The 72,089-nt window shown below is 41.7% G+C and overlaps 2 protein-coding genes across 5 annotated transcripts; both read right to left on the bottom strand.

Moving 5' to 3' along the window:
• Nucleotides 1-25,800: 25,800 nt before the first annotated feature.
• Nucleotides 25,801-68,268, bottom strand: DTD1 (D-aminoacyl-tRNA deacylase 1). Of its 4 annotated transcripts, none has more exons than XR_014492315.1 (7): nt 68,186-68,268; nt 56,590-56,680; nt 56,109-56,344; nt 55,739-55,836; nt 51,516-51,690; nt 35,258-35,300; nt 25,801-25,878 (listed from the first exon to the last, which is right to left on the bottom strand). XR_014492315.1 is itself a non-coding variant. In XM_083361170.1 (6 exons), the coding sequence occupies exons 1-5, from the start codon at nt 68,226-68,228 to the stop codon at nt 51,535-51,537; spliced, it is 624 nt and encodes a 207-aa protein (XP_083217296.1). In that variant the 5' UTR covers nt 68,229-68,268; the 3' UTR covers nt 32,653-35,300; nt 51,516-51,534. The 4 variants fall into 4 exon arrangements, 1 of the variants encoding a protein (XP_083217296.1); XR_014492316.1 differs by lacking the exon at nt 25,801-25,878 and adding an exon at nt 32,653-34,499; XR_014492317.1 differs by lacking the exon at nt 25,801-25,878 and adding an exon at nt 32,653-34,208.
• On the bottom strand, nt 30,343-30,726 carry SCP2D1 (SCP2 sterol binding domain containing 1; the record flags this gene model as incomplete). The annotated part of the gene is made up of 1 exon (XM_083360292.1): nt 30,343-30,726. One exon carries the CDS (start codon nt 30,724-30,726, stop codon nt 30,343-30,345), a length of 384 nt encoding a protein of 127 aa, XP_083216418.1.
• Nucleotides 68,269-72,089: the final 3,821 nt, after the last annotated feature.

Genomic DNA, 72,089 nt, shown 5'->3' with positions numbered 1-72,089 from the left:
TCACCCCTGCCCTACTCCATGGCTTCAACTTGTCAGCAGGTTTATTTCTGGACATGGGTCTGAATACTAGACTTCTTTCATGAACCTTTGAGAGTCATTTTTTATTGCAGCAGCATACAAAATATGTGTCACAGTCCCATCGAGCCCAGTTCAGAGGAGGAGGAGGAGAAGGAATTGAAACTGGGACTGTCTGACTGGGATGGCACGTCTTCCTTGGCATGTTTGGAGAGGCCAGGGACTGAGGATGATGGTGTCCCAGGCCCCTCAGGCATTGGAGGAGGGGGTCGACCGGACAGAGAGCTGCCTGCCCTCACAGACATAGGGGAGGATCAGCTGCCGACAGGCAGTGGTGCTGATAGGTAGTACATCCCCTCTGATAGGAACAGCTGCCTCCCCCACTCCATCCAAAGCACGGAGAGTAGAGCGGAGGCAAAGGAGCACTGCAAAGCTACCTGGGAGAAGGTTGCCCTCCCCTCCTCACAAGGAATACCTGGTGGGGTTGACTTAAGGAGAAGCAGGAGAGGGAGGAGTTTGTCTTTGTCAGGAACAATTGTTTGTTTTGGCTTACACTTTAACTTGTGCTCTTGCCCGTGCCTTGCATTTGCCTTCCAGACTGCCTTTTGGCCTCATGGCCTGGCTTTGCGGTGTGCTTGCCTTTGGCCTTGTGGACTTGCCTTTTGCTTATGGACTTGCCTTGTCCTTTGTACCTGGACTCTGGACCTTGCCCCATGAGCTTGCACTTTCTCCTTGGGTTTTTTGTTGTTGTTTACTGGCTTTGGTTTGGGGGACTGAGGGTGGCTGCCTTCTGGTTAATGTAGGGTGGAGCCTTACTGGGCATTGTAGGGCTGGTTGTTATGGCATTTAATCACAGCAATAAAGGACTCCATCGATGCCTGCCTCTGCCTAGGTGACCTGGGTCATAACGATATATTTAATAAATCAATACTAGATTTATTGTGTAGTGGGTTCTGGACCGCATGGAAGACAGCAGGCAGATGAGTACAGCATCAGCTCTTTATTGTGGGTAGGACTGTACTGAACAAAGGGGGTTACCTGTACCCCTTATATACCTAGCCAGGTACGTTCTCGGCCAATCCGTTCATCTGAATCTCCTGCCGAAAGCTGACCAGCCAATATGGTAACGGTACAGTTCCACCTGGTGGTATTTGCCGAGCTGTTGCTTAAACCCCCATACAGTACATAACAACCCTTCCCCCTTAAAAGAACAAACAATATATCAATACAAAACATTATACATAATATTGTCCTGCGGTTATACTGTAATGGTTAATGGCAAACCAAGACTTGACTCTGGCCTGTCCCTCCCTCAAGATTGACCGTAGTCTGCGAGATAAGCAGGTGGCCTGTGAGCTCTGGAAGACCGCCTCAGAGTTTGCCCTCCATCCGGGACAGCAGAGTCAGAGGTTGAGTCCTGGCTCAGATTTCCAGGTTGACCCATTCAGCCCTTGCAGCCATGCTGTCATGAGAGTCAGCCCTTGCAGCCATGCTGTCATGATTGTCCAGGGCCTGTTGTTGTAAGGACTGGCTCTCCTCCCGTCCTGTTGATGTCAGTTGTTGGGGTTGATCGATCAGTGACCTTTCAGGAACCCGCTTCCTGATTTGATCTATGTGTCGTCTGATCTGACGGTCCCCCTCCACCCCTACAATGTAGGACAAGGGCCCAGTCCTGTCAACCACCACCCCCGGAATCCATGCATGTCCCGGCCCATAGTTCCGTGCCCAAACCAGGTCATTGGTGAGAAGTTCTCTAGCAGGCTTGGGTTGCTCAGTCTCCGCTACCACTCTGTCGAGGTGTAGCCTGTCCAATGTGGTGATGAGGCACCGGCCCCAACAAAGTTCTGCTGGGCTCTTCCCCATAGCCGTGCAAGGTGTGGTGTGTTGTGCTAACAGGAATTGTGCCAACCTATGATGCCAGTCACCCTTGATGATGCGCTTCAATGCATCCTTGGTCGTGCGTACCATGCATTCTGCTAATCTGTTGGTCGACGGGTGGAAGGGCGCAGCTGTGACATACCTAATCAAGTTGGCTCTGGTGAATGCCTGGAATTCAGCAGAGGTGAATTGAGGCCCATTGTCTGAGACCAATATGTCAGGGAGGCCATGTGTGGCAAAGAGACCCCTGAGCACTTGGATAGTTTTGGCCATAGTCATGCTATTGACTGGTATCACCTCTAGCCATTTGGAATGGCTGTCTACCACCACTAGGAACAGCTGGCCTTGGAAAGGACCAGCGTAATCAATGTGGACTCTGGACCAGGGGGTTTGTGTAGCCTCCCATTTGTGTACAGGTGCATGAGGCATCTCTGGTCTGGACCTTTGGCAGTCATAGCAACCATTAACCTGTTCCTCTATGGCCTTATCTAAACCTGGCCACCACAGGTAGCTCCTAGCTAACGCTTTCATCCTGACTATACCCCGGTGTCCTTCGTGTAGTGACCTTATGACTTTGTTTCTCATTGTCTTGGGAATAATGACCCTACTTCCCCATAAAAGGCAACCCTTGTGAGCAGACAGTTCATGTCTTCTATTGAAGTAAGGCTGGAATTCCGGGCCTGGACTCTTTTCTTGCCACCCCGTGACTACCCAAGACTGAACTCTGGTCAGAATTCTGTCTGCTGTTGTTTCAGCGGCTATGTCTTTTGCCTGTAAGGGGCCACTCTGGTAGGTCCTGGATGGTCAGTATTTGGGCTGCAGGCGCCGGATCAGGTTCTGAATTTGCTAAGCGTAACCTGCTTAACCCGTCTGTGTGGCCCATCTCTTTTCCTGGTTTGTGAACCAGTTTGTAAGTGTATGCAGATAGGAATATGGACTATCTGAGCATCCTAGGTGACAGAATTTGAGGGGTTTGTTTGTCTGTTGTGAACAACCCCAATAAAGGCTTATGATCTGTGAATATGGTGAAATCCCTGCCATAGAGGTAGTCATGGAATTTTTTGACCCCAGCCACTATAGCCAGGGTTTCCTTGTCAATCTGGGCATAATTCCTTTCTGTCCCTGACAATGTGCGGGAGTAGTATGCAATGGGCACCTGTTCCCCATTCTCCTCTAAATGGCTGAGTACTGCGCCCACTCCATAGGGAGATGCATTACAAGTGATGCATATGGGCTTTGACTCTATGAAGTGGGTGACAGAGGAATTACTAGATAGTAGTTCCTTTAGATTTTTAAAACTCTTGTTGTGGACCTTGGTCCCATTCCATGCAGCCTGCTTGTCTAAGAGCCTTTGCAGAGGCTCTGCTATGGCTGCTTTGTGTGGGAGGAATGAATGGTAAAAATTAAGGAGCCCCAGGAATGCTTGCAGTTCCCCCTTGTTTTGGGGGGTAGGGGCCATTTTTATTACCCTTACCTTGGATTCCACAGGGTGGATTCCCTTGGCATCAATCCTGAACCCTAGGAACTCAGTGGATGCCACCCCAATGCTGCACTTGTCTTTTTTGAGTTTGAACCCTGCAGAGCGGAATCTGCTTAAAACAGCCTGCAGTCTTTCATCCAATACCTTCTCAGAGCTTCCAGCGATGAGGACATCATCAAAATAAGGGCACACACCTGGAATGCCCTTCAGAGTCTTCTCCATCACCTCCTGAAAGATTCCTGGAGCTACAGAGACACCGAACTGCAAAAGGTTAACTCTGAAAGCTCCTCTGTGCGTTACTATGGTTTGGGCATCTGCCGTCTCCCTGGTAACCGGAAGCTGCTGGTATACCTGCGTGAGATCCAGCTTCGCAAAGATGGCGCCGCCCTGGAGAGAAGCGAGGACATGGCTGACCGTCGGAACCGGTAAGCGTGCGGGTTGAGGGCCCGGTTCACCAAGCACTTGTAGTCAGCGCAGATCCTCACCTCCCCGTTAGCCTTCAGTGGGGTAACTATAGGGGTCTCCCACTCTCCCCCTTCTACTGGCTCTAACACCCCTTACTCCACTAGCCTATCTAATTCGTTCTCAATTTTATGTTTGAGAGCGAAGGGAACTCTCCAGGGTTTGATTCTAACAGGCATGATGTTGAGGTTCAGTTTGAAATTAATGGGTGGCCCTGTGTACCTTCCTAACTTGTCATAGAATACGTCTGCAAACATTTTGCAGATGGATTCAAGGCTCTTGGCCTGGGTGCTATGGATCCCAGAGATCCCTATGCCCAGAGCCCCAAACCAGTCCAGCCCCACTAGGCTAGTCCTCCGGCCCTTGACTACTAGGACATCCAAGTGCCCATGGAACTCCCTGAACCCCACCAACAAGGTGGCCTCCCCCTTAATTTTAATGGGTGCATTTTTAAAATCAGTTAGTTTAAGATCGGTCAGTCTTAATTGTACCCACTGCTTGCTCCGGCCACACACTAGTTTAAACGTCTCGTAAGAGATTATAGAGACGGCAGACCCAGAGTCAAGCTCCATCTTGCAAGGCACGCATTGCAGATGGACCTCCAATTTAATTTTGGGGGTCAGCAACCGATGGACCCCAGTATGGGATACGGCTCTCAGACGCATGAAGGAATTTGAGGCAGTGACTAGGGGTTTCCCGGTACCTTTCAGTGATGCATCCTCGTCCCGGGAACAACTCCGACAGACCACTGTGATGTGGCCAGTTTTTCTGCAAACCCGGCACTTAGCCGAGCGAAATCTGCAGGCCGCCCTCGCATGGTTCCCTCTGCAGCCGGCACACTTGGGACTGGTCGCTCCTCCTCCGGAGGCAGTTTCAGCGCTGAGCCCTCCGGTGTATTTTTGTGATGCCGTTGGCCACCGATGGGCCCCTTGGTCTCCGCACTGTTGGTTTTATCGATTGTCCGGCCTCTGGTGTACCACGTCTATTTCAGCCGCATCATCTTCGTCAGCTCCGCTGTACACAGCACACTCATGGTGGACTGATCCCCCAGAGCTGCTGCTGGGTCAGTGAGTGGTCTGGCCTGAATCACTGGCCGCCTCGTGTGCCAGGACCTCATCCAGCATCTCTTGCAGGCTCATTGTCGGCTTCGCGAGCAATTTCTGTCGCAGCTGCTGCTCGCTTAGACCAAAAACGATGCGGTCGCGAAGCCGCTCTTCTAAATCGGGAAACTTACAGAGACGGGCTGCCTGTTGCACGGCCGCTATAAAATCGGCCGTCGGTTCGTCCGGTAACTGGATCCGCTGAACGAACCTGAAACGCCAGAACATTTCGGACCTCAGTGGCATAAAATGCTTGTTTAGTTTGGCCGTGAGATCGCTGTAGGAAACAGTTCCGATAGCTGCCGGTGAGCACAACCCGACGGCTATATCGTAAGTGGCTGGCCCGCTAACGCACAGCAGGGCCACCACTTTGAAACGGTCTTCCGTGAATTGGTTGACCAGCAGGTATCCCTCAACCTGGCCCAGATGCGATTCCCAGCGTTCGGGATGGCTGACGTCGAATTCGCGGATCTGACCAAGTTTTGCCATGCTGTGTCCAGTCCTGTAGATGCTGCTTCGATAGGGAAAGAATCTGAGAAAAGATCCCCTTTTCCTCTTTTCCCTAGTGACTTCAGCTAGTGATTTCAGCTCTGAGTGAAGCAGCATCCGATCCTCGTCGCCACTATTGTATAGTGGGTTCTGAACCGCATGGAAGACAGCAGGCAGATGAGTACAGCACCAGCTCTTTATTGTGGGTAGGACTGTACTGAACAAAGGGGGTTACCTGTACCCCTTATATACCTAGCCAGGTACGCTCTCAGCCAATCCGTTCGTCTGAATCTCCTGCCAAAAGCTGACCAGTCAATATGGTAACGGTACAGCGCCACCTGGTGGTATTTGCTGAGCTGTTGCTTAAACCCCCATACATAACAAGATTCATGTTCCAAAATAGGCTGATTGAACAGGTAACAATCACAGCTCATCTCTTCACCTGCACCCTATTAGTTGGTCAGCTTAATTGGTAGCAAAACCAGTCAAACCATTTTGAACATCTTTCTGCAAACTCATCCCTGATGTCCTTTCTGTAATAACAATAAACTATCTGTTATGCTTCTTCCTGTCTCTCCAGGGAGAGACTGGAGGATGTCCTTCTTACCAGCAGATGATTCACTATGGGAAGGGAAAAGGAAGTTGGAAATCCATAATTCACTTCCCTTGACTTCTCCTGCATTATTTATTTATTTATTTATTTATTTATTTATTTATTTATTTTTATTTAGGATAGGTAAGGATAAGCATTAGGATAGGTAAGGCACTGCATGCTGCTGTTATTGCTAAGGCAGATCAGGGATGGGCAATAAAGGTGGCAGAATTGATGTCAGAAAACCTTTTTTTCTAGGTCCTGGAATGGAGGAAACCATTTTGCTCTGAAATTTCTTCACTACAGATCCTAAAGAGCTACAAGTGGCAATCTGCAGTGAAAGCTAGTTCTGTGGAAGTATTGAACACTGAGTCCTGCCTGCACCTGAATGTATAGACTAAGTACTGTAACCAATTGCACAACTCAGAATTTTTTGGAGGATTGCTGGGAAAATGGGAGTGTACTGTAGATCCTCCTTTCCTAATGCAGTTCCACCAACTGTGTTAGATTACAAGTCCTATCAAATGCAGTCAGTAGTCTTTGCTGAGTTCATGGGAACTGCAGTCTATCATGTGTGGAGGGTATAGTCTTGAGAAAGGCTGGCATAGAGGTTCTGCAGCCTTTTAAATCCTGTGCTTATTTTTGTCATAAGAAAAAAAATCAACATTTGTATTATAGACATCACCCACATTTAAAAAAAAGAGGTTGACAGATGTAGACAGCCTTGTCAACTTAGGTTCTGACATTTCTGATCAAGTTTATTATCAAAGAGAGTGAGATGGGAAAAGAACAATGTCTCCTCTTCTGGAATGTTATTGCTCTGCATTTGAAAAAGCATCCAATGGGCCCTCTTTCATTAGCAATAAATTAAATGGAAAGCTATTGTTTTTTGCTCTGTGTGAATGAAACTGTACTGTTCTCAGTCCTCACATGAAGCGTTTATGTAGACCTGAACATATCCAGTCATGAGTGAACAAAGGGGAATCATAGAATGTAGTCATCCTGAGGTTAAGCCAGCTGGTTTTTTTTCTCCTACATTCAGTTATTCTGTGGATGAAAGCTGCTTAAGAACAGTTTTGCCTCTCTTGGACTTTTCTCAAACCCAAGCCAGGGAGGATATGGAAAGGAAACCTTCATTAACTAGAGAAACACTTAAAAAAACAATGTTATTTCTATAACTGAAAGATATGGTTCTGCTTCAACTCTGGTGTTCAATTTTCTTCTTTTATTTGGGAAAAAAAACCACACCTTTCAGGACATCTCAGAAAAGCAGCAAAGTTCCACCCTTTCCATCTTGGGAAAATCACATGTATTAAATGCTCTTATGACCCAGTCCTCACTGAAAGAAGAAAGAGACGTTCCTCAGTCTGACAGCATTAGACATCCTGAGTCTTCCAGCTCCGATTTCAAGTTCACAGGGAACCTGAATCCAGCCTTGCCATCATAGAAAAAGATAAAAGTCTCTCTCAGAGTTTCTGCCTTTAGCTCCTATGCCAGTTGCATAGGTACAATTCTAGGCAAAAAATGTTATCATCTCTCCCACTCTAGGCTAGGCAATTCCCATAAGTCACTGGGGCAACCTCCACCTACTTCTGCACATCAGGAGCACTAGCACTGCAGCTCTTCAGTTAAAACAGAGAGGTTTTAGTATAGTAAAGGTAAAGGTAAAGGTTCCCCCACACATGCGTGCTAGTCGTTTCCAACTCTAGGGGCCAGTGCTCATCTCCGTTTCAAAGCTGAAGAGGCCAGCGCTTGTCCGAGGACGTCTCCGTGGTCATGTGGCCGGCATGACTAGACGCCAAAGGCGCATGGAACGCTGTTACCTTCCCACCGTAGTGGTCCCTATTTTTCTACTTGCATTTTTTACGTGCTTTCGAACTGCTAGGTTGGCAGAAGCTGGGACGAGTAACAGGCGCTCACTCTGTTACGCGGCACTCGGGATTCAACCCACCAAACTACCAACCTTCTGATCGACAAGCTCAGCGTCCTAACCCACTGAGCCACTGCGTCCCGGTTTTAGTATGCTTGGCCATAATAAATGTATCCAATTCTCAAGTAGGAATAGACCTCCAGCCATCCTCCTGACTACCTGGTGCCTGTCCCTGACTATGATGAGAGGACCCTAGGTTCAACCTTATTGACTGCTTTTCAGAAGATTGGGACGGGGATTAGTGAGTTTCCAGTGACGTCGCTGCAAGATGGGCGCTGGGGAATGATTCTTCCTTCCCCAAGTCCGATTTCTACCAGCTGGGGAGTCCAACAGGATTGAAAGTCACCCCGCAGAGGCAACTGGCCAAAGGGTGAAACTTTGCAGAGGATGAGGATGGAAGCATTTTATTACACATAGAAGCTTTGCTCCCCAATTCCCATCCCATTATACTGCTTGGGGATCTAGGAACTGGACTTTTAAAAATGTGCGCTGTGGAGTCTTGGGTGCTCACTGAGCTTGGTTGTTTTCTTGCAGACATTTCATTACCCATCTAGATAACATTGTCAGTGCTTCATCCAGTTTCCCCCCACCCCTACCATCTTTATCCTTTTTCCCCCTCTTGTTGTTTCCTCATTTTAAACAATTTGTAAACTGGCCGCAATTGGTGAGAGTTGGTTAGCATATTGCTTCCTTTTGCCTCAATTCCCAGGTGAACTCAGGGGAAACCTGAGGAGAACTTTAAACAGTTTAAAATTTAAACAGCTCTTTCTGTATTATGCTTGAATTTGAGAGCAGCACTTAGAAGTAGTACTCAGTATTTCTGTGGTGCCCTGAAATATTTGGGAAATGAAAGTATGAGATATGTAACATTTTACATCTTCATTGATTGGCTTATAACATTTTTTTTTATCCTCCGACACTACAAACCCATACATGTCTATCTAGAAGAAAGTCAAAATGACTGCGAGCTTGAAACCTAAATCTCACTGACCTCATTTCCTCAGTTTTGAAAAATAAATACGTAGAGAAATGTTTTCAAATAATTCTCCTCCCCAAATTGTGAACTCCTACATGACACACTTCCCTGGACCCAGCGTTAGCCTGATTAACAACCTAGCCAGTGACAGCATTACCTTCTGTACTTTAACCATGACTGAAGCAACCCCTTTCTTAAATAACACTCTGTTCTCATAAAAATAAAAAAATAAAAACCACCTTCCGAGCTGGAGGCCTTGACAGATGGGCTACACGTATCTGACCCCCCTGACTTTGCTTTTGGTGCTTTGTTTTCCAAGAGTTAAAGGCTCATCTATGGAAGAAAAATAAATGAACTTCAGCTCATTTGTTTTTCCATCGCCAGTAGGCATTGCTGGAAAAGTCTACAGAAGAGATTAAAGCGATAGGGTTGGGAGGGAGTGTGTAAACGTTTATACCCTGTAAAGGAACACTCCGCATTCCTCTGCTTCAGGAGCACATTATGGCAAATGTGCAAAACACGTTTACTTAGGAGTAAGTCTAATCAACTCTGTTGGGTTTACCTCTGAATAAACATCCATCAGACTCTCTGGGCCATACAGAATAAACATCCACCCAAAATAAACCAAAACCAAACTATGATAAATACAGTCCAATTGTATTTAAGGATTTTAATTTGTAAAATAAAGTACATTAACCCTATTTTTTAAAGAAATAAAGAGATAACTTCCCTGATCACAAACAGATCTCAATGACGGCATATGCCAGATTATAATGCTAAACTATGAGCAGAAGAAAGCTACAGTATTTCACACACAGTATTGAGACACCATACAACAAAGTAATTGTTTTCTCACAAAGCGCTTGAAAGTTCTCAGTCTCATCTCACTGAAAAAAATAATACAAAGTTGACAGACAACCATGGACTCCACAGAGACCATCACTGGTTTCAAATATGGACATGACTGGTTGATCAAACACCTGACCTTACATGTGAGTAGTGTGTCTGACACTTAACAAAAAGAATGAGACTTTTATCACTGGATCTGCTAACTTTTTTGAAGCTAGCCACCAATGCTGAAGATGTCCCTAAAGACTGTACTTATCAACAAAATATGATAACAACTGCAAATCTGATGTAGATTTATTCTTTCATGTTATCTAATCCTCATTTTAACCAATTTCCATTGTACAAAAAGGTCATCATTTTTGACAAAGTCTAAAATATTGGGACTATAAGACCCAGAATTGCCTAATGTGGGAGATGGGTAGCATAAACATATTCTTCCCTGAAACACAATCAGATTGTTAGTCATCTTGAGGGTTTCAGTACAATTTCAGGCAATAGGAGCAGAAGTCCAGATCAAGAGATCTAATGCATCAGCTCTTTAATATATGGTCTTGATGTGGTCCTTGAAGTGAAACAAAATTCTTAACCCTTATAAGGTCAAGTAAGCTCATCCCAGGAAAATATGTCTATTTTTGTTGAATTTAACCTAATTAGATTAAGATCAGCAATAGTTTCAAGATGAAGTACCGTATATACTTGAGTATAAGCCGACTCGAGTATAAGCCGAGACCCCCAATTTCACCCCCAAAAACTGGGAAAAGTTGTTGACTCGAGTATAAGCCGATCCGCCGTTCTGCATGCCTCGGAGGCTGGATCCGCGCTCTGCAAGCCTCTGCCGCCAGCAGAGGCTCGATCCGCCATTTTGCAAGCCTGAATACACAGGAATACCCTGTGTGGCCGCGGCTCTCGGGGAAGCCCTGGCTGTCCGCTTCCTCACTCCACGCTGCCATTCGGGGCCCGCGCGTTCCCCGGGCAAATCGCGGTGCCCAGCAGGCGAGGAAACACGCCCGTTCCTCCGCACAGACCTGCCGACGTTTGGGGAGGTTTGGGCGCCTCCCAAACCAAACGGCAGGTCTCCGTTTTGTTCTGGGACTAGTTCCCTAGCCTTTTGGAGCTTTTGGTGTTCGCCCATCAGCTGTCTACGGGGAGGCAACAAAGCTGCCTCTCTAGGCTTTGAGAAAAGGCCCCTTGCACAAAAGGCAGCTTCAGGATGAGCTTCCAAAAACCCTTTCCTTCCTTAACGCCCTCCCCACCTTCCCCCAGAAAGCCATATTTCTTTTTTTTTATTGAAAATTTTTATTGAAGTTACAATATTATCCCCTCCCCAACCCACCCCAGAACCCCTCCCCCTCCCCCATATTTCTTCAATAACAAAAACATAAAAAGCTGGTTGGGATGTACTCGCTGATTTCCCCCCCCCTTTTTTTTTAGATGCTAAAACTAAACTCTCCCTCTGCCTTCCAACCAATATCCCTTTTTAAAATCTTACCTTGGCTCCAGATGGAAGAGTAGAGGAACTAAGCTAGTAAGGAGAGAATTTTTTTCTGCAACTTTTTACTCCTGAAGTAGTAGTAGTAGTAATAGTAGTAGTAGGAATAATAATAATAAATCCCTAAAAGTTGTGCCAGAAAATGGAGGACGCTGGGTCTTTGCAAGTTTTAGCTGTCTGTCAGACTGCCTGAAAAGGGCGGCCTTCAGGCAGCCAGGCGGACAGCTAAAGCTTGCAAAGACCCAGCGTCCTCCATTTTCTGGCATAACCTTCGGAGATTACTTTAAAAAAAAAAGCAAAAAAAAACTTCAGAGGAAAAACAGCTGCAGAAACATTTTGTCTCCTTGCTGGCTTGGTTCATCTACTCTTCAGCCAGGAGGGAGTCCAAGGCCTAGAGAAGGAGAGCTTTGCAGCATCCCTATGGACAGCTGATGGGCAGACAGCTGATTAGCGGAGAAGGCTCTGAAAGTAGCCGCCATTTTAGCAAGGAATTGTTCGCAGCTGCTTCCAGGAGTCCTGGGGAGCAGGCCTAAGTGCTGCAGGGGAAGACGGGCAGGGGAGGACAGCGCAACATCCCCAGGGTCTGTGGTAAGTGTGAATGACCACTGGAGTGCTGCATTTGTCATAAATTTGAAAGAGGTTATTTGTAGTTTTGGGGTGTTGGTTGTTTTGAATGGCAGCTAAATGGCCTCCCCAAACGTCAGCAGGTCTGCGCGGAGGAACGGAGACCTGGGGAGGTTTGGGGAGGCGCCCAAACCTCCCCAAACGTCGGCAGGTCTCCGTTCCTCCGCGCCCTGCCTGCCTGCTTCTTTCCGCTGCGGAAAGAAGCAGGCAGGCAGGGCGCGGAGGAACGGAGACCTGCCGACGTTTGGGGAGGTTTGGGGAGGTGCGCGCGCACCTCCCCAAACCTCCCCAAACTTCGGCAGGTCTCGGACGGCGGTGGCTTGGGAGAGGTGCGCGCGATCCCGGAAGCACCAAAGCCTCGGCCGCGCACAAGTCCTCGGTAAGTTTTTTTGTTGACTGGAGTATAAGCCGAAGTGGAATTTTTCAGCCCAAAAAGTGGGCTGAAAAATTCGGCTTATACTCAAGTATATACGGGTATTTGTGGACAAAATAGATATGCAAAAGAGTTTCCTGCAGAACTCTATTTTTAATGCAGAAAAATAAATTGGTCTAATATGTACCAAACAAATTAATGCAGGATAAATCTATTAATCATTACTGGTTTTCATACAGTAGTTATATGGACTCTTTGTATCCAATGCAATAGTAGCATACCAAAATAAAACATATTTTGATCTGGGACTCCTAGCAATACAGTGATATATTTTTCCTTCAGATTTATGTCACTGAGGCAATGAGGTTTTAAAGGATGTTACCCACTGAAATGACTACTCAGAAGTACCACCACCTTTTTACCAATTAGCACCCATCCAGATGATTCAGGCAATCAACTTAACCCAATACTATAATGATTTTTTCCCAACTGGGAAACGACTACTGTAGTATTTACAACAGAAAGCGTAGAGAGGCTCTTTATTCAATCCACAGCTTCATGGCAATTCTGCAGTACACAGTAAAGAAATTTATACCTAGAAATGCACATTTGCATTAGAGATCTCTCTAGGGATCTTAGCACTTTGCGAATCATTCAGAAAAGGTGCTTCAGGGTATGTTGGAAGAAGAATGTAACCCCTTTAAAATGATGCATTTTCAGAATCAAATCTAAAGCAGCACAAGTCCTAATACTCTCCTCACCTCACAAGCAGAAGGTAGGAAGGCATCAGCTGTCACATCGAGTCAGCCTTTGTGACCAACATGGATGTTTGGAGGGCTGACATGCCAAGAAGAAAAGCTGTGACTAACTTCTTTGTTAACAAGCTCATCTTAGATGAAGGGATTTGTGTATATACAGTATGTGTGTGCATGCAAATAGGTGCCATTGAGTCATGGAAGTCCCTCACTTGCAAAAAATGTAAAGGTATGAAAGGTATTTAATTTATTTATTTATTTATTTATTTTATTTTATTTAATTTTTATACCGCCCTTCTCCCGAAGGACTCAGGGCGGTGTACAGGGCAATACAATAAAATACAATATATTAAAAATTAAAAAAAAAAAATATTAAATACAACGGCCCCAATTCAATAAATTAATACAATAGCGTTAAAATACCCCTAAACCCATCAGTCCAGGCCGGCTTGTTCAAATAAATATGTTTTTAGGTCATCCTGCGTTTTCTCAGCACAAGAAAATAGTTTGAGTAGAGAACAGGAACAAGGCAGATTTCACCCCCTTCCCCCCCCCCGCCCGCCTACATCTGGAGGTGAACCCCACATGGGGCTGCTTAAATAAGAGAGCAAACGGTGAATAAGAGAATAACCGAGTTTGAAGGGGCCTCGGAGGTCTTCTAGTCCAACCCCGCCCACCCACCCCACCCCGATCAAGCGGAGAACCTACACCGTTTCAGACCAATGGCTGCACAGTCTCAAGGAAGCAAGAAAGCAGTAACTTGTTGGTGGAACAGTCTTGGCTGGGCATGGTTTTTCACTGTTGGAGATAATTGATCACTAACTGGGCAGATTTTGTGTGTGCATTGCAGATCTTCCATTGGGCAAGAGTGCAGCTACATGATCTTCAAGTCTTTGTTAGCACTGAGCTTCCAGAAATCTAAGTGCCCTGGGTGAATGGAAAGATGCTGTATAAGTTATAATATTAAATGTATAGTAAATTATACATTATTGAACTGGACAAACTCAGTACTAAATACGTAATTTAACAAATGACTATACAACTTATTCAATTCAACAGTATAGAATTCTGTAGATAGGTTAGGTAATATATTGTGTTGCTTTCTCAGTTCAGCACCTGTTAGAAGTAATTTATTATATTTTTAATATTTTCTCTAGTATTTCTTGAGTGAAATCAGGGCTGAGAGGTGTTGTTTCTTCCTTCTCCCTGCCATTAGTGTGTTTTTTCCCCTCACGACAACTATGTGAGATAATTTAGGTTGATAATTAATGACTGGCTCAAGGCCAATTTGTGAGCTTTGCTGCTGAACAAGTATTCAAGTCCCAGTCCTTGCAATGCTATTCTCATTTGCTTACTGCACCATCCTGATTAGTGAAAAAGCAGAACACTCCACCCTCTGAATTATTTTCTTTTTCATTTTGTCATAAATGTAATATCAAGGAACTCAACCAACATCAGCACATGCAGTTACTTCTGCCCAAAGACTTTGGAAATTTTTCACAGGGGAGGTCTAAGGCAATTTGTAGCAATTTGTATGTAGATTTCAAATACCTCTTTAATTAATTGGTAAATAATAAAGTTATATGCTCATATTAGTTTATCATAAACATGCACCTGCTTGATTAAAAATGGATATAGGTAAAGTCAAGCTTGGCTCCTAGAGACTACATGGGCATAATTCTGTGGCTTTCTTAGCAATAGGAGAGAAAATGTTTGCTGCTGGGTTCTTCCATTTTATTTCACTCTCCAAGGAAGAGCTGGAAATGCCCAGCCTCATGGGGAAGAAAACTCAAGTGGGGAGCTAGCCTTGAATCATTGTGCATCCGCAAGAGATCAGGACTGACTCCATTCTCCCAAGTTCCTTGGAACCTTATCTGTTCCCAAGTGAAGGCAAGCAGTCTGGGGAAAATCCTGTATTATAGGCAGAATAAAGTCGCTAGTTTGAATTCTACACATGTGGATCCGGTTGCTTGTGCCTGACAATAACTGAAGTTTCTCAAGTACTCACAGGGCTGATCTGACCACTCCAGGAGATCAGCCACATCGTGCCCCTTGCTGATTCAACAAGAAAAAGTGTGCTTGAGGAAAGCAAAACCTACAGAACCTTAATATATTAGGATTAGTACTGACTCTCTCTAAGGTTCATAAAGTATAATATAAACAATATACGTTATTCTTTTTGTGATGATACCAAGATAGATAACCTTTATTGTCCTTTATTCAATTCAATAAATAATCCAATAAATAATTTTATTGTCACTAAATTACCTCACTGACTTTTGAGAAGGCACAACTGTATTTTATTTTTGCTTTTATGAACATATCACTTAGCCTTAAATACAACAGCAATCTTCTTTAGTAGCTCACCATGTGCAAAAAGCAGTCCTCCAGCCAAGGTTAAGGAGACTTCAAATCCATTTTGTCTCCTTGTAATTTTCTGCACATAAAACTACGGAACAATCATGTAGTTACCAAGAGGAAATAGTCAAACGCATGTCAGTAGATGCTATCATACAATTTTAACTGACATTGCAGGCACCAAAATCAAGATAATTAAAATTATTGTAAAATTAATTTCAAAAATTAAAAATTAAATTTAAAAATACTGTCAAAATGGTCAACATCTCAAGATTAGATTTTGGGCACTTGAGTTTTTTTATTACAATAAAATTATAAATAATATTGAGATGCCAACTCGTAGCATTAGTGCCATAGTGCTATAACTCCATCAAAACTGACCCCCTTTTGTAAGACTTAGTGATAACTGTCACTCTCACAAAATCAGAATTTGCATACTTTATGCCCCAAATCGCAATATAGCTCACTGGGCCCTTCTCATGATCGGCCTTCAAAGAAATAAACAGGAGCTGCCGAAGAGCAGCTGATATATATATGTATATATTTGCCCTTTCATTTCTTTGGAATGTTTAAAAGGTAGATTTGAATGTTTCATAAGTGCATTAAGTCACTTTTTCCTTTCATTTGTTACAGAAATTGTTTATTTCTATGTTCCAATAGATGATCACGAACTTCAGGATTTAACGGTAGTCTTTTGTGCTCTCTTGAGTTTGATTGTTTGCTTGCCAATGTTTCACAACCCCAACTAGGTAACATCATCTGTGTGAGGAGTATGGGGATTACTGAACATTTTTTTCCAAAGGTTTTGCTTCCTGAAAAACTTTGGGTGATATAATTTCAGAATGAGACTATCACATAGGAATCTTGAGAAATATAAAAACTTTTAATGACTTAATATACAGATAATCCTCGAGGAATGAAAGGCCGTTTTAACGGAGGTTTGAAATTACAACTGACCTCACCCCACAAAAGCTATTTATGACCTCATTTCACAGCTAATGGCTGCAGCAGGCTTGCAGTCATTCAACCTTACAACCCACCACAGGGTTTCTGCAATGCCCCCCCTCCCCCCTCCCACCCCACCAGAAGCCTGTAGCACTTGGGCCTCATCCCAACATGCCCATTACACTCCATACTTACCTTCTGAAGTTCTCTAGACCTCATGTTGTACAGCGAGGACAGGCCATGTGTTCTCGGGGCATGTGGCAGCGATCCAAATACAGCCACCATTAATTAAGGAGTTTCCATCATGTCTTCTGACTCCTACTTGGCCAGAAGACACAACTGGACCAACTAGCTGTCAGAAGACACAGTTGGACCAACAGACAGTCAGAAGATATAACTGGGCTAATTAGCACTGAGAAGACACAATGAAATCTCTCAACAGATGGACAGAATCAACCATAGTTTCAACTGGAAAACTGTAAATATCTATAAATATCATAGATCAAACTCAATCCAAAAATGCAAGGGAATTCCAGGAAACTTGACTTTGAAACAAATCAATCACCAATTTACACCCCATTCAAAAACAACAATAAAAAAGCTAAGGAAATAAAAAGATTAGAACATATCCTCTCAGTGATCAATCAATACCCAGATAAGTAAGGATTAACAAACAGAGGAACTACGAAGAAGAAAAACACACACACACCAACATTAATAGGGCAATCTACTGTATATAAGCAAACCCACAAACTCTAGCACTGATGATGTTTGCTAACTATGTAATGAAACATCTGCAGGCAGGCAACCAAGCTCAGAGAGTATCAAGGACTCCATACTGCTATGTCTTTATTATATTTTGTTTCATTTTTACAGTTATTGTAGCTTTGAAAAGGAAAGCCTCTTCTCATTTTCCTTTGTTTTATTCATGGCCATCTTGAGTTTTCGAGTTTTCGAAAACGTTTCAAAAAGAACAACCCTACCTCTATTTTCTTTCTTCTGTTGTTCTGCAGAATTTCTTTCACACTTTTCTATTGTCATTCCATTGCATTGTCAGCTTTGCTGGGCTTCTCCCCATTATGCCATTGGAGACATTGAATCTTTCAGAGGACATTCAGTTAAAACTGACCTTTATCTGACCATAAGCATATAGTGCCAGAATTCCTTCCTCTTACATTCTTCAAAGCTTTTTTAAAAAATGCTTGTAACTCAATAAGTATTACAAATAACTGCATCTATGACTCTTCGTGATATTGCGACCTCCTCCCACTAAACCACATCAAGATGATTCCCCTATAAATCCATCTCCTTTGTTTGCATTGTCCTATTGCAGTGATGGCGAAACGTTTAGAGACCAAGTGCCCAAACTGCAACCCAAAACCCACTTATGTATCATCAGGTGCCGGGTGGGCATGGCCCTTTGGGTGGGCATGGCCCTTTGGGTGGGCATGGCTGCAGTGGTAATGGCAGACTGGGTGGGACTAAAAAGTTCAATCAATCAATTCCAACATTGTGAGATCTTTTTTTTCCCCGCGAGAAGTTGAAATTGATTGATTGAACCTTTTTTTCCCCTTGCACACGGCGGCAGAGGCCTAAAGCGAAAAGGTTTTATAAAACCCAGCTGAAGGCCTAGGACTGGGGTGACGGCATGCGTGCCCACAGAGAGGGCTCTGCGTGCCACCTTTGGCACCCGTGCCATAGGTTCGCCACCACTGTCCTATTGTGTTTAAGCTTATCTAGGTACAAGAAATATTTTTAAAACTTGTATGAAAAGGTGTTGAGCTTATGGCAAGGTAAAAAGAGAAGTGCCTATGTGTTATACTTCTCCCATTTCCATAATTTTAAAAGTGTCGTTGCCTTTTGCCTTATGTGCATGTGCTGCTAATTTTCTTAATATTACTGAAGGTAGAATAGAATTTTACTTCTCTTAGTAAATATTTTGCAGCCAATTATTAGCAGAACAACCATTGAGAAAAGAAGTTTCAGGAGTAAAGAAGGAGCAAGTGAACTATCGTTGGTCCATTCCTGCAACAGGAGATTCCCTGTATGTAGTTTGTATGCTCGATCATATGTACAAAATTGTACATCTAGTCATGCCGGCCACATGACCACAGAGACATCCTCGGACAAGCGCTGGCTCTTCAGCTTTGAAACGGAGATGAGCACCGGCCCCTAGAGTTGGAAATGACTAGCACGCATGTGCGGGGGAACCTTTACCTTTTTTTTTTTACAAAATTGATAGAACACATTTATGTAAGATCTTGCCAGTCATCCAGTGAACTGTGCCCAAAGTGAGTAAGATGTCTGCCTTGTAGCCAGTGTGAATTTGAGCAATGACAAGGATTCCTCTTCTTAGGGAGCAGAGTAGGAACAGCTGAATAAGCTTTCCACAGTTTAAAACAAATAAACTATATACTGAAAGGACTCTGAACTTAACATTGATTCCTCCAGAGAAAAAGGAAAACTACACATAAAAATTATTAATATCTACAAATTGCCATGTCTAGCTTTCCTATCCTATCAACCTGTTAAGGAAATGGGCAGTATGTAAATGTTTAAATAAGTAATAAATTAGCAAGGATATGTACAGGCTTCTAATTCAAGCCTGAAAAACGACTTTAGAGTAGGTGTGGATGTGCAAGCCCCACTTACTGGTAGAGTAGCCAGCCACACAGTCCCAAGAAAACATGCTGAGTATAAGAGATGCTGCAGGCTTGTAATCCCATACATTCTGAAGCATGTGGCTGTCCCTTTCAATAACAGTGCCTGATTGGCTGGGCTTTTAGGAGTGCACATGGGAAAGCTGCTATTTGAAGAATGGTGAAGAGGGACTAGCCATTTGTCCTCCATGTTGGCTTCATTACTTCAGAATATAAAGGTCTTTCTTCATTCTTTAATCAGTTAGAATTGCCCGTTTCAATTTTTCAACCTTTCCACAAGTTGGCTGAATAGTATCAGTCAACAGAGATTGCCCTCTAATTCTTCTTGTGACTCTGGTGAACAGAATAAGAGAACAGTGGACTTCATCCCAGTTCATGATGTTTACTATCCCAGGATACACAAATTTTGCTCCAACAGAAAATTCAAACCATTTAAAGTTTGTTCTATTGCAGGGGTGTCAAACTGCCAGCCCGGCAGGCTGGTTGCACTATGCGGAGGCCACGCCCACCCCAGCTCCAGCAATGTGAAAAAAGTCGTCAAGCTGACAATGAAGGTTGCAAATGGCAACCATGGGACACTGAATAAGGGATGTTGTGACTTTCTCAGAAGCAAGGTCAATGGGGAAGCCAGATTCACTTAACCATGTTATTAACTTAATAACTGCAGTGATTCACTTAACAATTGTGACAGGAAAGATCGTAAAATGGGGCAGAACTTTGATTGCTTACCAACAGAAACGTTGTTCAGTTGTACCTGTAAGTCAAGAATTACCTCTAAACAAACTAGTCAGTATTCCAGAAAGAGATAGGGCTAAGACAAAAATTAACTGAATACAGAATATAGAATAACAGAGTTGGAAGGAACTCTGTTATTATAATTGAAAGAAACTGGGTGGATGAATGTTGATTAACATTAATTGTCTGTAAAACATGGCAAAGCACATACAATTATCCTCCCCACACCCTTTAACATAAACAACAAAGGAGGGAAAAATAGAATAGAGCTGGGATGCAGAGAAGGAAGGGTTTTTTTATAAGTCTCCCTGAGTTCAGTGACTCTTATTCATACAGAGAGAGGATTTCTGGTCATACCTAGGCATCATAAATTCCTAAAACCAAGGCTTTTTTTGTCATAGAATGCCCAGAAGAGTTCCGGCACCTTTTTTGGATGGAACCTTGTAGGGTAGGCAAGGTGGGTTGTATGACGTGTCTGAGTTCCGGCACCTTTTTTTTTTTTTTTACAAAAAAAGCACTGCCTAAAACAATTGTCTCCAATTGAAGGGGGGGACAATATGTTAGTTTCACAGTCACTCCTTCGCTCTCTGGTACCTGAAAAGGATGTCTTCGGCAAAATTGTGGAGTTACAAATAAAGGAGTCTTTCTAAAATCTTCCTTTTCAATGAGGCTGTACAGGAATCCAAGAGATCCCACTTTAAAGGTAATTTATTTGGGGGAGAAACCTCCTCCGTGCATTCATGCAGGCTAATCACAACACATTTTAAATTAGTCCTAAAAATATCAATTTGGTACCCGTGTGTAAAACACAATGTTTATAAAGCTAAATTCAACCATGTAATTAAAGCTCTGTGTCATTAACACTTGCAAATGAGCTGGAAACTTGAAAAAGTGCAGTACTAAATTTATGGTCTGTATTAACAAGTTACTAGAGAATAGTTCAAGCCTTTATGTATATGTGACCATAGAAAGCTAAAAATCCAAAAATATCTAAAACTTGAATATTAGAGCATTTTTCCTGAATATGAATTCATTGATTTAATATTTCTTAAATTGGAGGAAAGTAACGGATTTTTGCATGTCCTTTGGTATAATAGTATTTTATTCCTGTGGCTATAGCAGACATGTCAAACACAAGGCCCGGGGGCCGGATCCGGCCCGCGAAGTGATTTCATGCGGCCCGCGAAGCCATCCTGGAAACAGTAAGGGAACGGCCCCCACTGCCTTGGCCCTGGCCCAGAGACCCTCCTTCTGCCAGACACCCTCAGATCTGTCCCACTCCTGCCCAGGCCCCCATAGGCACCCTTGATGCGAATGACGTAGAGCTGGCCACGCCCACCCAGTAGGCCATACGCACTCTAGCCACGCCCACCCAGTAGGCCACGCCCACCCTGGCCATACCCACCTGGCCCCCTGAGGGCAATCGCAATGCTGATGCGGCCCTCAATGAAATTGAGTTTGACACCCCTGGGCTATAGCAAAATTCAGCAAAAGTGATAAAAAAGCTGCTTTTCTTTTTCACATCTTACATCATATCATAATGGAAAGGGCGCACATATATTAAAGGAACAAAAATAATAACAGTGCTAGCATAGCGAGGCAACAAAAAAAAACAGAAAGTTGGCCTTTTAATTAATCTTGAACTGTTGGAAAATTATATGATATAAATTAGCAATTAAATGTATAAGCAATCCATCTACAACAAAAAGTAACAATCAAATGTCAACAAATTTATAAAACAAGAACTCCAGAAATATGGACTTGTTCCTCTATGTTGAAAAAGACTAATTAAAATATTGATGAACAATACATATTGGAAGCCCACTTCTGCAAATACCATACAATTGTCACATTGTATACTTCATTTCAGAGGGACGTGGTGGCTCAGTGGGTTAGGACGCTGAGCTTGTCGATCAGAAGGTCAGCAGTTTGGCAGGTCGAATCCTGAGTGCCGCGTAACAGAGTGAGCGCTTGTTACTCGTCCCAGCTTCTGCCAACCTAGCAGTTCGAAAGCACGTAAAAATGCAAGTAGAAAAATAGGGACCACTACGGTGGGATGGTAACAGCGTTCTGTGCACCTTTGGCGTCTAGTCATGCTGGCCACATGACCATGGAGATGTTCTCGTACAAGCGCTGGCTCTTCGGCTTTGAAATGGAGATGAGTATCAAGAGAAACTTAGAGAAGCCTACTGGATTGATTTCAGCCTTTTGAGGAAGGCCAGGAGAAGAAGCAAAAATGGCTGGGACCTGAGAAATACTACTTTATTGCTGTAGGATATAATAAAAGAAGCTTGAAAGCCTGTCCAAATGTTTTTTCTGATTCCTCTGATGTTAGCAAAATCAAGGTGGGGCTATTCTGAGTTTCCTTCTCATGTTTGCTTCAACCTCTGGAATATGTAATTGCTTGCATAAGTCCCTCCTTAGTCCTTAGCAGTTCTTTCACTCCAAGGTCATCACATTTCTGCAGGGCAGAAATCACCAAGAAGGCCCACTCCATTGGCTGATGGATTGGGACAATTTGATCTGACAGGCAGAACTTTATTTCCTGGTTAGCCTTTGCCAATAGGAGGTGACTAGGGCTCTCAAGGAAATAGTGCAACCTGTTTCTTTGTGCCAATCCCATGGTGTGTTTTTGTTTATTGAAGAACTTTGGGAGGTAAAACAATAGAAATAATGCCCCGGAGCGCCATGGAAAAAGACCAAAAGTGAACCTGATAGAGCATAAGTACAAACTTATTTCTGAGCTTATGTCATATAAGCTTATGTCAAAGAAGGCAAAACACTGATACTTCTCCTTTATGGGCTGCTTGGCTGTCAGCCTTATTCCTTCATAGAGAGGGACAAACAGATGGCTGACACCTAATTGTGTAACATTTTTTCCAACCAAATTGCTGAGATTCCCAGAAACCTTGAGTCCTGGCCAGAATCTATGTGGTGACTCTAGACTCTGTTATGAGGGACTGTCATGGCTTGTGGACTCCAAGAAATAGATAGAATACTCTCTGGTATAATCTCTACTTTGGGAGGTGGGGAGCCCTCCTGTCTCCTCTGCAAAGCTGAGTATGTGTATGTGATGAATGTAAGATGTTATCAATGAACAGGTCTAAAGAAGTGTGGTGCATTCCACACTTAAGAGGCCTGCCCTTCATCCAGCAGTTTATGGACCCACATGGCAGGGATTCAGCAGCAGAGTATCTTAGGGGTAGCAAACTTTCTGATCATTTTTCAGTCAGGATTCAAGATCAGGCATGGGATAGAGATGCTAGTGGATTACTGTACTGTTATTGACACATTGATAGGAGTAACATGCCCATTTGTAATAGGGAGAAGGAACAATCTTGAGGAACTGGGGCAAGAGCCACAACTAAGACAATGGTCAGGTAAAAGAAATTTGAGTCCTGCTCAACTCCCTTGATGGCCACATTCCAGAGGCTGGAGAAGACTGAACTTTTCCAGAGAGCCTTCAGAGAACGACTGCTTGCCATTGGGATTTGAGTATCTAGTGCAGGGGTCCTCAAACTATGGCCCGCGAGCCAAATGCGCCCCACCTTGTCTTTTTATCCGGCCTGCCAGGTGAACGTTGGTGGTATAGTGCAGGGCTTTTCAACCGGTGGTACGCATGTACCAATGATGGTACGTCGGCACCTGGCAGGTGGTACACGTAGGACAAGTTGGAAAGCACTGTAACAAAAATTGTAAAAGTGTAGTGTGGGGATGAGCTGAAGCAATGGCAATGCTGCACAGGCCTGTGGGAGAGCCAGCTGGAGCTGTAGTGTTGCCGGGGCTCTGCTGAGTGCCCAAGGTCCATGCTAGGCTCCAGCTGACTGGAACTTCTGGAAGCAGCATGCAGCCTGAGGTGCCCGTGGGGTGTTTACATTTGGCCCAGGGCCGCCCTGGAGACAGCAAGGGGCTGGCCCATCCCTGCCCCCAATCAAAGGAAAAACCTGAATCCAGAGGGCCAGAAGGTAGCCCAACCACCGCACCCCTCTGGTTCCTTCTCCTCATTCCCTGGGCCCAGACACAGTCGCTGCTTCTCACCATAGCTGGGGCGGGACTTGCAAATATGTCTGCCCACTTTGTCCTGCAAAGTGGCACTCACCTGGTGCTCCTGCCCGCTGCCATGCTGGCAGCCCCAACTAAAGGCCGTGCGCTCCAGCCTCGCCCTGCCAAGGAAGGGGGCGGCAGCTAAGGCTACATCAAATCTGCAGCTTGTCAGGGGCACTGAAAGGCTGCCCAACTTTACTCTGGAATTTTAGGGTTGGAAAGTGGAGGGGCAGCGCTGCGTTTGGAGGCCTGGCAGCACCTCCTGGAAAGCCTCCTGCTTCCCCCCCCCTGCAGCTACCTTCTTCGGCGCCTTCCTGATGCCGATGGGCCTGCCGGCGGGCGGGACCACCAGGTGAGCCCTTCTTTTCAGGACAAAGCTGGCCGGGAGACGTACTTGCGAGTCCCGCCCGAGCTATAGCGAGGAGCAGTGACTGTGTCTGGGCTCAGGGGGCGAGGAGAAGGAACTGGAGGGGCGCGGTGGCTGGGCCGCCTTCTGGCACACTGGATTCAGGTTTTTTCCTTTGATTGGGGGCAGGGATGGGCCGGCCCCTCACCAAAATGCAAATCCCTTTCTAAGCAGGGATTGGGAGGCTGAAGGCCTCTATCTTTGTAGCCATGCAGTTCCAAAATTGATGGGCGGCTGCTAGAGAGAATCAAAATAGGCTAAAACAAGCGTAGTCCACCATGGTTTATTGATTGCAAAGTTTTCCTCAGGTTTTCCTATCCCTTCCTGGGCTATTAAAATCACATTGGCAAGGTCTGTACTGAACACCTGGCTGCAAACTAGCCAGCCAGATTTTAGCCTAGCCCCTCGTGCAATCCTAGGCCACATTCTGGAGGTAAGAGGATGTAGTAACAGGAGAGAGCTGCAAAATTGATTCGTTATTTATTCTTACCTTTAGCAGCAATAACTACATTCTTTGATAACTTGCTAGCAACCTGCAGGCTGTGAACTTTCCTTTCCCCCTTGGGGAAAGAATTCAGAAGTGCTAGATTTATTTTTCCTGCTAATTACAAATCTATAATCATTAATTTTTTTTCAAACTATAGTTTGACTATAGACTATAGACAATGAACTGGCCTCCTGTTTAAAAAGTTTGAGGACCCCTGATCTAGTATATTATGATTTGGTTTTGAGTTATGAATTTACTTTGTTATTTTGTTCATTTCTTACCATGGATATTTGATAGTATTTTATTATGTTGTTGTAACCAGTCTGAATCTGAAAGGATTCTGTAAGATATTAACTTAAACAATGAATAATCAAATGAAATGGTTCGTCGCAGAGTCAGCCAAATATTCAAGCTTGATTTAGCATTTTTATGTACCTTACGAGTCCTTCCCAATGACCTGGGATAGGCAGATGTTAATGTTTTATGGCATTAGAGGTATCGTTGTAGGATGTAAACTGTTCCAAGTAAAGCTGCCTGTTGCAATTGACTGATGGTGATTTTGTCAGTGCTGATGGTGTTCAAGTGAGGCTCCAGCTCTTTGGGGATTGCACCCAAGGCACCTATTACTATTGGTACTACCAGTGCTTTTTTTGCAAAAGAAAAAGGTGCCGGAACTCACACATGTCATACAACCCGCCTTGCCTACCCTACAAGGTTCCATCCAAAAAAGGTGCCGGAACTCCGTTCTGAGAGCTCTATGAGGAAAAAAAGCCCTTTGCTTTCTTTTGCCACAGTTGTTCTATTTCTGTTTGTAGGTCTTTTATATATTGTTATCTTCTCCAGTTTCCTTCTCTTCTCCTGCCTCAAGGGACTGCCACATCCACTCTCCAGACTTGTTTGTGTTTCTTATTGACAATTGTTAAATTTGGTGTTTTATTATTTTTCAAGCTGTTTTTGCAGATAAGCAACTGCTCTACATTTATTAAAAGCATCAAAGACCAAAATATATAGGGGTTTTTTTTTGTTTTGTTTTATGGGCAATATGAGATTTTTGACAAAAAATGTTGCAATAATCGAATTGGGACGTGACTAACTCTGCTTCGATATATATTACATAAGAAGAATCATAGAATTGCAGAATTGGAAGTTCTTGAGATCATCTGTTCTAACTTCTGTTTAATGCAAAATTTGCTAAAGCATTTAGCTGGCTACCAGGATCTTCTCTGAGGGCCTGCAGTGAAGAGGAATATAACATTTCAAGGCAATCTCTCCCCTCCCTCCGTCCCTCCCTACACACACACACACACACACACACACCTCTGTTTAAGATTGTCTCTCTGTGTGTGTTATTTAATCAGAAAATCTTTCTGTCACCATTATTTATAGCCAATCTAAAAAAAACCCTATGATCATAACATATATTTAAGCATTGCTCAGTACATAGTCCTACAACAGAGAAAAATCCAACTATATAATCAAAATATTTTAAAACTGCATTAAATCCTTCATCTTGTCATCTAGTGTTTATAAAAACGACAGCACAATTATCAAATCATGAATAAAATACACAAGAATAATTTCTAGTGGGAAAACTGGGAGGTTTCAACTTTGCAAAGGAAATGTACTCTCCTCCCCGGCTTCTCTTACAGATAATTTCAATTTAATATTAAATTTGCATGTACTTCATCCAGTGTTTTTTTGAACTTCTGTGTTTTCAAAATTAAATGTGGAAACACACTCTACTCTCTTACAAGTTTTAGAGTGCGTTATTGCGTGGGAGCCCACAGTTTAAATGAGAGGAAGCATTCTGATCTGAAGTTGGGTCATTCTGCTCCTTCTCTCGAGCCAACAACAATTTGTAATGAAGTATCTACTCATCTCTAATATTAACAATACTTCAATTATTCTTGCAGAGGTACCATAGGCAAATTCTACTGAAAGAGATTAAAATAAAAAAAATACTTGGAGATTTTAATTCAGTGAGTTAATCCATATTATCCACACCAACAATACTGAGAATTTTAACCTACATGAATGTGTATGAAAAACTGAAAGAAAATCAGTAGTCTATTGAAGAATTAACTCCATATTTTATATTCTCAAAAATAACTAGGGTGGAAACTGTGGGGCAAATTAATGTCATGATACATGAGATATTATTTCCCTTTATTCAGCATTTCCCTTTGTTTGTTATTATAATTCTTGTTTGTTTTTTTGCAAATTGTTCTCTGCCTGCCTTCTGGTTTTGATGTACCATATGTTCAAATTCTGTATTTAGAGAAACAAACCCATGGAGTGTTCTCATGAAAATATCAAATGCTGCGTGGAATTATAGACCCGAGAAAGCCTCAACCACTGCTATTTGCCTTTTTCATGAAATATTATTAGCTTTGAATTTTGGAAAGAAATAAAAGCCAAGGACACCATCTGGTGCCTTTTAAAAGTGACAAAATAGGAAAATAATAATAGAGCCCTTGTGCAAAACACTGGTTGGCATTGCTTTAAGCTCAGGAATTTGGAGCAGTTACTATGTATGACCTTGTTGTGAAAGCACATTCACAACCTTTGCAGCTGAACATTTATGCTGATAGTGACTGATTCATTGGAAGCTAATTGTTTCATAAGGTACTGTGGAATTCCTAGCTTTACCAGGTACATGAAATATCTTCTTTGGTAGTACTTTCTTGTTTGTCTATTTATTATTTGTTTGATTTATAACTACCTTTCTTCTAGAAACCCAAGGGCCTTCTCCGTTGTGGTATTCTTGTTCAAAACTCTACTCGCTTACTACTTTTGTAAGCTGTGTTTCATGCAACTATTCACTTTTCACCAGTCTGTACAATTTAGTCTTTTGTTGTCATTACTATTCTATTTCTTTTTAATTTCATGAATTCATGTAGTTTCATGTCATTTAATCTGTTGTATACCCCAACCTGGGGAATATTTCATTAACTGTTGGTAATTACAATGGTAGTTGGGACTGGAATTTACATCACTATGTGATGCTTCGGTACATTATATGACCACATCACTTAATGACAACAATCCTGGCAGTCCCATTGTGGTTAAGAGGGGATTGTGGGTTAAATGATGTTGGGGCAGCTGTCTTGTACTAGATCCCTGCTTTGTGGGGACCCGCAAGGCTTTCTTTTTTTCCACTCTCCTTTTTAACATATGAATGTAGGTGCTGGCAGATGTTAACATCAGCATAGCCATGGTATCATTACTATGTTGATGATACCCAGCAGTAGATCTTGCTATTCCTGGCCACCCAGATGAAGCTGTCAAGATTCTTTTCTATTGTCTGGAGGCTGTGGGGATCTGAATGGGGAAGAACAGGCTGTTCTGTACCAGCCTACTACCGGCCCTGCAGAAAAGGCAGGGACAACCCCTTTACAAACGGCAAGAGGCTGGAACTAAGCCTGCCAAATTTATTAACATAAAACAGAGCAAAACAAGACACGAACCATGAAACAGGAGCTATTCAAACGGTTGCCTTCAGCAAACCAGCCCTCCCATGCATTCCCCTTTTAAACAGTTCAGGGCGTGGCTTCTCTCTGCCTCCTTCCGAGGTGCCCCATTGCCTTCCTCTGTTTACTCATGATTGACTGCCTCCTGCGTCGGGTGTCCTTGAACAGGGCCAGGTGTGGGTCATCTTCATCCACGCTGTTAGGCTCACAGCTGGGTCTGCGTCGTAACCAGATGGGAGGGGCCTGGCTGAGGGCTCTGCGGAGCCTCAAGGCCATCATCAGCAAGCTCGCAACACCCTCAGCAAGCTCTCCAACACCCCCCTCCTCCTCTGAATCATCCGACCCAACTGCCGAACCCACAGGCTGACTCTGAATCACAACACAGGCTTTGGCTCAACTTTTGCTGGATTGAGTGGCTACCTGATTTGGTCCATGGGTTCTGGAACTAGAGATTCTACCATTGACCGGTTCTGAGTAGAGCTGCACTGCCCAGTTCAGATTCAGTGCACAGGTTGGGGATCCTCCTGGATTCACAGATTCTGCTGGAAGAGCCAGCGGCAGCTATGGCTAGGGGGAATGGCAGAGAAGCACTTGTCACAATCACTCATGCCTTAGTCACCTCCCAATTTGATTATTGCAACATGCTCTACTTGGGAAATACCCCTGTAGATCATCTGGAAGATTTAACTGGTCTAGAACACAGTACTAGGAATAGTTATGGGCATTCCTCATCATGCCTTTTTATCCCAGTTCTACCCCTTTAGCAGAACTGGCTCCCAATAGGCTTCTACTATAACTCAAAATACTGGCAATCCCCCTTAAAGCCCTACATGGAATAAGACTGGATTATTTGTGGGGCCACCTGCTTCCAAGGGTATCAGGTTATCCCTCACTCAACGAAGAATAATACTTCAGGTTGTCTCCCTGAAACAATTACATTTAATCACTGAAACAATTACACTTTGTAAGATCTTATAGGCGTGCCTTCTTGGTGGTGGCCCCTTTTTTAATGATCTGCTCCAAAATATACAGTAGATCTCAAATCTTGTGGACCTTTAGAAAGGGAGTCAAGATTGGTCCTGTTCTCAAACTTTGCAGGTCAAATTGAGTGGAATTTCAACTGGATAGATAGAACAATATGTTAGTCTAGATGTCAATTTACTGTTATGAGTCTTAATGCATTGTATAGTTTTTGTTTATTTATATCTCACCTTTATTACTTTTAGAAATAAATCAAGGCGATGAAAATATCCAAAATACCTTCCTCCTCCTATTATCCCCACAATAACAACTCATCCCGAGTTTTCCTTATATTTCTTACGTTGCATTTGCTATAGATGTTTTTTTTTCTTGTACGCCACCCAGAGTCATAGTTTGAGTTGGACAGCCATATAAATATTATAAATAGAATAATAAATAAGTTGATTGATGTATAAAGGCGTGAAGTAATAATATATTAACCAGTCAGTCTGGTGATGCTTTCAAGACCCAACTTAATGAACAGATATTAGGTGCTACTAATAATTGAAAAGCCCATTTTGTCTGACCTGCTCAGGATTTGTTTTGAATTGATATTCAGGGACATCTTTAGATATATAAACAAAAAATAGCCAAATTCCATAAAATGCTTAAAAATCTGGGATTTTTATCTGGGCTTTCTATCCTTTTATATATACCCATTTGATGTGAACAAAAACAACTTGGCTAGACTTTTCTCCATTACAAGGCCAGAATAGTAATGTCAGTTTCTCACATATTCATAATGTCTTAATTTCCCACTATATTTTATATTGAGATTACAAGAAAAAAAAGAACTCAGATTGAGGATTTTCTCATTATAATTTCTTCATAGTTTTTCTCTGTGTATGAAAGATACACCCATACACCCACATACACATATACACCTACATTTTTCAGAGAAAGAAAGTAAATGATGGGGATTTTCTCCAGCACATCATGACTGTTCATGACTCTGTGCTGCACCTTCCTTGCTGCTGAAACAATGGTGTGTCTGCCAAGGTGAATGTGTGAGGAAAAAAATTAGTAATCTATTACTATTTGCCAGTCTGATACACTGAAGCATTCAAATAGCTTTAAAGGAAATATAAACTTGAACAGATATGTCTTCCATTAAAATACTCCGCATTTTAATCTTGTTCTCCTCTATAACCAACATCTTGACTAAAGAGAAAAAGAGAACTGTAATTGCCAGGAAGGAAGGAAGTTCAGATCTTCGCATACTCTTTGAGAATCATCTGGAGTTTCTGTCCAAGTAGAATATTGCCCTTCACCTTCACTTTCCCAGTCAGAAAAGCCTTCTGGGGCTTTATCTTGCCCAAAGCAAGCTCCATGAAATCATGTTCAGAGAGAACAAAAACTGTGTTGGCAGGCTCGTGAGATGCTCCGGGATACAGCTGACCAGAACCAGACTTCAAATCCAGGGTCCACTGGGCCACAATCTTTCCTCCATTCATGATGTCCCACTGAAAGACAGCATTCGCTTTCTTCACAAGTTGACTGCCAACGCCTTTGATGCGGCGCCCAATTTCCTCAAAAATAAAATCGCTTTGAAGCCCAGGGCCTTTTGCTGAAGCATTTCTAGGTGCCATCAGAGGTTCATACGAATCTGAAACAGCAGTTTGTTGTTTGTTGATTTCCATTTGAATTATTTCTCTCCACATCTTCCTTTTACAAATGTTTGGAGAATGAGCAATTGTTATCTCACTTTGTATATAAGAGCTAGGGTGTTACCATTACCTCTTTTCACAAACAGTATTTACATTTCAGTAATAAAATGAAGCAGGAATCATTGTTGGGTGGACACATTGTGCAATCAGATATGACAGCCAGTCAGCATTAAGGTTTCTTTGATTTGTATGCTGTAATCTCATTGGTGGATATACTTTATTGTGACAGGCAAGATTTCTTATAGTTAAAAGGTATGGTGTGTGTGTGTGTGTGTGTACACAATGTGTATATAGACTGTGTGCCTACAATTGGGTTTTTTAATGAAGAAATTTTTGTCATACATTTTGTCTACATTATAAAATTTGACTTTTCTTGAAGAATTTCAATTATATGAAGCCTGTGGTTTGCCAAATAGTATTTACGTAGATACAAAAAATGTATAGCTCTTTAACTAAGGAATGGATTCAAGTTATGCATTCCTTATTGATTTTTTTAAAGATATCCTCATATTTTAAGAACAATAAAAGGAAACAACGCATTTTGGGATGGTCTAAATTTAGTAATATGATTAAGGTTTGAAGTGATTTCATATTGATATTATTTAATTTATCAATAAATGTAAGTATAAATCCAGATGGCTCTGGGAGGCAAACAGGAATAAAAATGGGAAAGGCAAAAGCCAATCAAGAAAAGGAATGTTAAACTCAGAGAAAAACCCTCACATTTTTCTAGCAATCATATTTTCAAAGAGTCAAAAAGCCTGAGAAAAACAGGCAGATCCTAAAGGTTCATCGAAAGGAGAACAGGGTGGAGATGCCTTGGATTCTAGGGGATGTCATCCCAGAAGGCAGACACTACAGAGGAGACCTGCTTCCTGGATCCATCAGATGACATGTATAGGACCCAGAACATGCCAATTCTGAGCGCATCTGATGGGCATGGGGCATGGGCGCAGACGATCCCTCAAATAATCAGCATGCAAGGCTTTACAGGTGATAATTAACACTTTGAATTGTACCCCAAGCTTATTGGTAACCAATGCAGCTTGTAGAGTTTATTATATGGGCATACTAAGCCTTGGCCATTACTGGGCATATCGGAATCAGTTGCAGTTTTTGAGTGACCTTCAAGGCAGCCCCATTTAGAATATATTTCAATGGTCCACAAATGAAGTGACCAAGCATGAATGACTGCAGAGGTCCAGTTCAGGAACAGTTCAACTTGTGCACAACACAAATCTGTGCAAATGCTGTCCTGGCTACATCTTCCTCTTTTCTCTTTGAGGGACACCTTAATGCCTAGGACGACCCTCAGAAAGCACACCAATCTCAAATGAGGAAATGCAATATTGTCTAGAACAGGGCTTTTCGACCAGTGGTACGGGTACCACCTGTGGTACATTGGCATCTGGCAGGTGGTACGTGACCATCCTAGAAAAGTGGTAGCGGAGGAGGGGAATGAGCTGAACCGGTGGCAGCACTGCACAAGCCTGAGCAAGAGATGGCTGGAGCTGCAGGGCTGTTAGGGCTCAGCGGAAGCGCCAGGCTCCAGCTGGTGCTTCTAAGCCCAGAAGAAGCGCCAATCAGCTGGAATGTTGCAGCATCTCAAGGGTCTTGTGATTTACATTCAGATGCTTGGCAACTGATTCATATTTATGACAGTCACAGTGTCCCAGGGTCATGTGAAGTCACCAAAACCTTGAGGCAAAAGAGTTTGAGGCAAAAGTTATTTGCAAAAGATTCAGCTCAGTTTGGGTTACATCTGAATTCACAATGGCAGGATTTTGGAAATTCTCCTAGTCTGTACCTCTTTCAAAGAATTGAATGCATACGTAAGAGCAAATGATGTGAAAATAGCAGCTTCATATCTTTAATGGCAAGGGGCTAATTTTGTGAACTCTGGGCCAATCCAAAGATAATTTAAAGATAAAATGTACTGTAAAACTTTTCAATAAAAAAAAAGATAATTTAACAGACAATAGTTATCTTCCAAATCTTCAGCAGTTTTACTAATTCTGGATCATTGACAAGAAGATCTATACTACACACATATGTTTATATGTACACATTTAAAAATAATATCCAGGCTATGAAGTATTAAGAGATACTTCAAATTAATATAAAATTCAAGTTTTCATACTGTTCTTTATTCAAATGTATAACTCAGGGGTCCCCAACTCCCGGGCCACAGACCGGTACCGGTCCATAGCCCATTAGGAACAGGGCCACACAGCTGGAGGTAAGCAGTAGGCAAGCGAGTGAAACCAAAACCATTCCCCTCCAAGTCCGTGGAAAAATTGTCTTCCACGAAACCGTCCCTGGTGCCAAAAAGTTGGGGACTATTGGTGTAGCTAACTAGTATGAAAGCTCAAGGAATATTTATATTGCGATATGTATGATTTACATACATTGGGTCAAACAATACCCTGCCATCATATGATCAATATGATTAAACAGTGACACTATCAGATTACAATGGTATCTTAAACAACTGCTATTTCCTAGGATACAGATAACCATGAATCACAGTATGAAATAGTATAAAATCAAAAGATACATCATTTGAAACTATAGCAAATTCTACATCTAACAAAGACTATAGTAAGAAAATAAATTTGCTAGCCCTGATTTATAAAAAATATGATGATTTCCAACTTTTCAATATATCAGGGTAGTTGCTATAGGTGTGTTGCCTCTACTGTTTCACTTAGGGGCACGGGTATAAGATCTGACTGCCTTTATTAGCTCTGCAAAAATGTCACCATATTAAGAGAAGTATCACTGACTCTCAAGGCCACAGTATTTATGTTGTAATCAAAAAGCCCTTTCCCAAGAGAAACAGCACCTTGCAGAAAAAATGGCAGCTCTCCTTTGCTCCAACTCTGCTCCTACTGGAGCTTTCTTTCCCATATGACCAGGTAAAAAGTGCAGGATTGGGAGGGCCTGGTGTTTGAATGGCATATTTTACCGTGCTGCCACTCTGGTCACCAGCAGCCAGTGAACACAAGAGATGGAAACGACCTAAGAAAAGCGAGAACTGCCTCAGAGATATTTAAAAGAAAAGAAGGATTTCATTAAACTTTCCTAATAAGACAATTTTGATATCTAACACTAACACACATTGAATGTCTTTTTTAAAAAAAAAAACAGGCTTACCAAATAGAAAAATTGTTCAGGTGCTGTACTTTATTAATAAAGTTCTTCCCTTTGAAAAAATTTAACAGACATATATAAACACACACAGTTCACAGCTTAAATAACTGGTAAATTAATCTAACTTGAATTCAGGTTTGTTTGTTTTTCACAGGTTGTACAGCCAGAGACACACTCAACACACAAACAATGCATTTGATACTTTGTTCTAAAAAGATATATTAGATGGACCAAAAAATAGAAGCATGCTCCTACAAAAAAAAAAGTAAGAGAAAAATTATTTTAATGAAATGGATCATAAGATTCATTACATTTACGCTGCTACGGCTTGCGTAACAAATTTTCCTCCTCGGTAACGGAGGCCTCCACTGATGCGATGAGGGCTAATGCAGCACTGTTCCTTCAGGCAGAGCCAAGGAAGCACAAATTTTCTTGTGCCCAGAGAAGGAGCTACTGCTTGTGACTATCCCTCACTTCAGCGTTTGGAAGGTAGAAGATGCAGGAGACGCTCTCCTACACAATACGGGCCTTCTCATATTTGTCTGGCAGTGTGGAAAGGAAGCACAGGAAAAATGTCAGAAAGAGCTGTGTGCAGATCCACCCACAGGACTGATTTCTAAAACAATTAACTGTGGTAAGAGTTGTCCCACTACACTAGCAATATTTAGAGTATGAAAAACATCGACACATTTCAGCTGGAAAAGGATTCTGTCAGGATTTAACCCATCCTTTACTGAGGGGGGGGGACGTTTCATTTCAAGTACTGAGTTGAACTTTTGAGAGACGTTCTAAGCAGCATACAGCTCAAAATACAAATGATTGGGCTACCCTCTGTCCTCTTCATCAGCTTGGGAAATACAAAACAGCCTGGGGATTCCTCTGGGGAGTCAGATTGTTTGGGGGCGGGGGGGCCACGCAAGATGGAGGACACCTGCACTTCTGTTCTGCTCCTCCAGCTTTTGACAGATTGATCATGCCCACTGGAAGAGCAGAGGGGGGGAACTGTTGTCAGGATGAGACCATTTATGCCAAGAATCATATCCACTGGTAAAATAATGTGGGTATTTCACATTTATATGAAACCTAACTATAGGGTAGGGACAGTTATATAATTTCCGCAGTGAACGTATGGCAAATAAGAAATGAGCCAAATAGAAACTTGCTTTAAAACCTATTAACAGTGGACATTGATAACATTCTTTTCGTTGTTTGTAAAACAGCATGATGGAGATCCTTACTTCTGATTCAAATTCTCCTTCTGGATCAAATAATTTTTCACCTAGAAATTTAGCATCCTCACCTCATGAGCACAGAAGGTCACCAGTAGTGTTTTATGAGCTTTCCTGTTAAAAAGAAAGGGAAGAAAGAAAACAAATCATAATGTGATACAGAAAAAAAAACAACACCCTTCCATTCTCCAAATACATGTTAAGTTGCCACTGGCTTTAACTCTCAATTTAATCATAAAAAAGGAGGCAATTTGATTCTGACTAGCGTTTTAAACATCTGTTCAAATTTTCAAAATAATCTTCCTATATGTCATCATGAGCCATTTGCCTGGCATTTCTCAAAATAAATAGTTGAGGCAGTTTTTTCTGGAAAATCCTTCCACTCAATAGCTACAAGTACATTTCTTAAACACTGTCCTGAACATCAGGCAAGTGATTCACTGGATTTGTGTAGTTAATGCTGCCCAGGAAATCTCTGTGGCTACACTCTCATTACTCAGGGATGTAATTTCCAAATATGATGCTACAATAGGGATATACAGTATCTAAGTGAGATGGATGTTGCTACTGCCAATTTTAGCGGCGAAAGAGATAAAGAAATAATTGTATAGTTTTCTTATGCCCCGGTGGCATGAAATTGTGCATCTTTTCAACACGGAGACTTCATTTTTCAAAGTATATTCTAGCCCCAGAGCAAGTGCCCATGTTTTGGGAACTACGTCTGCTGGAGAGCAACCCGCCCAGTCTGGAGGAGGCCTCAAGCAGAGAATTACTTTGGATTTGTTACGTAAAGACAAGAGGGCAAGGTCTGACCTGCCTGAATGTCTTTCAGCCTTATCTAGTCTTTCCCAGGCAAAAGCTGGAATAAGCATAGAACAATAAAGTAAATAGGTTGAACTCTACCCATGAGGTCTGGTTGTGCATCAGCCTGACAATACACCGTCTGTTCTTTTATCCATGTGTTGTGATTCAGGGTCAGCCTGTGGGTTCGGCAGTTGGGTCGGACGACGACTCAGAGGAGGAGGGGGGTGTTGAAGATCTTGCTGATGATAGCCCTCAGGCAGGCCCCTCCCACTTGGTCACCATGGAGACCCAGCTGTGTGAGCCTGACAGTGTGGATGAAGATGACCCACAGCTGGCCCTGTTCAAGGACGCCCGACGCAGGAGACAGTCAAGTAGGAGCAAACAGAGGAAGGCTGTGGGGCTTCTCGGAAGGAGGCAAAGAGAGGCCACGCCCTGAACTCTTTATAAAGGGAATGTTTGGGGAGGGCTGGTTTGCTGAAAGCAACCGCTCAGATAGTGTTTCAAAGCTCCTGTATCTTGGTACGTGTCTTGTTTGTTTTTGTAATAAATTTGGCAGACGTATTCCAGCCTCTTGCCGTTTATAAAGGGGTTGCCTTTTCTGCAAGGCAGGTAGCAGGCTGGTACAGAACAACATGGAATTAACTATATACATATGAAACCCCTACATACAGCATATCTTTCTGATATGGTATTAGCCCACAGGTGGTCTTCAGTTAACAACAGGAATTGGGACAGAGATTTCTATAACTAGCTGATGCACTCATAAAGTGTGATGTCATGTGACATCGTTTAATGACAGCAATCCTGGCTCCCGCTGTTAAGCAAGTCCCAGGTGGATTGCAAGCAGGACAGCAGACAGGTAAGGCATACTGCAACACGTGGGTCAAGCACAGCAGGTCCAAGGCGGGGGGGGAAGGGTGTGTGTGTGTGTGTGAGGCCTGCAAGTGCAGGTTGAGCGAGGCTGCGCCAGAGGGTGACTGCTGCCAGGTGAGAAAGGATGCGAGTGACTTACCAGATTAACTTGTGAGCCTCCCTGCCAACATCCCCATTGATTTTGCTTGATGAAAGCCAGCAGGGAGAGTCAACAAATGGTTTTCTGACTGCAGGATGCTGCAACCATTTAAGTGAGACCCGGTTGCCAAATGCCCAGATTACAATCACGTGATTGCAGGTGCTGGGGCAGCCAGAATTCTGAGGACTGGTAGTTAACTGCCACTCATCAGCACCATAGTAACTCACATCAGTTGTTGAATGAGTGGTTGTTAAATGAGGACTAAGTATAGTTCATCATTTTATTCCCTACCAATATCCCTCATACTGTAACATACAATAGAAGAAGATGCTGCATAACAGAGAAAAAAACTCAACCCCCCTTGATTGAGTTGTTGATGTTGTCTTTAAAAGGATGATACAAGACAATGGAATGTTAAGAACAATATCCTTGTTCTTGTGATATTGTCTGCCGCATATTTATTGCTGTTTTTAATCTAGATTGTTTATTTTTTTGTTTTGCTTTTATGTTGTGAATTGCCTAGTTGATTGAAATTGGGCAGTGTTTAACTTGAAATAATACAGGAAAAGCATGTCTGATTATTAAAAAAAGCAATAAATCAAGGTAATCTGCAAAGGGACATTATGTTTTCTGATAATGCAAAGACAGGACAAAAAAATATAGTACTTACATTCAGACATGATCAAACACGCATTTTGTCAAGAATGCAAAGAAGAATGGAAAGAGGACAGGGAGGATAAAAATGGGAGCAGGGGGTGGGGAATAAAAGCTTTAGGAACTTATAAGCATTGAGGAAGACAACAAAAGAAGACAGATCAACTTTGATGCCTGAATAGCAGCCGCTGAACTTTATAATGAGTAAATGATTTGTATTGTAAAAGTAATCCAGGGTATAGGAATAATGGCAGTAAAAGAAAACCAAGAACATTCAGCATGGATTTGAAAGCAAAGGAAAGCAGTAAGTTTGGAAAAAAATTAGCAGGAAGTCTAATCTTCCTAAGATTATACATGTGCATTAATCTTCCGAAGATTCTAGTATTACTGTTCTTAAGACTAATCTTCCTAAGATTCCTAAGCTAAGACTATCTTTTGAACCACGTGCCTTCCTGTGTGAGAGCACAGAATTCTAGAGCTGGAATGGCCCATGGGGTTATGTAGTTCAACCCGCAATGTGTGGAAAACCATTTAACCCATCCATGAGAGAGTACTATCTAAAACAGAGTCATCAAACTGCCGGCCTCTGGGCCGGACACATCATGCGGAAGCCACGCCCACCCCATTGCTGGCAATGGTAAAACCGTCACGTGACGTCGCGAGTTTGACATGTCTGATCTAAAATATTCTTTAAAATCTCCAGAGATAGCGCCTACACAATCTTTATAGACTATTCCATTATTGTACAGATCTTGCTCTCAGAATTTTTTCCTTATGTTGAAATGAAATCCAGATAGTTGCAACTTATACTCGTTATTTCTAGTGCTACTCTATATGGCAATGGAAAAATAGTTCATGCCATCTTCCCTGTAGTTTCTACGTGTACCTGTATATGGCTCATGTGCCTATATATGGCTTATTGAATATCCCAAATTCTTCAGTATGTCTGAATAGGGCACATTCTCAACTCCTTGTACCATCTTTGTTGCCATCCTCTAAACCAGGGGTGTCAAACTGCCGACCCGCAGGCCGGAGCGTCACGGAGAAACCGCGCCCATCCCATTGCCAGCAATGGGAAAAAGTTCCGATACGTCACGCGATGTCACGTGACGTCACGAGTTTGACATGTCTGCTCTACACCACCTCTCGCATGGGCATATGCGCGGTTTGTTAACTGCACATGAGGTATCTCAGGGTGGGGAAGGCCATGGAGGGCCTAGTGATGAAACGTCAGAGCCTTTTCCAAGCTGCTGCTGCCTGGTTCTGAGGCCAGGGGGCACTTTCACGTGCCTCCAGAGGCCGGATCCAAGCATCAGAGGCCTTTTCCAGGCCGCTGCCTCTGGGACCTGAGGGCAGGGAATGCTTCCACATGCCTCCAGAGGCCCGTTTCCGGGCGGCAACAGCCTGGAAAAGGCCTCCGACACCTGGATTGGGCCTCCGGAGGCACGCAGAAGCCTTCCCCAGCCTCACTTCCAGGTGGCTGCGGCCTAGATAAGGCTTCCAACACCCTGATCGGGCCTCCGGAGGGCAGAGGAAGTGTTCCCCGGCCTCAGATCCCAGCGGCAGTGGCCTGGAAAAAGCCTCTGAAGCCCGGATCCAGCCTCCGGAGGCATGTGGAAGCATCCCCTGGTTTTGGTTCTGTTCTCTGTTGCAGAGAACAGAGGCCTAAAGTACCATGAGATCAGGTGAAATCAGTAGCGTGAGATTTCCCACCACTGATCTCACATGATCTTGCGTTACTTTAGGCCTTCATTCCCTGTGAATGCACCAAAGGCCTGGAGCAGCCAAGAAAGCGAAGAATCTCGATCTTTGCAGGCTGAGTATTGAAGGCCCAGTGCCTAGAGAGACCGGGCGGGGAGGGAGGGAAGGAATAACCAGGGTGAATGTTGCAATGCCACTGCGGTCGTTCATTTAGGATGAATGACTGCCGTGGTGCGGCAACATTCATAATTTCAGGACTTGCTCATAAACACTAGGAGGCTCTTATTGCATAACTTCAAACGTTCACTAAGGGAACGTTCGCAACTTGGGGATTACCTGTATTCAACTGAAAATGAGGAGCCCTAAATCATACATAGTATTTCAGGTGTTGTCTCGCTAATGCCAAGTAGAGAGGAATAATGACTTTGTGTGTCCTTGATATGTTTCCTCGGTATAGCCCAGAATAACCAGAGGGTGAATGCTGCAATGCCACTGCGGTCGTTCATTTAGGATGAATGACTGCCGTGGTGCGGCAACATTCATAATTTCGGGACTTGCTCATAAACACTAGGAGGTTCTTATTGCATAACTTCAAACGTTCACTAAGGGAACGTTCGCAACTTGGGGATTACCTGTATTCAACTGAAAATGAGGAGCCCTAAATCATACATAGTATTTCAGGTGTTGTCTCGCTAATGCCAAGTAGAGAGGAATAATGACTTTGTGTGTCCTTGATATGTTTCTTTGGTATAGCCCAGAATTGCATTAAACCTACTAATAACTGTCTTACCCTGCTGACTCTTATTCAACTTGTTGTCAATGTAGCAGTTTTTAACTCTCACAATACTCAATCAGCAGAAAGGTATTGCCGACTGAGAATTAAAGGACCCTAACTAGCTCATTTGGACAGCATATGGCTAGAAAAGGCTATGCTAAACAGTCTTTTAACAGTTTATTGATATTGTTGATAAAACCTAAACGTAACAGAATTCTATGAATGGAATCCAGAAAGGTTAGATTGAAAGCAAGGTGATGAAGAGGGATTATAATAGGAAGACAGAAGTAAGAATCAAGAGGAAAGGAACTTGAAGCATTTAGACTGCCTATGGTCCTGTGAGCAAATTACTCGGAGAAGAATAATGTTAGTTTGAGGTAGAGAGCAGAAGGAAGTGACTGTGGCTGACAACTTCATTTTTTGTTATTACTTCAATTTTTGTTACTACCAAAACAACAGTTTCTCCAGTATGAAAGAGGAGGGAGGAAATGTCCTTTTTAGACAGTGATGAGAAAAAAATCTGTAAGCACTTAAGAACTATCTGCATTTCTGACAGACCTTCACCTAAATCCTATAAAAATATAAGAGTTAATGGTTAAACAAGCAACACATGAAAACGGTGTACTACTTTACATCTATATTGAATGCAATCAACATTTACTGACTACCTTTGTTGGAAAAGTGTGCGAAGCCTTAGAAATAAATTAGCTTTCTTAAGGGATAATTTGAATCAGACATTCCAGTCAATAAGACCTACTCTCAGTTTGAGAGAGGGCCTTCCCGATAAAAACAAACACACCCATGCACAAGTTGTCCCCATTAGAATCTATTCTTCACAACACAGGTCAATGGAAGTGAACTGGAAGAACTCTCTTCAGACTTTAGAAAAATGGTTATCGATACTCATAAGGTTTAAAACAGACAAAAAACCATTGCCAAAACTTTGGCTTCAGTCAACTCAGTTAAGCAGGCAGTCTACAAAATGGAGAAAGTGCAATTTCATTCCTACTTTTGTAGAGTGGCTATTCAACAAAATCACTCCAGGAAAAAGGCATATCGTATTCCTCTACAGGCTACTCTTGCGTTCATCAATCTAGTGTAAGGAAAACACTGAACAAGAGTAGTGTTGTACATAGGAGGAAAACCTCTGTCCCCCCAAAAAGGATACTGCCATTTATCTCAAGCTTGCCAAGACTATCTGGCTGATCCAGCAGGCTACTGGAATTGTTTTGTGGACGGATCTGGCAAAAATGAAACTTTCTGACATGAATGTGGATTCTTACAGTTTGCAGAATGAAAAACACTGCATCCTCAGGATCTGGATGGTTTGCAATCATTGAGGGAACAATGGATTCCAATAAAGGAGAATATTTCTAGCTCAGGTTGAAATGAATCCCTCAAAATGGATTACGGATCATATCAGCAAATTCTAGAGCAGAGTATCAAGCCTGGGAATTCAAGCTTAAATGAATGTGGGCCATGAAACACAAAGGTAAATCAAAAAGAGAGCTGTGCTGAAGAACAAGAAGTTTCTCACTTTGAAAAGCTGAGTCAAACCTATCATCCTTCAACTCAACTTAAATGTGCCATGGCTTGACGTGAGTAGTTCACACGAGAGAATTGTCAAATATCACTGAGTAGAAGCTGTTCTGAAAAGAGGAATAAACCAAATTAGCTCCAAGACAATATGCAGGACTGATCACCAGGTAGAGGAAACATCTGTATAAAGTCATTGTCTCTAAAGGAATTGCACCAGTTATCAAATCTACAAAGTCCAAATACTTTTACCAACAAAGGATGTTGGATCAATATATTCCATAAAGAACTGACACTATCCACTTAATTGCAGCCTAAATGATGATGTAGCTGCTTCTACAACTGCAAGTATAAATTATTTATGATAAAATTAGTCTGCAAGGTCACATTATTTACAAACTGGAGACTCCTAAATATGGCTAATATTCACTGATTATTTTCACACAAAGTTTCACATCCAAATCCTTTTCTCACTACTTCTGCCATCCTTATGGATAATATGTATAAGGTATTTAAAACTGAAAGAGGAAATATCCAGAGAAGTAACGAAAGTCCCTTTCTAATATGGTTGTACTCAACACAGCTTCTGCTTATACATACATAGTTGGCCAAACCAGGGTTGCTGTTAGTTCCAAGAATAGAAAATACTAGAGCGGCAGGCTCAACACCAATTTCTCTCAAGGCGGTTCATAAGTATACAGGTTTCTGTATCAGGTTATTTAGGCATAAAGGATCCTATATTATTGTCAAGAATACTAACCCCTCACCTTTATCTACATAATCAATAGATAAACCCACTTGCATCAGTCTGAAACTCATGGGTTAAATAATTCTGTTAAAAGGTCCTTTCCACGGATCATCTCTTAATCTTCATTTCTCTAAAGGAAAGGGAAACATTTTTGGTTCATAGAATGTTGGATGATGGAGCATGCATGCATATCAATCATATGTTTAAACTTCATATATGCATGTGTGCACATAGGTTCACACATACAGAAGTAAGTTTTCTCCATTATCATATTGTTAATTACTTACGACTGAAGAGCCACACTTCCTGTTTACCTGCCTGCTTTTGACACATCACAGTTACTGCTACTGCTAATTTTTGAAAAGTCCAGATTCTATGAAGTTCAGCGACTGTGTAGACTGCTCAGAACAGAACCTAAAATATCAAATGTTTTGACTTCTGTCCCGAGAGGACAACAATTACTAGTCTTGCCGGAAGGGACTGATTTCCTGAAGAATGCTGCTTCTTGTAAGGCTCAACCACTAGATAGCCTGCTCAGGGGTCAGAGTACTGGAGCTCTGACCTCTGCATTTGGAAGGCTCTGTGGATTTCCAGGCACTAAAGAAGAAGGCCTTTTGTTTAAGATGTATATGTCTGTCTATCTTAGGCTCACAACAATATAATCAATAACTATAAAATAGTCATAAAACAGTAAACAAAAACTCTGTGCCTTAATTATCCCCTTGGGATGGCCTACACCAAACACCCTTCATTCCATATTTTCTATCTATTCAGTCCTGTCCCACTTCAACAAAGAGCCACCAGGTCTTATTGGCCTTCCGAAAGGCTTAAAAAGGTTGGTGGCCTGCTGAATTGCTGGGGACAAGGGAGGTATTAAACTATGTAGGAGCACCCACAAAAAGGCACACTTCCAGGTCCCACTAGGTAGCAGAAGAAATGTGGAGCATGCCCATCCTATGTGATCTAATGGGATGAGCAGCTATTTTTATGGAAAGGCAGTCCTCCAAATATCTAAGTCCTGTGCTATGTAAGGCTTTACAGGTGATAACTAGCACCTTGAGTTGCACTTAGGAGGAAACTAGGAGCCAGTGCAGCTTGCGCAATAAAGATCTAACATGGGTAAACCTATGAGCACTGAATACTGTGTGCAATGCTGTATTTTATTTATTTTATTTATTTATTTAATTAGATTTCTATACCGCCCTATTCCTGAAGGACTCAGGGCGGTTTACAGGGCAGCATAAAATACAATATAAAATTAAAATAAATTAAATTAATTAAGCCCAACAATTAAAACAATATTTAAAAAGCTAAAACCCCTTCAGTCCAGGCCTGATAAATCGAAAAGCCAGGTTTTCAGGAACTAATTGTAGCTTCTGAGTGTCTTCAAGGATAGCCATGTCTTCAAGAACATTACTGCATTGCAATAATCAAAACGGGAAGGGACTAAGGCAAGAATAATGTGAGCAGGGCCTCCCAGTCCAGGAAAGGGTGCAACTGGTACCCAAGATGCATCTGCTCATAGCAAGCAGGAGCTCTGAGTCTAGGACAGGGGTGTCAAATTGCCGGCCCGTGGACCGGTCGCATTATAGCAAAACCCCTCCCATCCTATTGCCAGCAATGGCAACAAAAGTCGTGATACGTCACAATACATCACGTTCGACATCCCTGGTCTAGGAGGACCCTCAAATTGTGTACCAACTCAGTCTGGGGGACTGCAACCCCGTCCAAAGTCAAAGATGACAAGTCAGCAGGCCATCATGATAAGCTCAAATTCAGGAGAGGAGACTGGAGGAAGAGCCAGCTCCATTGCTACTGGACAAATTGACTGACAATGAGAAGCCAACTCCAGAGTTATCAGACTACTGTATGAATAGGCAGATGAGGTAATCAGTAGGCACAGCTGCCACCGCTCTCCGAAGAGGAAGAGGCTGAGCTGCCACTAACCCCACCCCCCAAGGGCTCCTCATTCAGAGAAGTGTGGAGAGCAAAGGCTACAGGGCTGCTTGCAAGGAAGGAGCCTTGCTCTTCCAAACAAGCAACACCTGGTCTGTTTCTAGAGATCAACCCTCTCTTGTTGACAACAACCATCCATTAACTCCTACTCCATGCATCTTGACTCCTGATCTGTGAACCTCACAATCTTGATTCTGGAGCTGACAGCTGTCAAACCTTTTGACTCTTGGAATTTACCTAAGCACTCTTCAGGCCTCTGCTTTGAATTGGAACTTTTAAGGCAAGCTCGCTAAACTTCGGGGAAATTGTTACTTTACTTTACGTGTGGTGTTCACACTCACATTTCGTCTCGCCAAATCATTTAGCAAAGCTTGCAACTACCTCCCCATTTGCTTGAGTGTGCTTGGCCTGGGACAGGGCAAAATGCTGGGGGGGGGCAAAAACTCAGCCATTCTGTCTTACAAGGATTGAGCTGAAATTGCCTTATCCCCATTCAAACTCTTACAGCTTCACCCACCCACCCCCGGCACTTGGATGACCCCAATCAGCAGCAACCGGAGACTAGAGCCAAGATTCTGAAACCAGGTTCTGGGGCTAAGCACAGGGGGCCAGAACATGATGCTAGTATTAAACACCAGGGCTGCCTTCCCCAAGAGTGGCCTGCCCTGTACCTTCCCATGCCCATCACCTCTATAACGCCCTTCCTGCAATCTCTCCTCTCTGTCTGGCTCCCTTCCACCCTTAAATCTCCAACAACCTTAAGAATCTAGAGAGACAGGCTCTGCTCATGTTCTGGCACTTCTGTACACTCCACCTGAGCTGGGCCCCCACCCAAACCTCCCTTCCAAATTCTTGAACCCCAAACATTCTCTTTTACTCTCATAGCCCAACCACCCCTTACCCAGACAGTGGAGAAGTCACTTCCCCCTCCAAGGGACTGGGTGTCAGCACTCCCAGCCCGCCCTTCTCTCATATGGAGGGGAACTCAGATACACCCAGCCTGTGCAACAACTATCAAACTGTATAAAATTCCTGAGCCATGCAATGTCCTAAATCCAGGCGCCGGAAGCTTCAGTCCCAAATCTTTCCAGACAGGCAAAATGGCTGCTTTATCATGGGGCCACTTAAAACAGTAGCTGCAAGACACAACAGAGCTTCCCCACAGGCTTGCAATCTTACTCTTGCTCCCCTCTGCCACAAACCCCCTGGACATCTGAGCCCTCCACTCCACTGAAGACCCCAACAACCAGGATCCCATCGCCACCAACACTTCCTTGACCTCTGCCAGCTTAGTCTCTCTTATGGTTTCTATGGTGGCAGACCCAAGGAAGACAGGAGCTAAATCCTCCATGAGTCCATTCCTCACTGCTTATCAGCTGAAGTAATGGCAGTTGATACACAGCACCACTGAGCTTTGCTGCCTGCTTCCCACTTACTTGGCAGCCTCTGAAATATGAGAGGCCATTACCCACTTTATCTACTCGGCTACCTCTAGTTAACTGGTACCAACATTGCTGGCTGCCTACCAAAACAGCCAGGACCACTAAACACCTCCACACACCATCCACAATATCCTCAAAGTTCTCAACCAAATGAGCCTACCAAATAGGCACCCATCTCAGTCTCATGATGGGGGGGAAAATGGTAGAGTTGCAATACTGGCAATTCCAGAAAGGACAAACAATTGAGGAGGAACTAAGGAGATTGAAGATACCTAAGCTAATGCCCGAAGCTGTATATTCCACTTTCCATCAGTTTTATGATATTATGCATGGTAATGGCTACCATAACGTCATATCGCACAAACTCTTCACCAATTCATGCTGCCCTTACAAAATGTCATTTGGACACTAATATTAATAAACAAATAACTGATTTTCAGTCATATGATTAGTATAATTTTTTTTCAGAGGAAAAATTGGTGAATTGAATTTGCAAAGCTTACTAGACATAAAAGAACTCCAGTAGAAAAACAAACATTCATTCCTATCCTCTGTGAAGGAGGTTCCCCAATCTTTTGGGCACCAGGGACCGGTTCTGTGGAGAAAGGTTTTTCTGAGGACCAGAGAGTGCGTAGTTTGGTGTACTGCCTGCATCCCACGGATGGGACTTTGCTTGTTTGTGGGCATGCCGCGGCCCAATACCGGTCCAGAGACAGGGGTTGGGACCATATCCCCTCAAATCACGGGAGCAGAATAAAGTAAAATAAAGTGCAGTCTTCAGAGGAATAAAATTCCCCTTATCTGCCTTAAATCTATAACTGTAACAATAAATATAAAATTTATTTAAAATGTTTTTATATTTATCAACAATTTAATTTTTGTTGTTACTTATAAATAAATTTTATTAACAAAGAGCCCTAGATAAAATTCAGTTGCTGGATTTCTCTATAGAAAGTCTGTGTCAGAATTCATTCTAATTCATTTCATTTCTTTTCTTGAGGAAGGGGGGGGGGTGGAGGCTCTGTGGGATGACCTTTTGGTTTGCTACAATGTATCCTCTCCACTCTTTCTATATGCTCGCTCTTTGAACTGTTTCTCCCTTGATGCCAACCTGGGGTGAGAAAGGAATGTGCCTCCAGCCATTTGGCTTATCTCTTGCAGTGGAAGAGAAAGGTGCGAAGACCCAACAAGGTCTTCACAGCTCCGTTATCAGCTCCGTTCCCACAGCGGACGTAACACCTAGAGATTGGCTCGTTTGAACTGACCGGATGAACTGTTGGGGTGGGGTTTGCTTGGGACTCCTTTAACCTATTGATCTGAGCGGAAAACCCTCAGATCCTGCCTTCTATGCCTGCTGTCAGCTTCTCCTAATAAAAGTTCCTTTTGGAATGAACTGTTCCAAGAGTCCTGCTTTCTTGGGATGAGGTTTTGAAGCAGGTCCTTACAGTCTGTGCACATTAGGCTTTGTTAATGCTAGAACTGCCTATTTCAGTGTTACAGATTTGCAAGGATATTATGCCCTCAGCAGTTCTTTTTGAATATTTTAGGAGTACTCCTATGAATCTTCAGTTATATCCATGTGGTGATGGTTGAATAGAAACTCTAGACTGTATATCATTATACTGTTCTTTGTATAAGGATTCTAGACAGACTCTTATATATCCTGCCTAGAAGAAATTTCCAGGTTGGGAATGTAATATCTATTTAATGCTACTACTCTCAGACTAGGACTTGAAAATAACCTCTCAAGTCACCCAGTTCTGTGTTATCTTTTGTACGATATTCTATACCACTACTTCAGATTGGAATTTTATAATAGAATTTTATAAGAGCTATCTTCTTAATTATTTTTAAGACTCTTATTATACCTACAGTCCTTCCTTTACACATATATACATATAAGAATGTACTACTACTCTTATACCATATTTTGTCTGTATCTGGCCTTAGGGCTGTAATAAATTTGAATTAAATTTTATTAACTGTTCTTTAAGAATTGTGCATGTGAATGTGCATATATAATGGATTTCCCTTGGCACCCTATAGAAGCAAAATTTGGATCAAGAAGGTATGACAGAAAGAGTTCTGATGCTTTGGAAAAGAATCTTGAGAACGCCATGGGTAGCCAAGGAAACAAATCAATCCAGAGTTCTTGCCCAAGACCCACATTTTTTTGAATTTTGGACACATCATGTGAAGACCCAATTCTCTTGAGAAGTTTATAATGCAGAGAAAGGTAGAAGGAACCAAAAGAAGAAAAAAATGATCAGCACCAAGTTTGATTACAGTGGTCCTGGGTACATTATTAAAAGATCTGAAGACCAGAGTGGGGAACCAATCATTCTGGAGGTCTATCTCTGTGGTCACTAGAGGTGATACAGTTTTGATGATACTTACATCAATCCTCTTCTATCAGAGCAGTCTGTATTCTGATATTTGGAGACTTTTCCTTCAACATGTTCTTTTTTCTTTACTATGTCACTGAATTTGAACCATTCTTTCCCCTTATTCGTTCCAAGCTTACTCTCTTACAGAAGGATTTAAAATGAAGAGACATCAAGTTACCGTTGCCCAGCATGCTTGTTTTAAATAGCTTCATGTTGGGAAGTGAGAGAGCAAAAGCAATTTTCAAAATGAAAACATGGAAATCTGTTTGACTAAATGACTTTCTTTCAGAATTTTATGAAATCGACATTGAACTCAGTGAGGAAAATTGCTCAAAATTTTCTGTGAGTCAGAACCTTACCCCTCATGCACCAAAAATAGTCTCAGGACTTACAGAAAATTCACCTTGAAGTAATTGTCAAATTGCTCCATCATGTGGACAAATATTACTCAGCCCACACATTTGCTAATTAATTCCTTCTCAAGGTTAAAATAAATTGTTCCAGCAATCCAGTGACACAATTAGACGACAGCTTTGCCAGGCAAGCAGTGTCACCTGTATTGATTTTAGTGATGCTTAGATGGATTTTTTTATCACATCAATCAGCCTTTAAAGCACCGACTTGCTCTTCTTGGGAAATGAAGAGAGTAGATTAGCAGTTGTACAATATTTTGTGTGTTCATAATATTTCAGATATGTTATAGGTATGGCAATTTTATACACCATGGCACCATAGGCACAATTTCCTTTAATGTGATATCATAATGTGCTGTGAGGTTTGAACAGGAAAATTGTGAATAACACTTGTCCTTGAATCAGAAAGTTAATTCTGGTTTGAGGGCAGGCACTAATCACAACTTATCAAGTTGGACATCTTGGCAAACAATGGTTCATGTTTAACTAAAAGCCAAAAGGGAAGCCATGCTCAAGACAAGGGTGCCCAAAGTTGGTTGAGGTTCTATTTTTAAACTATTGTCTGAATGATATATCCTTAGTCAATCTTTCACTCCTCAACAGTAAAACAGCACCATTGCTATCCACATGTTGCAAAGAGAGGTGGAGAAATCTAGTGATTTCATCACAAACTAAGAGCTGAGCCAGCAGTCTTTCCAAATTATAGCCTGTCTCTTTTAATCACTGCCTTGGGCTAAGTGCCATGATTTATGCAAACATTAACATTCATCTAAATCAAGTTGCAATTGGTCTCAGCGCACAAGGAAATATAAAGCACCTACAGCAAAACAATTGTTTAGTATGACAAAATAATAAAAGTGACCACCTATAATAATGTGATCAATTTTCATTCACAAACATTTATTCTTTTCCCTTTTATAAGATCCAACACACTTTCAATCATCCAACCCTTTTAAGAATAAGGATTTAAAAGCAATCTGATATTAGCCAGATCTCTCTCTCTCCCTCCCTCTTAATTATTACTTCTCTGGATGTTTTAGTTTTATGAACAAAAAAGCCACTGCTCAAACTGCAAAATATTTTTTAACCTTCCTGTGAAACAAATCCATTCTGAATGAAGTTAATTCTCCAGAAGGAGCAGTAAATAGCTTCAGCATACTTCTGACCTCAATTTTTTTTTTCTGGTTTTCCAGATTGGATCAATGGCCACAAACATCTTTTTATCAGCTTTGGCTGATACCTATTGTTGATTTCTGAAAATAAAGTAACTTTAAACTATTATTTCATCTATCGCTAAATTCCAAGCTATAATGTCTTAAGAATATTTTATGTTTTAAGAGGTTTTTGTTAATCCTAACCCTAGCATTTCAGCTGATACAAAATTTGGCAAAAGATTGGGCTCAAGAAGAAAGCAGAGAAAATTCCACACCTGTACTTAAACCACTGCATTGGTTGCTACTTCACTTCTGGGCAAAATACAAATCACTAAGCATCCTTTGCTTATTGATATCATCTAAGGAATTTCTCCTACAGTTACAATGAGCTCATCTAAGGGCAACCCAGGATCAAGTCTTCTGTATTGCTGTCCAAACTCTGAAAGTAGTTCCCCGCAGAAGTTAACATTTTTATCACCTTAAAAAAAACTTTAAATGCATAAATAGGCTTCTGGCTATTTATTTTAATTATTTTACTTGCTTTTATTGCTTTTAACCCTTTTAAACTGTTTTGATGTTTTTATTCAAAGCTGCCTAGACCTTAATATCTGCAGCATGCTAAGTTGAATATAAATAAAATATTCCACAAAGGATCAAAAATTAAAGTTTTAATTATAGCAGATTTTGTTTGTTTACAGTACTTGTAAGATGCTCTAATAAACTAAACAGTAAAAAGGTAAAGGTAAAGGTTCCCCCGCACATGCGTGCTAGTCGTTTCCGACTCTAGGGGCCGGTGCTCATCTCCGTTTCAAAGCCGAAGAGCCAGCGCTTGTCCGAGGACGTCTCCGTGGTCATGTGGCCGGCATGACTAGACGCCAAAGGCGCACGGAACGCTGTTACCTTCCCACCATAGTGGTCCCTATTTTTCTACTTGCATTTTTACGTGCTTTCGAACCGCTAGGTTGGCAGAAGCTGGGAAGAGTAACAGGCGCTCACTCTGTTATGCGGCACTCGGGATTCAACCCGCCAAACTGCCGACCTTCTGATCGACAAGCTCAGCGTCCGAACCCACTGAGCCACCGCGTCCCAATAATTATGCCTAACTTCAGTTAAAAGTAATATACTTTTCCTTCCTTCCTCCCTCCCTTCCTCCTTCCCTCTGCTGGCTTCCAGGTAAATTACATTCCATTATGCTTTCCATTATGATTTTTTCCTAAGAAATAAAGCTCCTTTAACAGATTTAGATCTGGACCTAGGTCCTGTTTGGTAGATTTTAATTTATATACTGTACGAAAAATTGGCACATGCCAAATCACACAGAATGTCACTAAACGTTTACAATCAAGTGAAGAAACACAGCCTGAATATATAAGGTTTTTTTTTTTAAAAAAAATGTTGCTTAAATGTCTCTCAGTGATTAAGAAGCTGGAATACATATTCCCATTTGTTTTGGGAATAAAGGAAATTTCCAATTATTTATCAAAGAAGATATAACTGCCCCAGGCACCGGGGGGGGGGGAAGGGGAAGGGGAGGGGAAGTGAAAAAAGCACTAAAAGTGGAAAGGGAGAGATGAAACTATACAAAGGAAATAAAACTGGGCTATATGAAATGAAGTGGAAGCAGCTTTAAATATGGAGAAAGTACATATTTATAGGATTGAAAAGAAAATAATAAAATAATTTACCCAAGACTTCAAATGGCAGGAAATGGATCTTTCCAAGAAGAGCAGAGGCAGAAACTCCATACCTGAAGGTGTTTTGAGAAGCTACGGTTCCCTTTCAGAAGAAACATCCCCTTCAGCCCCACTGCTTGCACTTGGATCATTTTTACTTCTAGGAAGATTTCGTTCTCTGCTTGATTCAGAAGGGACCTTCATTCTGGTTTTCTCTTTCCTCTGCTGTTGTTTCTCAAGCTTTGCTAACTGTTGCAAAGGAAAGATGGAAAAGCACATTTGTGAATGGAGATAAACGGAAGCAGTGCAACAGCACAGACAATATCTTAGTTTTCAAAACACTGTGTTAGCCTTTTGCAGCAAAACAAGATAAAAAGTAAAGAACAGGAAGCTTTTGTAAGATTACACCAATGCTCTTCATAATAATAATAATAATAATAATAATAATAATAATAATAATAATAATAATAATAATAATAATAATAATAATTATTATTATTATTATTTTATTTGTATACCGCCCTTCTCCCGAAGGACTCAGGTCGGTGAACAGGGCAAACATATAAAAATACAAGAATACAAACATTAAAAGAGATTAAACAGGGTGCCCAGAAACTAACAACAATGAATTAAAATACATTAAAACAATGTTAAAATCCAAACCCATCACCCATCAGGCCAGGCCGGCTTGTTCGAACAAGTAGGTCTTCAGATCGCGTCGGAAGAAGCGAAGGTCAGGCGCCATCCGGAGCTCAACCGGCAAACGGTTCCACAAATCCGGCGTGCCCACCGAGAAGGACCTCCCCCTGGGGGCCACCAGACGACATTTTCTGACCGGTGGCACCCTGAGGAGGCCCTCTCTGTGGGAGCGCACAGGGCGGAGGGAAGTTGATGCCGGCAGCAGGTGATCCCTAAGGTACTCAGATGTATGGGGATTTAGATCTCAGAGAGGAACATTTTATAAGCACAAGCTTGTGGGACTGGGAGAACATGGCAGAATGTTTATGAAAAAGGCTGAAGGCAGAGAGCTATAAATATTTTGGAGGCTGGAGATAGTAACCATTCTTACTTCTAAGGGAAGTGCCTGTGTCTACTGCAACCTATTTTATTGCAATAAAAACACCAATAAATCAATGAGCTTATTGTCCTGAAAAAAAATGCAATTTGATAGGATAAAGTGAGGGAGGAGGAAATCATAGAGAGAAAGCGCAGGGCAGTACTGCATAAAACAGCAGTTAGACACGATGCAGACATTCTTGCAGTGAATAGTTAACATATCTTGTTTGATAAATTCCATCAGAAAGGCTATTGAAATTCTTCTAACAACTTTCACCTCTGTTGTTTCTGGGACTTTTCTCACATATCGCCACTTTGGGGTCAGAGAAAGAATGTCCCATGAAATTAGTATGCTTTCCAAGAATGTTTAGGAATTGCCATTTTATGTCAATTGAGTCCATTGATCCTGTTGCACAACGACTGGCTATTTTGCTCAGCTTAGAGCATTGTGGGAAATTGATAACAGATCTCATTTGCCATTGACAGTGAGCAAATATATGTACCTTGATTTGGTGAGTGATGTTTATTAGACCTTGAAATGGTGTGAGCAGACAAAATATATAGTGAAAATAAGTGAAGATTTGCCACCAAAATCTTTTTAAAAGGATTGGCCAAGATGATATATAAATCACCAAAGATATGTTTGACAGCACTGCATGAAACACTGTAAATTGATCGTTTCCATATCTCTCAGAAATATTATGCACTCTAATTTTTTTTGTTAGGAAACACAAGCAACCACATACTTCTGGGATTCTGCTAAAATATAAAAATCAAATCAATTCTAATAATAATAAAGATTGCCTGCTATATTAGTTATAACAGTAATAGTAATAATATGGAAAAAAGAAACCAGAATAATGACCAGACTAGCTAAACTTTAAACTGAACCAATTTATTTTTTTTAATCCCATTTATATCCCGCCCTTCTCCGAAGACTCAGGGCGGCTTACAATTTAAGCACAAACCAATGTGCTTAGCAATAGCCTTCATTCTATGTATATGCCTGCTTATTAGGGCTTTCGCCCCCCCCCCCCAAGCGGCATTATTACAAAGTCAGCTTAATTGCCCCCAACAATCTGGGTCCTCATTTTACCTACCTCGGAAGGATGGAAGGCTGAGTCAACCTTGAGCCTGGTGGGACTCGAACCTGCACTAATTGCAGGCAGCTGGTGTTACTTAAGGAGGCATTAGCCCACTGCTCCACCAAGGCTAAGTTCCACACATTTAAAACACTCCAGTAAAAAATTTAAATAAACCGACAGGAAGCTAATATTACTCAGAACTCCTGCCCTGTCAAAAAAATATGCAAGTGACAGATCTTCACTTAATGATTTCCCATAATTAAGATCATCCTGTAATGAAAATCTTTAAATAGAATCCTGCCAATGTATACTCATCATTACAAGACTGTTATTACAACTTATTTACGTGTGTGTGTGTGTGTGTGTGTGTGTGTGTACATTTCCAGAACAGACTCCTTGGCAATTCTACTTTGTCACAGCATATCTCGAAATGTCAGTCTGTAATAGCACAGCCTTTTTTCCAACAGGCAATACAAATATATGGGATTTGTACAATAGTTATACTGCAGAATAGGCATTGAATATTAAAATGATTTTTTCTAGTAATAGTATTAAAAAAGTATCTTTCTAGTAAGTGTAGTAATTTTCTTGAAGTGTTACAGCTCCTCATATATCACTGATGTGATTTCTCCAACTCTTTACAGTTCCTAGGTACCAAGCCCTAGCCAAAAGACTAGAGGATGATTTATTATTATTTTCTTTCAAAGCACTTATTTAGAACAAGCTTGAGAAGAAGCAAACAACTTGAGGCTATTATTTTCTTTCAATGTTTTTATTTAGAAAGAAATTAATTAAGTAACAATAGCAAGCATGTTGGAAGGTTTCTTTATGGGAATAAACTGCTCCTAGAAAGTGTAGACAGGGTAAATGTAAAATTCCAGTATTTGCTTATTTATAATTCAACCATATCAAATATGGGTTTCAATGGATTTAGTAGACTAGAGCAGTCTGAAATGCAACCCAAGCTGAAAATCTTGTACAGATTTTATGGTTAGGACTTCAGATGCATAGGAAAGTGCTGACACCATTTCATATTAGGGAAAAGAACAGCAATCAGGAACAACGTATTTGAGTTGTGAGATTACATTTTCTTTCAAAACACAACAAACCAGAATGTAAGAATCACATCTAATTAAAGGTATTTTTGCAGCAGCTAATTCATGCAGAATAACCAATGCAGTTATAGTATAAAGTGGTAATTTTTGATTATCTATTTTTAATACTTTGATCAGATTTTTGTCAGTATTTGATATGTATTAATATGCACAGAGCTGAAACTTTAAAACACTAGTATAAGCCTAATTTAGCACAAGCAGATGTCAGTAAACCACTACTAACCACCTATCTGAGAAATGATATGTCTCAGTTAATACTATATTCTTACATGACTCTGTGGTATCTAAAATTAATACATGCAATAGCAGTGCAATTCACTGAAAATGTTGCTCTGTTAACTATTTGAGCAAAAAGAGCCACTCATAAGACAAATAAGGGCCAGATCAGTGAATGATTTGAAAGATAGCACAGAAGCAAACAGTAAATCCCTGATGGAAATAACTGTTCACAGAACATAGAATATGATATATTCTATAATACAATGTAATAAGGCACGCATACCACAAATCTACTGGATCCATTACATATCAGGTCTAGCATTTCCCATTAGCTTAAATTAAATAGGAATGACTTCCTCTTTTTCATTCAGACTTCTGTCAGCATTCATTTTTCTAGTTATCCTCTCTTATAACACAGTGTTCGTAAAGTGCATTGAGATTATTGACAGATATATAAAACTATTAAACACTCTAAGTATCCTAACTCATAAACATAAAAATAAACTCATGATTTTGTAACAGTGCTATGGCAACATATAAAACTGCAGCTGAAAAGAAGCAACAGCAATAAAGATCCAAAAGTATCACAGCCCTAATTTATCATTCTTCCATGGATGTTGTTGCAGTGATATTTTCATAACACGTTTTTAATACTCTCAAAGAGAATCCTCATGTTTTAAAATAATTATTGTCCAGAAGAGGATTAGCTATTCTCAGGTCAGAATAAAAAGATGAGGCCTGCAGAACATAGTAAGGCTTTTCAAATCAACATACGTACTATCTCAAAATAGGTAGGTAAAGAAAAGCACTACTATAACATACTTGTTTAGAGTCAACAGGGGCTGCAGGAGACTCCAGTTCAATGGTCACAGGTCCATCATTCTGAATATGTACCTGCATGTATTCGCCAAATTTGCCATCTGAAAAATTATAGAGTTGGATGGCAAAAAGAGAAAGGGTACTTATCCATAAACAATATTTAATTCTTTTGTTAAAGTCATAATATCTCTATCATTCATTCAAACCAAAAACATAATGAGCAGCATTAAATCTTGACTTTTAAAACACTTTTATTTAAAAAAAGAATTATAATTCAAGCGTAATAAATTATAAAGTAAGTATAGCGATTTCTATAGGAATCTAGCTTACTGCCTGAGAAAGATTTCAATTCATCAGTTAATTTTTGCCTTACCTTTAATTAATTCTGGCTGGTACGATTTGCGAAGGTGCTCTAAAAAACTGTTGTAGAAAGATTCTGCTTGGTCAGAAGGCATTGCCATATGATAATCTGGCTTATTTCCTTTCAGGATACATTGAAGAGTAAACTGGCTAACACACAGCACTTCATACTGCTTATCCATCACACTTTTAGACCAGTGTTTCCCACTTTCATCTTCAAACACACGAAGATTTAATATCTTTCGTACCCTGTATGAAAAGTCAGAGGCCTTTATGGAACTGTTCAATATTCTACATATACTGTATATTGTACATTGTTTTGTATAAATATAAAGACCAGAAAATGGGGAGGAAAGATAATATAAAGAGATTTACAGTAGATGTAGATTCCATGCATAACGACTGGTCCATAAATTTAGAAAATATCATTTACTTAAGTAAAACATATTTAAATTACAAAGTGAAAGAAAAGTTAAATACTTATTATTACTTACATGTGCTCCAGCTCTTTCTGCGTGTCTTCCACAGAGATACCCAGCAGCACACAAATGCCACGTCCAATGGAACTTATTTGTTCCTCACCAACTGTAAGGGATATTTTTAAGAAGTTAAATGTATAGAATTCATTTTGTGTCATATCCCTATATGTAAAAGTTTCTTATTCATAAACTCGGAAAGCAACTTACTCTATAGAGCTGTATTCTTATTAAGTGTCACAATTCTAATTCCCAGTGGAGATAGGTTTTTTTTTTAACAATTTGTTGCAAAATGTAATATGCATAGATCCCGTTTCAAAGAAAAGCAAGAAACATATGCATGCTTTTGGAGTGTAAAATATATGATCTCCTTAGCCCAAGGTTAGTACCAGTATGTAGTGGGTTTGCTGCTTTTATAGTCCTTCAATCAGTAATTATAACAGGCAAAAACAGAATACATCTCTGAATACAAAATATTAAAAAATGCTCATACAAGCAATTTATGTATCATTTGTTGTTGTCAGCTGCGAAGTCGTGTCCGAATCATCGCGACCCAATGGACAACGTTCCTCCAGGCCTTCCTGTCCTCTACCATCTTCTGGAGTCCATTTAAGCTCACACCTACTGCTTCGGTGACTCCATCCAGCCACCTCATTCTCTGTCGTCCCCTTCTTCTATTGCCCTCAATCTTTCCCAGCATTAGGCTCTTCTCCAGTGAGTCCTTCCTTCTCATTAGGTGGCCAAAGTATTTGAGTTTTAGCTTCAGGATCTGGCCTTCTAAGGAGCAGTCAGGGTTGATCTCCTCTAGGAATGACTTGCAGGAGTCTTCTCCAGCACCATAGTTCAAAGGCCTCAATTCTTTGGCGCTCAGCCTTTTTTATGGTCCAGCTTTCACTGCCATACATTGCAACTGGGAAGACCATAGCCTTGACTATATGCACTTTTGTTGTCAGGGTGATGTCTCTGCTTTTTAGTGTGCTGTCTAGATTTGCCATTGCTTTCCTCCCGAGGAGCAAACGTCTTTTAATTTCTTGGCTACAGTCCCCATCTGCAGTGATCTTGGAGCCCAGGAAAATAAAATCTGTCACTACCTCCATTTCTTCCCCATCTATTTGCCAGGAATTGAGAGGGCCGGATGCCATGATCTTGGTTTTCTTAATGTTAAGTTTCAACCCAAGTTTTGCACACTCCTTCTTCACCCACAAAAAGAGGCTCTTTAGTTCTTCTTCACTTTCTGCCATTAGAGTGGTATCATCTACATATCTTAGGTTGTTGATATTACTTCCAGCAATCTTAATTCCAACTTTTGATTCCTCTAACCCTGCCTTTCTCATGATGTGCTCTGGATATAAGTTAAATAGGCAGGGCGACAGTATACAGCCTTGCCGGACTCCTTTCCCAATTTTGAACCAATCAGTGGTTCCGTGTCCAGTTTTCACTGTTGCTTCTTGGCTCGCATATAGGTTTCTCAAGAGACAAATAAGATGGTCTGGTACGCCCATCTCTTTAAGAACTTGCCACAGTTTGTTATGATCCACACAATCAAAGGCTTTAGCATAGTCAATGAAGCAGATGTTTTTCTGGAACTCCCTAGCTTTCTCCATGATCCAGCCTATGTTGGCAGTTTGATCTCTAGTTCCTCTGCCTCTTCGAAATCGTCCCTGTGCTTCTGGTAGTTCTCGATCCACATACTGCTGAAGTCTAGCTTGTAGGATTTTAAGCATAACTTTACTAGCATGAGAAATGAGTGCAATGGTGCGATAGTTTGAACATTCTTTGGCACTGCCTTTCTTTGGAATTGGAATGTAAACTGATCTTTTCCAATCCTGTGGCCACTGTTGAGTTTTCCAAATTTGCTGGCAAATTGAGTGTAGCACTTTTACTGCATCGTCTTTTAAGATTTTGAATAGCTCAGCTGGAATACTGTCACCTCCACTAGCTTTGTTGTTGCTCAGCTTTTCTAAGGCCCACTTCACTTCACATTCTAGAATGTCTGGCTCAAGGTCGGTGACCACCTCATTGTGATTATCAGGGACGTTAAGCTCATTCTTGTATAGTTCTTCTGTGTAATTTTGCCACCTCTTCTTAATCTCTTCTGCCTCTGTTAGGTCCCTGCCATTTTGGTCCTTTATCATGCCCATTTTTGCATGAAACGTTCCCTTCATCTCTCCAATTTTCTTGAAAAGATCTCTGCTCCTCCCTATTCTATTGTTTTCTTTTATTTCTTTGCACTGTTCATTTAAGAAGGCATTCTTATCTCTTCTAGCTATTCTCTAGAATTCTGCATTCAATTGGGCGTATCTTTCTTTTTTTCCCTTGCCTTTCGCTTCCCTCCTTTCCTCAGCTATTTGCAAAGCTTCCTCAGACAGCCATTTTGCTTTCTTGCATTTTTTTCTTTGGGATGGTTTTGGTTGCTACCTGTTGTACAATGTTGCGAACCTCTGTCCATAGTTCTTCAGGCACTCTGTTTCAGATCTAATTCCTTAAATCTATTTGTCACCTCTACTGTATATTCAACAGGGATATGATTTAATTCATACCTGAGTGGCCTAGTGCTTTTTCCTACTTTCTTCAGTTTAAGCCTAAACTCTGCAATGAGAAGCTCATGGTCTGAGCCACAGTCAGCTCCTGGTCTTGTTTTTACCGACTGTATAGAGCTTCTCCATCTTTGGCTGCAGAGCATATAGTCAATCTGATTTCTGTGTTGACCATCTGGTGATGTCCATGTGTAGAGCCGTTTCTTGGGTTGTTGAAAAAGAGTGTTTGCTATGACCATTGTATTCTCTTGACAAAATTCTATCAGCCTGTGCCCTGCTTCATTTTGTACTCCAAGGCCAAACTTGCCTGTTATTCTGGTTATCTTTTGGCTTCCTACTTTAGTATTCCAATCCCCCATGATGATACGGACATCATTTTTTGGTGTTAGTTCTATAAGGTGCTGTAGGGCTTCATAGAACCAGTCAATTTCATCCTCTTCAGCACTGGTGGTTGGGGCATAGACTTGGACTACTGTGATATTGAATGGTTTGCCTTGGATTCAAACTGAGATCATTCTGTCAGTTTGAGGATTGTATCCCAGTATTGCTTTTCCTACTCTTTTATTGACTATGAAGGCTACTCCATTTCTTCTGAAGGATTCTTGCCCACAGTAGTATACCTGATGGTCATCTGAATTAAATTCACCCATTCCTGTCCATTTTAGTTCGCTGATACCTAAGATGTCGATGTTCAGTCTTGTCATCTCTTTTTTGACCACGTCCAGCTTTCCTTGATTCATGGATCTTACATTTCATGTTCCTATGGAGAAAACATCTTTACAGCATCGGACTTTCCTTTCACCACCAGACATATCCACAGCTGAGCGTCCTTTCGGCTTTGACCCAGTCGCTTCATTCTTTCTGGCGCTACTAATACTAGCCCTCTGCTCTTCCCCAGTAGCATATTGGACGCCTTCTGACCTGAGGGGCTCATCTTCCAGCGTCATATCGTATTGCCTTTTAGTACTGTCCATAGGGTTTTCATGGCAAAGATACTGGAGTGGGTTGCCATTTCCTTCTCCAGTGGATCACGTTTTGTCAGAACTCTCTGCTATGACCTTTCCGTCTTGGGTGGCCCTGCACGGCATAGCTCATAGCTTCATTGAATTACACAAGCCCCTTCACCACAACAAGGCAGTAATCCATGAAGGGGTTTACGTATCAGGATGATATAAATATTTTAATACCTAAAAGGGATCTTCTTTCAGACAAAGTTCTATCTTATCGGTAAACCTCTTTAATAGGATTTTCACACATATACACTTCTAAACCAGACCACACAAACTAAGATATTTCATATGCTTAGGAACTGCAGTCAATTTAAATAAATCCAGATGTTTTGTTACAGAATTATAAACCATGCAAAATGTAACCAGTCTTGATGTGAGGATAGAAGCTAGCATATTAAAAAGATTTTTAAAAAGGAGTTTTAATCTCCGGCCCCCTGTCTTTTGATAGCCGTAATGGAAGCAGGATATAATTGTTTACACAATTTATACAGTTCATACAGAAAAAATGTTGTACTGTCTTAGCTCTAACACTGCTGCAACGGCAGAGTTGTTGTTGAAAGACATTTTCAAATATCCATCCTTTAACACTACAGCATCGACCCTAGGATGTAAGAGGAACCCACACTGTTTTGATAACATTCAAGATAGCCAGATTGTAACCAATCTTTCCCTCCATTGGTTGGGAATAAATGGGGTGGGGGGACGGGGAGTTCTGCAAGCTGGAATCTTATATTTGCTATTTAATAACTTTTTCCAGTTACTTTATTTGCTCCCTTTGAATCAAAAGAGGTCAACAAATTCCAAAGTAAATCTCAAAATTTAAGTCATTTAGGAAAGTTTCACTCATCCGTATCTGGAATTATCAGCCAAAATTAATGGGTGTTAAGCTGGAAAAGGGTTTTTTGGGGTTTTTTTGCTTTTTATGTCTATGTGTTTATCAGTGGCTGATTTATTCCAGGAATTCTCTAGCTGTACAGTATATAAATTATTCAGCTGAATAATTTAGTGTCCTCCATCTTCAATCATTATCTAATCTTCCCCAAGACTTTTATCTAAGGGATTTTTTTTAATTGGGGTACCCTATGGAAGTAATGCACTTCACATTCAGAGAGGAACTAGAGACAGGATTGATAAACCATCCACGTATAGAACAGCTAAGATAACAGGGAGAAATGACAGATGTGTAACAGCATCAACAAGAGAATTTATATGCTTTGACTAAGCATCACAATATAATTCATGTCTCACCTCTATCTGTGTCAAAATAAATTCTGTAAGATGCTGTTGCTGAAAGGATCTAATCCTTCATTGGAGATTGTCATGCAATTCCCCATATAGGAAATAGGTATCTATCTATGGAGGTAGGGCTACCTCTCACATTTGTTGTGTCAGACACAGCAAGGACACCTTGTGAATCTGTGCTCCCATAACAATGTTAATGGTGAAAACAACGAGTGATTCTGTAACGTGGTTAATGGATAATGCTTTAAGAAATTCATAGGTCCAACTCAAGTGTTGGCTATTATCTTCAAAACCCTTTATGGTGTGAGTCTAGGGTAGGGGTAGGCAACCTCGGCTCTTTTATGACTCATGGACTTCAACTCCCAGAATTCCTGAGTCAGCTATGTTGACTCAGGAATTCTGGGAGTTGAAGTCCATGAGTCATAAAAGAGCCGAGGTTGCCTACCCCTGGTCTAGGGCATGGGTAGGCAACCTTGGCTCTTTTATGAGTCGTGGACTTCAACTCCCAGAATTCCTGAACCAGCATGGCTCAGGTTGGAAACCTCTCCTTTTCTGCTCAGCATAGCTGGCTCAGGAATTCTGGGAGTTGAAGTCCATGAGTCATAAAAGAGCCAAGGTTGCTTACCCCTGGTCTAGGGTATCAAAGGATGTGTGTTGCCCAAAAGGGACACTAACTGTTGTGGAAGGGGCCTGCTGTAGACCTCTCCCCTGCTAAGGAATTCTGACTGGTGGGATCAACAAGAGGCTTTTCCACTGTGGCCCCACCCTGTGAAACGTTCTACCACCAGAAGTGAGAATTGCTTCTACCTTTTTTGCCTTCCAGAAAGGTATCAAAACCTGGTTTTGCCAATTGGCTTGGGGCTCCGAAGAGGGGGCACTCACCAATGAAGTGGGCTGACAGGGTAAAAAGGTCTTATCCCTGTGATGTCAGTCTCCTTGCTTCTAGCTTTATACATAGCATTTCAAATTTTAATTGTTTGTATATTTATCTTTTATTATCTTTTCACTGACTGTAAGCTGCCCACAGTCGCCTTATAGGTGGACAGGGCAGCATATAATCCTATTTATTTAACATGATTAAATTTATATTTATTTATTATTTTATTTATTTTATTGCATTTATATACCGCCCTTTCCCTGAGGACTCAGGGCGGTTTACAGGGAGTTAAAAATCAACCATACAAAAGTTAAAACCCAATTTAAAAAATATTAAATCAACCCTGTACTATTAAAAACCCCAATTAAAATGAATGTCTCCTCAGCCTGGGCCCGAGAGCTCAAAGAGCCAGGTCTTCAGGCCCCGGCGGAATGATCGGAGGTCGGGAGCAGTCCTCAGCTCCACCGGCAGCTGGTTCCAGAGGGCAGGCGCTCCCACTGAGATGGCCCTATCCCTGGGTGTCACCTGCCGGCAATCTCTTACCGGCGGGACCCTGAGCAGACCCTCCCTGTGGGAGCGCACTGGGCAAAGGGCGTTTGATGCCGGCAGCAGGTGTTCCCTCAAATACCCCGGACCCAGGCCATGTAGGGCTTTATAGGTGATAACCAGCATATATGCTGCCACTCTCACCGATAAGGCTATTTATATTTATTAAATATACATTTTAAAAATATTTTTTAAAAAAACAACACTTCTTTAAAACTTAGCTGCTGTAACCAATCCACTCAAAGGAGACTTTACAGGTAGTCCTTGACTTACGACCACAAGTGAGACAGAAATCTTGACTGCTGAGCAAAGCAGTTAAGCAAGACATCATGTGGCTGCTTCACTCAATGACCACAATCCTGGCCCTCCCAGCTGCAGTTGTTAAACTGATCTCACGGGTCAGCAATCTCCAACCTTTCCAGCTTGGCAGCCCAGCCCGCCACTCAAGCACCCTTTTGATCGCACAAGTGGAACTTTGTGCACGAGGGCAAGGGCCCAGCACTTGCATAAGTGGAGCACGGTGGGCGCATGCATGCATGCACTTGTCCATCGTTTGCACAGCCTGGTTTTGAACAGGCTGCTGTCTGCTAATGGGCCATAGCCTGGGGATTGGGGACCCCTGTCCCAGGTGATTAAGTAGATAGATTCTCAGGTAAAGAGCATGGGATGCAGGGGTGGTGGTGGGGGGGAACGGTTCCGCTCTGGAGCTGGAATTCTCCCTGCTGAAATCCAAGCAGGATTTTCAGTCCCTGAGCAAAGAGATGCTTGTGCACAGCCCATTCCAGGCTTCCCAGAGCCTCCAGCATCTGTCCAAAGACCCCAATGCTCATCATCTTACCACACTGCTTTTCTGCTCTCTGCTTGGATTTCAGCTCTCTTTTGCCTCTGGTGTACACAGGCTGAAAGAGTTACCTGCCGAAGTAATTCAGCTCCCCTCTGTGCATGGAAAGGGCCTCCTCAGGCAAGGTGCAGGAACAGAGCTCAAATCCTGAGATCCGAGCTCTGTTTCTGCAACCTACCGAAGGACTTCAACTCCTCTCCGTGTGCAGGAGGGACACTCTCCAGTGTAGTGCAGAAAAGCAGCTCAAATCTTCAGGATTTCAGCTCCTTTTCTGCACCCCACTGAAGGAACTAGAGCTTCCCTAGGCAAGTAGCTATTTTTAGCCAATCCCCAAAAATGAGAGAGAGTCCTCTTAGCAGGCGGCGGCAGCAGCAGCTTGCAACCTTCCCTCTGCCTTCCCCCTTTGATTTTTTGGGGGAAGCTGGCAGAGAAGACTACAGAAGGTGGTCACATGATTGCGGGGCACATGAAAACCAGTGATAAGTGCAGACAGGTTGCCAAACACCCAAATCACGATCAGGGGATTGTGGCCATGGCGATGCAGCATTTTGTGAAGTGTTTTACAGGACTTGTATTTGTAAGTAATTTTACACTATTTTCAGGCAGTTGTTAATTTTGGACCATCATTAAACAATTGTAAGTCAACGACTTACTTACAGACCTTCCCAATCACTGTCATGGCAGGGTGCCTATTCATGAAAATTTACCGTAGTGGATATAGCCAATCATAAAAATAAAGATCTAGTAAAATTACACTGGCAAATACAGTAGCGTCCAAAATTGTGGAAACGCTAAGTGTATTTTTGAGGTCTGATGGCTAATAACACCACTTTTTTGGAGTAGTACCATAACATTATATATCAATGGAAAGATAATTTAATCAAGAAAGTAATGCAACAAAGTTTGTTCAATTATCTGTACTGTATTCTATGAAAAGTTATAGCCATATAACCAGAAAAAGGAAGCCCAACTTGCTTAGGTTGATATCAGGTAGCTTTCCTTCATCTGACTGTAGCCAATAAGCATGAGGGTTTACAGAGCCAACCAGGTGTCATCTTGTTTTGGGAATGAGCCAATCAGATCACAGTAGGATTCAGTTATTGATGTCATGTATTGAAGCTGAAAGGAGGACATTTGTCAGTGTGTTACGTGATCGCTATCAAGTTGGTTGGGGTTTTTTTTGTGTTCTCTCATTTAGTGAGCTTGTAAAAACGTAATAAAATTAAAGTAATGGTGCAAAGAGTTGACTGGTTGTCCAGAAAGCAATGTAAAATAGTATTATTAAGTGAACAAGGCTACAGTTATAAAGAAATTAGAAGAAAAATTGGAGGAAACTTAACCAAAGGTGGCATTTCTACTGTACACTTTTCCCCAAAAGGTTTCCACAATTTTGGCCACTACTGTATATTCTAAGCCACTCTGCAGTCTGTAGGACATTTTATGCTACTGCTACCCTTATCCTTTTCTCTGGACATCTAGACAAACTTCCTAACAAAGTGCTATGTTGTTCTGACCTGACAAAGTTTTTCTCTAAGAATGCTACAGGAAGGTACCACAATGGAAATGTCTTGCGACATTTGTGGAAATGATACATTTATAAAAATTACCTTGAAAATAACAGTGAGAAATGTGTATTCTGGAGAGGCAACTAACAATGTAGACACAGCTCTTAAGGTACGGTAAACAGAAAAAGCCTGAACGTATTCCTCTGAAAGTTAATATTATTCTCCATAAAGTTTCAATTATGCCTGCAAATGTCACTTCTTCATTTCAATTCTGCACATTCACTGGCAACTAAGATTTTTAAAATAAAAATCAAAAGAAGCCTTTAACAGTCTACCACAGAATAAACATTTTTCTGAAATTTTGCTGTTACTGCATCAAGCTAAAACATATGGTTCTTCCTAGTTTAGTCAATAGGATATTTCAATGATGGCCACACATTAAAGGGGATAGGTGAATTCTAAACTAGTTCAAATGTTTTTCATATCTGTACTCATATTAAATCTAATAATAATCCTTATGGCATATAAACAGTTCCTATTTCTGTTTTTATTCTACCAAATATTTCACTGTTTTTCATTGCTAGAGTCCAGAGTGTATTTTCTGTTTCTATTATGTTCCCCTAAGTATATTGATTTATATATTTTTATCTTATGCTAATTTGTGAAATGATAAATGACAAAAAATGATAAAAACATTATGAATGATAAACATACAAGCTATAGACATTATGCTTTAAAAACCCTCATGCTACAATAAAATGATTAAATACTGTAATGTAAAATCTTTTGAACATTCTACACAATCACGTTAGGACATTACTTCTGCCTATATAAAGACGTGCATGTTATCAAATCTGTTGTTCTGAAGACATTTTATTCAAAGGGAGTAAGGAAAGAAAGAAAATTAAATAAACTAAGCAAACCTCTTCATGGCAAGTCTCCTATTTCTGAAGTAAATACAAACGCAAGGGTTGAAAATTGAGGCAAGTTATCTCATGGCACACTCTCATGCACTCTTCCACACACAATGGACAAATTAAGAAATAGGAAATATAAATAAATAATCAATCAATCACTAGGCTTATGCCCCTCAGATGCCACGCTCAGCATCCCATTTTTCACAGGAGTCCCTATGTCCTCCTCATTTTTTACCTGTACAACTATGGGCTTGGTTCTTTAAATTCTTTTTAACGATGAGAGTTTACAGTGGGAAAGCATACAAAACACTAAATATTTGCAAAGTAAAGCCATGTATCAAAACGCGTTAAAAGATGTCAGCCACATCAGTGTATAAATTTTGCACATGCTGTATAAAACAGGGCTTTTCAACCAATGTTACGGGTACCACCTGTGGTACATTGGCACCTGGCAAGTGGTACACGACCATTCTAGAAAAGTGGTAGCGGGGGAGGGGAATGAGCTGAACCGGTGGCAGCACCGCACAAGCCTTAGCGAGAGACGGCTGGAGCTGCAGGGCTGTCAAGGCTCAGTGAAAGTGCCAGGATCAGTGCTTCTTCTGGGCTGTCAGGGCTCAGCGGAAGCACCAGGATCAGCACCAGACTCCAGCTGGAGCTCAGCACTGATCCTGGTGCTTCTGCTGAGCTCAGAAGCGCCAATCAGCTGGAATGTTGCAGCATCTCCAGGGTCTTGATTTACATTCAGATGCTTGGCAACTGATTCATATTTCTTTATTATTATTTTAATCCCATTTATATCCCGCCCTTCTCCGAAGACTCAGGGCAGCTTACAATCTAAGCACAAATCAATGTGCTTAGCAATAGCCTTCATTCTATGTATATGCCTGCTTATTAGGGCTTTCAGCCCCCCCCCAAGCGGCATTATTACAAAGTCAGCTTAATTGCCCCCAACAATCTGGGTCCTCATTTTACCTACCTCGGAAGGATGGAAGGCTGAGTCAACCTTGAGCCTGGTGGGATGCGAACCTGCACTAATTGCAGGCAGCTGGTGTTACTTAAGGAGGCATTAGCCCACTGCTCCACCAAGGCTCTTTTTATGACGGTCACAGTGTCCCAGGGTCATGTGAAGTGACCAAAACCTGCTGCAACCATCCAGCAGACAGGGCGGGGGAATAAAAACCAAACACCCCACGCCCACTGACAATCCTCAACAGAAATGCTCACAACAATGAAAACCTCGGACAGGAGGAAGAGCGCTGCTGGGCGGGGAGGCAGGTGTTTTGCTCGGCTGTGGCTTGGGAGGCACTTTTTTCCAGTGCCATTGTAACTTCGAACAGTCACTAAGCGAACTGTTGTAAGTCGAGGACTACCTGTACTTCATCACTTTTTTCTTTTTTTGGTCAAGTTTTTGACACCTTGCTAGGCGACTGGTGGTACTCGGATGTTGCCATATCCTAAAAAGTGGTACAATGGGTGAAAAGGTTGAAAAGCCCTGGTATAAAACACATAAGAGAGACTGCTGACCGTCACAAATTACCATTCTCTAAAGCAGGGCTCTTCAAACTTGGCCCTTTTATGACTTGTGGACTTCAACTCCCAGAGTTCCTCAGCCAGCATGCCTGGCTGAAGAATTCTGGGAGTTGAAGTCCACAAATCATAAAAGGGCCAAGTTTGAAGAGCCCTTGCTCTAAAGAGCCACCTTGCGTATGTGTAACAGGATAACGAACCAACAATTTAGGACTTCTTATTCACACTTCCTTTTTTTTTTGTTTCACACTTAACAGTTGCTTGAAAGATAAAAGGAGGGACGTGGACAAATACATGAACCGCGCGGACACGCCCGCAAAGAACTGGGACTCGCTCCAATGTCCTAACGTGAGGATACATTTCAAGCCAAATCAGGGCTTAACGAAACATAAGACCCTTTAATAACTGAGCAACCAGGCGGCGGGTGTTAAAGGAGCCCGCGGCGGAAGGCGGTGAAGATGGCGGGGCTGAGCCCGGCCACGAGAAGCCCCGCCGGCATGCCGGAGCTGAAGACACAGCCGCTAAACCACCGCGTCGAGGGACAAACGCGAGCACGCCGGCGCTGGGCAGCTGACAAAAAACGGCATCGGAACATAAACGGCACCCGCCCACCTGACACACTGGCTCGAGTGACACGTTGGATGATGGCCTTCATCCCGCCGGGCTCAAGAGGAATCCGGGGCGGCCTAGCACAACTTCCGTCCTAGACCGGAAGCAAAGCAACCCTGCTTCCTTCCCACACTGAGCTATAGATGTATAATCTGTAGACGTGGGTTTATCCCACGGTTCTGAGTTCCCTGAAAACTTGCCGCGTCCCTTACAACAGTGGTCTTCAAACTTGGCCCTTTAATGACTTGTGGACTTCAACTCCCAGAATTCCTCAGTCAGGCATGCTGGCTGAGGAATTCTGGGAGTTGAAGTCCACATATCATCAAAGGGCCAAGTTTGAAGACCTCTGCCCTACAATGTCCTCTGATTCTAATTAAAGCTTCTCATAAAAAGTCATGTTTCCCGGCAGCCAAAGAGAAATGCTGTAGGCCGAGGTGCCTTTTCGACTTCGTAATGTATTCCTCACCCGGCGGGTTTTTTTTTTCCATATAACTTTTCCGATTCAACCTTGCATAGGATTTGGGAATCTGCCACGGTTAAATACCGGCAATAGTTGTGATGGAAATCCGCGATGTTTGAGCGCGCCTGTTTTCCACGAAGCTAAACACCTAGCAATAAAAATCAGTTTCTTTTAATTCCCGTCTTTCTTCTGCATCAGTGCTAGAAATGGCAAGGCTTTTTTAAAAGTTTGCATCGGTCAAATAAATTGCATTTTCTATTCTATTTCGAGTGGAAGAAAAGGCCCTCTCTTTCTGTAGCTCATCTGCCGATGCTAGTTTCATCCGTATCGAAATGCTTGAAAATCCGCCGTTTCTACGGGAACATCTCGGTTCTTCCTCTGCACAAGCTCGTGGTCTGTCTAAATATTTCCAAAAGTTATTCTAAACTAGGCCAGAATCAGGAGAATATTAGCAAACTCCTCAGAAAGTGAAAAAAATAGCACAGATGGCTCCGTGGAAAGTAACTCATGACTCAGAATAACATAGAAGTTGCAGGTCTATCCAACCCCCCCAGCTCAAGCAGGAAACTTATACCGTTTCAGAGAAATGGTTGCCCAATCTCTTATTAAAAACCTCCAATGTTGGAGCACCCACTTTTGGAGACAAGTTCTTCCACTGATTAATTGTTCTAGCTGTCACGAAATTTCTCCTTAATTCTAGGTTGCTTTTCTCCTTGATTAGTTTCCATCCTCTACTTGTCCTGCCCTCAGGTGCTTCGGAGAATAGGTTGACTCCCTCTTCTTTGTTGCAGCCCCTTATATATTGGAACACTGCTATCATGTCACCCGTAGTTCTTCTTTTTATAGACATACCAAATTCCTGCATTCTTCGTATTTTTTAGCTTCCAAGCCCATAATCATCTTTGCTGCTCTTCTCTGCACTTCCTAGTCTCAACATCTTTTTTATATCATGGTGACCAAAACTGGATGTAATTTACCCAATGTAAATTTACCCAGGGCATTATAAAGTGGTATTAACAACAGTTTATGTGATCTTGATTCTACCCGTTAATATAGCCTAGGTTGACTTTTTTGGCAGCTGAAGCATACTGCTGACTCATATTTAAGTGATTGTCCACTCCAAGATCCTTCTCGCATTTACTATTGAACCAAGTGCCACCTATTCTATACCTATGCATTTGGGTTTTCTTGCCTAAATGCAGGGCTTTTTTTGTCATAGAACGCTCAGAACAGAGTTCCGGCACCTTTTTTGGATGGAACCTTGTAGGGTAGGCAAGGCAGGTTGTATGACATGTGTGTGTTCCGTCACCTTTTTCTTTTACAAAAAAAGCACTGCCTAAATTCCCATCGTCCAGTACGCTCACACAGAGAAGGCCTCCTCAGGGTACCGTCGGCTAGACAATGTCGGTTGGCGACCCCCAGGGGGAGGGCCTTTTCTGTGGGAGCGCCAGCCCTATGGAATCAGCTCCCCCCTGACCTTCGGATGGCCCAAAACCTCCAATCCTTTCGCCGCAGCCTCAAAACACTCCTGTTCCACCAGGCTGACCTGGACTGACAGGCATTTTAATTAATTTATATTTAGAATTTTTAATTTATTTTTTAAATTCTCTAATTTTAATTACACAGATGTTCTCAATTTTATTTGTATCTTGATTTGTACTTACTATATGTTTTGTTGTTAGCCGCCCTGAGTCCTTCGGGAGATAGGGCGGGATATAAATCCCATCAATAAATAAATAAATAAATAAATGTAAAACCTTACTTTTCTTACCAATGAATTTCATTTTGTTATAGTGGCCAGTGTTCAAGCCTGTCAAGATCCTTCTGATCCTGACCCAGACCAAAGGGACAGATATTTTTCTCATCTTGTGCAGTGGCCCTTCTCTTTAAGAGCCAATGGCATGAAGGAAATAATTTCGAACAATCATATTCATTCTCACCCCCATCCTTTCACTGCAAGAGCAGTGATAAATAGAAAAATGTATTATTTTTTGCCCTTATGGATACGCAACTCCCAATTTTGGAGTATCAGAATCCAAGGGCCTTCTGAAATTCTTCATTAGAGGGCCATAAAATAGTGTCGCGGAGCTCCTATTCCACACGAGAGCGCAGAATTTCAGAATTCAGTTTCCTTTGGGCAGAGTTTGAAACTGATTAACTCCATGAAAACTTAACACATATTGATCATTGTTCATTTGGAGAACCATTTCAATAGAGTACTTGACAACAATGTAGCAAAATATACATGGAAAATACTGAATCACGGGTAGTTTATGAATGAAGGCAAATATATATGTCTCAGGATAATGTTGCAGGATCCAATCATAGTTGGTCACCAGTACCAGAGATTTATTCTTCCAAGCAGATTGGATTGTGCATAGTTTCAATACTCTCACCTATATTAAAATTGTGACCATCCCTAGTAAAACCAGGAAATAAATTAAACCCATTATTATTTGCTAACTACGGTATTCCCCTTTTCTGTCCATGCACATACTCCAAAATACTCTTAAAACAATGCTCTTAAAATCAGAGGTGAAATTAAAATAAATATCCTTAAAGTCAATTTTGTGGCCAATTAAGTTAGGTGGAGGTAGATTTTTATCATTTCCTAAACAATATATGGACGGCCCCCCCCCCCAAACATACTTCTTTGGGAAGGGCCTTCTATATTCTAGAAGCCAGGCAGGAGAAAAGTTTTTCAAAGATGCCAGAATATATGTCCTCAAAATGCTAATCTAAGTATCCAGGCAAGAAATGAAAATCCTGCAGACTCGAAGTTGTTTATTACTTCCAAGGTCAACAGCCTGTTAAAGGACACTCAGCAACCAACTGGAAGCCAGTACAAACCTTTTATTACAGGCCCTTTGTGATCCCTCTATCTTGCATTGGTTAGAAGGGTAGCCACATTTTGTAAGATTGCAATTCCTGGTCCCTTTTTAATGGCAATCCCATATAAAGTGGATTATACTAGTGAAGTTACAATATAACCAAGGTGCACAGATAATAGTCATTAAGGCCAATCAACTCAGGAAGGGTTGCTGCGTGCTGTATTTTTCACTTCAGTTTAGCAATACCTAAACTTTTCATCCTTTTTATATGTTGTAATATATAGCTTTATATTAAGATCATATTGTTTGTTAATAATTACACAACACTGAAAAATCAGTTTCACATTTCCATTTCGCTTGTATCGTTTAAAACAAAATGTTTGAAGTCCAAAATACATTGAATACCATTATATTTAGGTTATTTGTAAATTCTAAAAATGCCAGCTTCCATCAAACAAACAAGCAAATGCTCAAAGGCACAAAATAGCAATAGAACTCATAAACCTATCATGATTAGGCAAACTTCAGAGTTTTTCAAGATAAATTTGCTTCAGCTTTTTCTTATGCTTTTACATATTAACCTTCATATCAAGCAAAATACCTTGTGCATATACAG

The sequence above is a fragment of the Vipera ursinii genome (assembly GCF_947247035.1).
Source record: "Vipera ursinii genome assembly, chromosome: 3".
NCBI classification, from domain to species: domain Eukaryota; kingdom Metazoa; phylum Chordata; class Lepidosauria; order Squamata; family Viperidae; genus Vipera; species Vipera ursinii.
The sequence above is the reverse complement of the archived record's forward strand: the minus strand, read 5'-3'. Positions and strand labels throughout refer to the sequence as shown.

Excerpts from the sequence above, each read along its gene's own strand:
- DTD1 (XM_083361170.1), bottom strand. The coding sequence starts at position 68,228 with ATGAAGGCCATCATCCAACGTGTCACTCGAGCCAGTGTGTCAG. Across the intron at positions 56,681-68,185 it reads CACTCGAGCCAGTGTGTCAG|TTGGTGAGGAACAAATAAGT; the intron begins GTGGGCGGGTGC and ends TATCCCTTACAG. Across the intron at positions 55,837-56,108 it reads CCAGCCAGAATTAATTAAAG|ATGGCAAATTTGGCGAATAC; the intron begins GTAAGGCAAAAA and ends ATAATTTTTCAG.